At 42.7% G+C, this 72,089-nt stretch overlaps 1 protein-coding gene across 2 annotated transcripts; it reads right to left on the bottom strand.

Annotated features, from left to right (window-relative positions):
- Positions 1-6,320: 6,320 nt before the first annotated feature.
- Positions 6,321-44,568, bottom strand: DIS1 (Actin-like ATPase superfamily protein). Of its 2 annotated transcripts, XM_086802235.1 has the most exons (10): positions 44,325-44,568; positions 43,645-43,879; positions 43,204-43,428; positions 32,566-32,712; positions 16,562-16,654; positions 16,228-16,347; positions 7,305-7,415; positions 7,065-7,190; positions 6,861-6,959; positions 6,321-6,713 (listed from the first exon to the last, which is right to left on the bottom strand). In XM_086802235.1, exons 1-10 carry the CDS (start codon positions 44,369-44,371, stop codon positions 6,633-6,635), a joined length of 1,284 nt encoding a protein of 427 aa, XP_086658361.1. In that variant the 5' UTR covers positions 44,372-44,568; the 3' UTR covers positions 6,321-6,632. The 2 variants fall into 2 exon arrangements, with proteins under 2 accessions (XP_086658361.1, XP_086658367.1); XM_086802241.1 differs by lacking the exon at positions 16,228-16,347 and having other exon boundaries at positions 44,325-44,567.
- Between the last annotated feature and the right edge of the window lie 27,521 nt (positions 44,569-72,089).

The following is a 72,089-nucleotide window of genomic DNA, read 5'->3' on the forward strand; positions in this document are numbered from 1 at the left end:
CTACACATAGAAAGACAAGGTTGTGTACCCATATCAATGTGTGAATATGCAACCCTACCAAGCCATCTCTACACAACTATTCAGAACAACCAAACCTCAGTACATGTTAAAAGCAAAGGCTGCTTTGTTTGAAACAAATACTCTCAAAATTTCTTTTTACTTACCTTCATTTTGAGCATTGTTATTGAATTCAGTGAAACAAATTCTGAAAATTCAAAGGCTACTCAATTTTTTTGGGTTTACACAATAAAGAAAAATATTCAGGTGTTTTTGTATTCTTTTGTAGATCAGAGAGAACAAGTCACAACATAGCTTCAGCTATACTGCTGCTGCCTACAACTACTGGGTTCTTGACATGTTCATGTATGGGATGACCTGATGTCGACGTAGTCAACACTTCAAGATTTCAATGAACATGATGACATGGGCTTCAAAGATTTCATTTCTCGAATACTACCTTTGTCATGGGTAGTTGGGTGTGCACGGTGGCAACCACGATCATACGATCCACCCATGCACCAATGGTATGTGAAGCCAGGGTCCATTACACCAACACAATACTCCATTACACACCACACTCCACACACACGTAGACCCTAAACCCATCACGAATAAACCCTTCCACCTTTCTTCACAGACCTAAAACCCATTTCCCATCAAACCCAACACACACCACAACCACACATACACCTACCATACTCCATTCACCTAAAGCATACACTATACACACATCGTAAGCACACTCATTGGCCACACGCCTCCACACACAAACTCACATCACAACACCCTTTTCCACACTCATACTACATAAACCTACACCATACTCACTTACACCCTCACATATTCACCATAACTATCCACAACATAACACTCCGCATATGCTCCATAGAAACCCACTGCACGTACATAATCCTCAAGCTAACATAACTCATAGGATCCCTTCACCCACACCTCCAACTTCCACCACACCCATAGCATAACACCTAACATAAAAGCACCTTTAAACTCTCACATAACTTAACATAATATAAAGAGTTCCAGTAAAATCAATTGGTAAGGTTCTACTTCTTTAAGCAATTTCCGTGCTAGATCTTTCCTTAACTTTTTTGCCTTTGGAAAACCATTAGCTAGAAAGTTAACAATTCTCTCACTACATTCTACAATATACTCAACCTTGAATAGTGTAGCATCTGATAACTCATCGTCAACTCTAATTGGTGCTTTACCATAAGGTATGCGAGATAGATGATCCACCATGACATGTTTCACAACTACTATAAAATTAAACTCGAGAAGAATCAACAATCACCTTGTGATCCTTCCCATGGAGCATGGTTTTCAGCCTCATCTAGTTATCGACTTGCAAAACTCCAATTTGTGTTCCCTTGGCTATGCTAGGACACATCCAATTGCAAAATTAGAGGCATCAATGTATACATGAAAGATGAGATCCTAGTTAGGTGTACGCAAGATTAGAGCACTGGCCAAGGCTTGCTTAAGTGCGTCATAAGCTTGTTGACACTCCTCGGTCCATATCAATACAATCAATAGCTTGTACCAAGGATGAGCTATTTTTTCATAGAAAAGAATAAATCGATGTAGCCGACATGGCCCATGAATATCTAGACTCCCTTGTAGTTTGTTGGTGGGGGTAATTCTAACCTTAGGCTCAATAGCTTGTTTGTCAACATCCTTGTGGGCTGGATCCTTCCTTGCATTGAAGTCTCTTCTCTACAAGGATAGCAGTATTACATGCCCAAAACAAGGGCTGAATAAGTGGTGTTTGTACGGTTTTCAAAAAGTCCCACACATTTACATGCCCAAAACACTCTTGTAGGCACATGTACAAAAAACACACATTTACATGTCCAAAACACTCTTGTAGGCACATGTACAAAAAACACACATTTACATGCCCAAAACACTCTTGTAGGCACATGTACAAAAAACACACATTTACACGCACAGATAGTATGCACGTGCCGATGTTTGATGTGTGCACGGATTAGAGGAGGGGTGTGCACATACAAGTTGTGTGTTTTTTAATACACTTGCAGCTAATTGTGTGAGCATTGTGTGCATGCATATAAATGTGTGTACAAGTGTGTGAGTGTATTTGTGGATATGTGTGTATGTATGGTTGTCTTATCTGTGTGGGGGGGGGGGTGTGCACATACAAGTGGGTGTGTTTTGGCTATGTGCACGAGTAGAGGAGGGTGCGTGTGCACTAGCGGTCGTGTGTGTGCATATGCAGTTGTTTTAGTTTTTTGTTATTTTTTGATAGATGGTCTATACAATTGGTAGGGGGTATAATTTACAAATGTACAACTGGGGTTTAATGTTTTTGGCTTACCGTGAGTAATCATTGAGAGCGAATGTGGAAAATTTCTTGCCCATCCATGATGAAAGCATGGATGTGCTTGCTTGAACTTTGACCTTTGTAGCTAGTGAGTTGGTGGTGTTGTGTAGCACATGGAGGTGTGTTGTGGGACCATGGTATTCCCTTTGGGTGAGCCTTGAAATCACTTGGTGAAGACAAGGGAGTGTGTGCACGACTCTTATGGTTTTTGCATGGCTTGTGGCTCTTCTTTGATTTAAATCGATAGGGGTATGCCCATGGCGAGAGCCACTACTCTGAATTAAACTTGGAGGCATGGCTTTAGGTCTTTATTCCATCTTGGATTTAACGTTTGGTTGTTTCTATAGAGACATGTGGCATGAGTTTGGATCTCCTTGATCTCAGAACCCAAATGTAGGGGTTTCGTTTTTACAAAAGACTTGAGCTTCCAGTAGCCTTGTGGAGATCCTTCAAAGTGTTACCGGTTGGGGTGGCATTGGGTGTTGGAGCCGCCATTTGACTCTCTTTGGCTTAGGGAGTTATGGTGCAAATGAAGGAGAGGGGTGAAGAGAGTGGGAGAGACTCATGGCATAATTATTCGAGAGGAAGAGGGCAAGAGAGAGCAAGAGGAAGTGAGAGAGAGAGAAACATGACAACATTACATCCTCAAGATCGAGGTTATTGCTTCCAAGTGAAAATAAAACCAAGTTTATTCACATACAACTTCCAAATACAACTCTTTTGTCATAACTGTTGTACACTATCATCTTTACTTCTATAGGCGTCACTTGTCCTCCATGGTGAAGACACAAAGTAATCGAACAGCATTCGTTTCCTTCTGCACTTCCTCAAGCAAGAGACGATCAGATGCATCATTAATAAAACCATGAGCTCGCCATATGGGAATTAAGCTCACCACTTTGGTCTTCACTTGAGAAATATCATCATCACTACTAAGAAGTGGTAAGGATTTAATACCTTTTCATGCTTGTGCACATCTACGATCTTTTTCTTGACCTCCGTATTGGTGGCCTCCCTAGAGATACGCCCAACAACTTCAATGCTAATATTTGATAAGGCCATTACAAATAATATGAAGGAGGGTTATAGGTGGTGTACTCTACTAAGAAGGCTTTAGCTAAATGGTGGTTAACAAAGTTCTATGGACGTTATCTCTATATTTATAGTAGTGGAAGAGATGTACTCTCCTTTTACACCAAACAAAAAAAAATCATCTTTCTTATTTTTTAATGTCAACAAAGACATCTTCCTTTAAAATCCTACATCTCAATAATAAAGGCATCTTTTCTTACTTTTTTGGAGAAGAGCGAGTATGTACTGTTTCTTTTGTATATCCCATTTCAGATAAGGCTTCGTGTGCTTTATATACACAGGTGCTCGCAATGCGAATATCATTCAGTACATGCACTTTAAGAGTATTGCACATCATTATGCGCATGTGCATGTCATTGGATGTCTTTGCATGTGACTTCATGTCATTGCTTCATATCATAAAAAACAATGAACAATACAAAATCGAAAAGGATAATATTGTAACCAATTGTCGACAAAAGATCATCTTATTTCCCAAAAAAAATTACATCGGGATCACATATTGTTTCCTAAAAACAAAAAAACAACTTAAATTTTGACAAGACGATTAATAAAAATGACAAGGCGAATTATAGTTAAAAGAAGACTTTATTCCAAAAAGGTTGTCACATCATCCTTGCATATTGTTTACTAAAGACAACATGACAATCTCACGTAACTACATGAGGGTTCCTACAACTGAGTACTTATAAGGGCTACAACCTTAAATATTGTTTACTAAAGATAACCTGACATAACTACATAAGGGTTCCTACACCTATGTGCTTTTACGGGCTACTCTACTCTTTAACTCCTCTCTCGAAGGGACTTCCATTCATGTATTCCCATTAATATAGTTAGATAAGTCTCTCCAAAGTTGAGAATTTCCTTGCAAATGAGAACTTATCACGAATTAAACTTCCAAGGATAAGAAGGCTGTGAAGCTTGCTATGTCCTGCAAGGGAAATATTCACACATACTTGGTTCACGCTCACTCGGAGGTGGTGGACCTACCAACATGTAAGCGATGTGCATTGAATCTTCCGTTGCCGAGGCTATTCTTCTAAAGGAGACGAAAAGAAGTTATCTTGCCAACCACCTCGGAGAAAGTGTTACGATGAATATGACGAACTATGGAAGACTAACTTTTGCCTCCCATTGAGTCCTCCTTCACTGCATCTAGCAATGTAGGGTCTGAGTGAATTTGTTCCATAGGTAGAAACTTTGAAACTGACTCTTTAAATAGCCTTGAAGATGCTTATAGGTTCGGTCAGGGCCTTTGGCATATTGTGAGAATTCCTTATAAATTCTATGATTGGCTTAGGTACAGGGTCTGGGATATGCTCAAGTGAGTTCAATGATTCATACGCGACCACTTGCTCAAGTATAGACTCTAGCTCAACATGTACCTTTATTACAACAACTTGCTTCTCCCACTTGTCACCTTATTAGAACAATCCTTGAATCCGCACTTATAACATGTGCCCATAAGGAATGACATTGGGATTTGGCACGAGATTTAGAGTGCTTGGGACACTGGAGGGATTTGGTGTCGGGTCCTTGTGAGTGCCATACAGTGTGGGCCTTTGCATCGAAAGCATTGCAAAGATGGTGGCCTACATACCATATTGTTGAGGTCTCTGACATTGTGTTGCAATATAGTGTAGGCCTTTGCATCAAAAGTATTGCACCAATGGTGTCCTATATACCGTATGTTGAGGTCTCTCGCATTGTGTTGCATCATCTCTTCATCGTCACTTCAAACAGAGAGGCATATTATATGGTGGCCTATACACTGAATGTTGAGATCTCTCGCATTGTGTTGCATCATCTCATCACCGCCACTTCAAATAGAAAGGCATACTATATGGCTTGGGCATGTTCTAGGTACTCATCAAGATCATATTGCTGTAATTTAAAGTACTAGCTGAAATTGGTGGCAAGTAAGCATCCTTTCCCTATAGCTTTACAACTTGGACGATGGCATATGGTCTAACCAGGACACTATCTACTTCAACAAAACTTTTTCAATACTAAATATCACATCCAAAAGGTAAATTTTCAACCTTGGACTAAAATTTGGTCCACTGGCTAAACTCTGTTGTACAGCTAGTGTGCCCAAGTATCACACTAGTACCTTGGGATTGTCACACACGCGCAGACACATAGAGAGCTTGTGTGTGCGGGGGAGAGAGAGAGAAACAAAGTACTATTTTCTAAACCTTAGGAATCGAAAGAAGAGAAAATGGAATCGATAGCTTGTGCACCTTGATATATGTGTTTTCTAGGCCGCACAGCGTTGTATTTGTATCCGCCCTAAAAAGCTGATACCTTTGAAAGACCACATCAACCCTAGAACCTACCATCTTCCAAAAGGAAGAAGCAAATCTAGATTTGTAAAGCACGAGGATTGGTGCTTTGTCAATTTGAAGAAACAAGTACCTCACGGCCTAATGGTATAGAATGGAGTATGTGCTCCAACAATCTACTTCTAAAACACCTACAACACCATTGAGCTAAAACCCTCCTAAGTTTCCCATGTGTCTGATGTCTCTTCCTATCAGTAACGATACTTATGTATGGCAGGTGAGGTGAATTAAGGTTGACAGAAACAGAGAGTGCACTCATTGTGCTGCTTGAATGCAATCGGATCAACGTGCTATCTCATATAATGATATGACTGCACTTGCTTACTCTTTGTCAAGGTGATCAGACACATCTTTCCAAAGTACTAGCATTGCCCTTGCAGGAATTAGTCCGCAAGATGTTTGTGAGTTAAGGCCTAACCTTATGACGAGTAGTCCAGTGATTAGAAAGAATGAATAAGAGGACCTCAAGCGAAATGTTTAAGATAGCACTTCGAGACGACGTAACAGAACTATCGTTGTAACATAATTCAGATATTCTTTACTCGGTTGACAAAAAATTGATGGGCATGCTTAACACTATGTCTCGCTTCACGTCTGATAGAAACAAAAACCCAATGACAGGCAGTGCCGCATACTGATGCCAAAATTAGATTGATTTACAACACGGCATGATTTGCCAACTTTATTGTGGCAGAATGCAAAATAGCTCTAGACCTTAGGTAACTCCCATCTAACATGAGGCCCTTTCCTGACAGGAAGAACTGGGAAGCTTAAGCCATGAGAGACCATCCTCTGTCAGTGTGGGCAGCTGAACCTTACCCATTCACAACTTTTCAATACATTCCCTTGAAGACAGGGTTCGTCCGGCAAATACTGGGACCGTATTCGTCATACTCGGCCTTTGTATGACAAGCCTGCACGTAGTTGAAGGAAAACCATTACTAAGAAGCTACCATAGTAAAACACTTGAGTTGTGTGTGTTAGCCTTTACAAGAATCTCCATGGCGCTCCCATGAGAATCTCCATGATACTGAACACAGCAAAAGAAAGCTACCACTCACTGTGTAAAATTCCGGTGTGGACGCCAGAACAGAGCCCCCAAACCAAACAGCAAACCGTTGGATAGGGTGACTAACAACATTCACATCAACAGCTTGTACCTGGAATAAAATGTATAAGCTTTCGACGGTCGCAGCAGTAGCTCAAACATAGATCAGATAGCTGCCTTCTTTTACCACCATCAAAAAAAGAGTCACTAGATTTACTTGAGTTTCTACACCATGCTTAGCCCCCGATGCTTGCACCCGAGCATCCACAATTTTTTTCAGGTCCCGCTGCAATCTTCTTTGAAAATCTTTGAACATAGTCGACCCTCCAGAAAGCACAATATTCTGCACAAAATAAAAATAGTTAAACCTAAAACCTATAGAGCCCCGGATTGCCTTGGTTCACAGTGTGATCGTTAGTAGCTCAAATTCAGTAAAACAGAAAAGCAAGCCCAAGACCTTGTACAAAGCTCGTCTAGTGTCGATGGGAGCTGACTGGATGCAGCGGTCAACCACCTCAGGCAAAGGAGTTGTAAAATCGCTACTGTAGATCTCAGGTGAAAAGAAGACCTGTTACAGCATATAAACTTCCCTCGTAATCCATGGCTTCAGAAAGTGAATATGGAAAAAATACACTAATAAAAAATGCTCCTAGTGGCAATGACATCTTTATGCATAGCTATGTATTTTTTTATCATAGCTGTACGTGCTGTGTCTATCACTATATAACAAATAATCTCTAAGCAAAAAATCCATTAACAGACTTCTGATGCAATCTATGCATAATGGATAACTAAACCTTAGGACATATCCACCTTAAATCCAGGGTGAACAAGCAAGACCTCAATCACCACCAAAGACAGTACCTAGCACATCTTAACCTTCTCTAGACTTGTGCGCCACCTTTCTGTGCCACCCCAAGCTGCACACCTGCCCCAATATTGTTTATACTTTGCAGCCTGTCAACTTCATTACCCACCCTACTCTCTACTACCTTTTGTTTTTCTTTCTAGATTCTATCCATCTTTCTGATGCAACTTTCTTCCCCTTCCATTCCCCCTTCTCTCTTCGTCTCATACTGATTCTTGTTCTTGTTTGGCATGTCACATGTAATTATATGTAATTTCTACCCTCCAAGCCCACCCCTTGCTTACATGATGGTTCCCTGATTCATCCCCTCATGCTGATTCAGTGTTTCCCGATTTCTCATAACTATGAATGGATGCTAGTTCCTAACCATGGCCCTACACTCCCCTGCCTTGTGGGCAGAATGAACCGCCCCCCACAAAGTCCTTGCATCCAACCAGTGTGTGATAGTCTCCATTACATCTCTCCTTACCGCGGACCCCAATTCCCACCAGAGAGGAGTACGCGCAACAAAGCCTTCTTTAAACTTGTGAGTTTATGCAATCCACTTTACTTTGAGAGAGGAAAGTAGAGAGAGAAGATGAGAGTCGACACCAAATTGGGTCCCAATTACCCACTAAAGTACCACAATCCCCCCCTTTGGAGAACTTTGTACAATGATAATGAATGATGACTGAGGACTGCCCAATGCAAGGACGAGAAAGACCAAACGCAGGCTGAACCATATGCTGACCCAATGGCACTTTGGAAGACTTTATGAAGCCACTTATGCAAGTCCAGATTAGCTGAGGAGATGCACATATGATGGCTGAAGATGAAAGGATATTCTATGTTGCCTAGGGGATGAAGCACGGGTGCTTGAAGGCTAAATGTATGCTCTAGAAAATCCCTAAGGCTTTTAGACACACATGTTCTCTAGAATGCTTGATGAACTCCTGGAATGAGATGCCTGAAAAGGGACGTTTTCTTATATACCCCCATGAGGTGCTGGTTGGCCAGCTCTAGGGGCTGTCAGCCTAATAATTATTCTCATGACTCTCAATTATTAGCATTTAATGTCAGCGCATGTGGCCTACCTAATATCTATGCTGGCTGACTAGCATTTAATGCTGACTGTTGGCACTTGATGCTGACCGACTCCTACAAGTGCTGGAAAAAGGCCTGTGATCAGCCCTCCATGCTGGCTGATAGGGTTACGGGCTGCCATATGATGCCTAGCATCAAATGCTAAGGCATGTGACTTGCCTTGGTGTCATGTGCACAGTGTGTATCTATCGCGTGCTACACGCACGCAAGACTAGCTTCGAGGTTTGGGGAAGCTTGGAGCTAGGCAGCAGGAGCTAGGCAGGCTGATTGGCGAGCTGAGTTAGGGATAGACTAACGGGTGGGCACCCAAGTGTGGACGGGCGGGCGCCCAAGTGTGGACACCCGATGACCGGCCAAGAGCCTATAAAAGGGTGGCCAAGGTTAGTCGCGAGATTTGTCAGAGCTCTATGGTTTGGAGCCTGGATCTAGTGCAGACGTGCACCTGCTTTACGCAGCCGAGCCGGCAGCAATCTCGAGGCCCGCGAGGGTAGCTTCGTGGTGGTATGGGACGTCGCGAGGTAGAGATTGGTCGGTATGTCAACCTAGTTAGCTCAGCTCGTGGCTCGGTGGGGACAACCAAGACTGTGGGCTTGCCCACGGCTGTCGTGGTTGGGAGGTGAGTCAGGCTTGCACCCCCTTCTTGTTTATTTGTTTGTTTGCAAGTTTCGAGTCTCGAACCGGGAGCGTTCTATGAGGAGATCCTTTGGGGTTTTGACAATTCGCTGCCCCATGGGTGGCCCATGCATCCATGTTTCTACGAAATGCCTTAACACGCTTTGTTTAATGCATCTATTGGACTGACTTTACCCTACCTCACCCTAGATGACTTGCATGCTTTGTTCTCCAAGTCTTTTAAGGGACTGACGTGACATCTAAGACGGGAGACTAACCTACGTTGCTCGTGCCTGACTGGGACTCACAATGGGGCCACGGAATACAACAAATAATCCTAAAAAGGTATTAATACTATATGATGTTACACATAATGCTAAGCCAATGTGTCACATAGCACCATAGTGTAGGGTGCATGTGACATTCCCTCCTACTTAGCTTGGCGGCAAGTTCGGCAGGTTCATGGCTTCCACGTAGTCTGACAATATATGCAGGTACTCTTGGAAGAATTCTTCATCCAGCCATACGGCTTCATGAATGCCTCAACTTCATATAGAACTCTCTTTGTCTGTGTGACCGGAACCATGCTTCCATCTCTGGAGGAGAATTTGCTCGGGCTCGATGACTTCAGCTTTGTCAACCATCTCAGGCCGCATAGTCCAACTGTGTGGTAGCTTTAGCTTCATGGAAACATCACTAAGCTTTTGGATGATCAGAAAAGCGCCAAAGCTTTGAACAAGAGCTTGGGACAACGCTTGCTCGTTGCTTCAATCTCTGCTTAATGATCTGGAGATACACCCAATCCCCTTCTTTATAATTGACATCTGTTCTAGACTTGTTGGCTTGCCTATGTATATGCTTCCTGTGCTTTGGCGAAGCACTCCTTTACTGGCTCAATGATTTCTAAAAATGTTTATGTAGTCTTGTTGGCCCCCAAGAAAGGCAACACCATCCTCGTAAGAAGTGACAAGACACAGTGCCCAATGCTGCCACATTAGGAGTCCGACCAATACTGGATGAGTAAGTATCGTTCAAGATTGCCTATACCAAAGGAAGGTAATGTTTCCACTTTGACTGCTCATCATGGCAATATGACTTGAGAACATCAAATGCCAGCTGATTATATATCTCCGTCTAGCCATCTGTTTGAGGATGGAATGCACTGCACAATTGTAACTTGCTTCCAAAGTTGTCATATAATGCTCTCCATAAATGTGAAGTAACCTATCGATCCATGTCAGATGTAATTGTCCTTGGCAAACCACATATGGGATACCAAAGGCGAAGAAACAAGCGAGCAATATCCTCTGTTGTGGTTGTTTGCTTGCACGGAATAAGCATGCAAAACTTATTGAATCAGTCAACAATCATCATGCATTGTGTATTCTTGGATCCAAATGCTGTGGGAAGGGGTCCTACAAAGTCCATGCTAATGTGGTCCCTCTGGAACTACAAAGGCTGTAGTAACCATGCCTTATATGAGGAACCTTCACCTTTTGGCAAATCTAACATGATTGGGTATTTTTGGCCAGTAAAATGAACGCTCTAACTTCTTCAATGTATTGTTGATGCTAAGATGACCTCTGCCAAGAGAGTCATGGGCATCGTGAAGAAGTGCCTCACACTATGCATACCCAGGTCTTATAAAAAAACTAGCCCTCTTGGATGGTATAGTGACCCGGTTCTAATTGAAGAGCCAATCTATACCAAGTCCCGAATTCCAAAGAATCCTCATACTCTACCTTCATACTGTCTAAATCTTTTCCTTGTATTTCCAGCACAGTGGACTCCTGCAGAGTTTGAATGGTACCTTTGCAACTTAGAGCATCAACAACGGGGTTATTCTTGCCAGGAATGTATTCAATCATACCTCCAAACTGCTAGAAGATCTGACTCCATCTGGCTTGTATGTCACCCCATTGGGCACTAAGCATGGTTTGCAGCCATTTAAGTGCTTGATGATCTGTCTTAATCGTGAACTCCCTCCCGTAAAAGACAAGCCACTGGGCGCCCTTCTTACTGGAGGACAGCTCCTAGGGCTAAATTCTTGGCATGAGTAATCATCTCAAAAGGATCACCCCATGAAGCCAACTTGAGAACCGGAGACTCCAAGACAACTTTCTTCATTGCACGGAATGCCTCAAGTGCTTTGTTCGTAACGGACACTTTTTGCCGATGCGTCTTCACGCCCTTGAGCAAGTCTGTAAGAGGTGCTGCAAGGTCTAAAAATTTGTCCATGTGGGAACTGTACGCTTCATAGAGACCTACAAAAGAGCCCATCTCAGCAGCAATCTTGGGGACATCCCATTCGAGAATTTCCCTTACCTTTTCAGGGTCAAGGCTAATCCCGTCTGCACTGATAACATATCCTAGATAGTGAATTTCCTCTACTCCAAATTCGCTTTTTTTTGCTTTGATATAGAGCTCATTATCTCGTAATAGTTGCAAGACCTTTTCAACATCCTGCTCATGTTGCTCTTGTAGTAGCAGAAAGGATGAGTATATCATCTAAAAAGATGAACACACACTTTCCTATGAGCTCCACAAAAACCTGAGACATCATCTTGTTAAACATAGCCCGTGCACTAGTGAGTCCGAATGGCATCACCACAAACTCGTAGCGGCCACGTCCAGTTCTAAAGGCTGTTTTTGGAATGTCAGCTGTAAAGATCCGAGGCTGATGATAGCCACTTCTGAGATCTATCTTTGAAAAGAACTTAGCACCATTGAGTCACTCAAGAATATACTCAATCCTGGACATTGGAAACCTATTTTTAACTGTGAGCTTATTGAGTGCCCTACAGTCCATGCATAACCATGCAACCTTGTCTTTCTTTTGCACAAATAAAATAGATGCAAGAAAGGGCGAGGATGAGTGCCAGATAAATCCAGCTTGGAGTAACTGGGAAAAGCTGCTACTCCAGTTCGCCCTCCAATGCATTAGAAAGGTAACAGGAGAACTTATTGGGCGGTTCTATCTTGGGGAGACCAACTCAATGCGATTATTCTCAGGGCGACTGGGTGGGAGCTGAGGCGGGATATCATCCTTTAGCATAATATCTTGAAACTATGCAAGGAGACAATCTAGCCTTTGTGTCAAAGGGGTTGTTGTTTGAATGGCATACTACTGGCAACGGACATAAATCAAAGCACATTCGGCTCCTTTTGGTAGCTCTGATACCAATGTAGCATGCAATAGGTTAACCGTGTAACGTGCAACAAAGCCTTCTTTAAACATGTGAGTTTATGCAATCCACTTTACTTTGAGAGACAAGAGTAGAGAGAGAGAAAATGAGAGTTGACACAAGATTGGGTCCCAATTACCTGCCCCCCCCCCTCCCCCCTTCGTGCAAGCAAGAGTATTTGCTTGTATTACTTTGGAGAATTTTGTACAATGATAATGAATGATGACTGAGGATTGCCTAATGCAAGGACGAGGAAGACTGAACACAGGCCGAACCATATGCTAACCCAATCACACTTAAGAAGAGTCTATGAAGCCACTTATGCAAGTCCAGATCTACTGAGGAGATGCACATATGATGGCTGAAGAAAAGAGGATCTTCTATGTTGCCTAGGGGCTGAATCACGGGGTGCTTGAAGGCTGAATGTATGCTCTAGAAAAACCCTAAGGCTTTTAGGCACACATGTTCTCTAGAATGCTCGATGAACTCTTGTGGACTGAGATACCTTTTAGGAGAAAAGGGACGTTTTCTTATATACCCCCATGAGGTGCTGGTTGGCCTGCTCTAGGGTTTGTCAGCCTAATAATTATGTTCATGACTGTGAATTACTAGCAACATGAAACCTACCTAACATCTAATGTTGGCCGACTCAAATGACTTATATGCTTTGTTCTCCAAGTGGGTTAAGGGAATGACGTGACATCTAAGGCTAGGAAACTAGCCTACGTAGCTCGTGCCTGACATGTCCCGGACTGGGACCATAGTGTAGGGTGCATGTGACATTGGAGGCATATTCAGCCTTGTTTTTCAGAGTCCTTTAGGGCTCACCTAGATTCCCTCTTCTCAAACATGGAGCTAGCTGAGGCACTTCAGGCCCTCCCCCACGGGAGGTGCCCTAAAGAGGATGGCCTGCCAATAAACCTCTTCCTTCGCTTTTGGGATCTCATGGGAGCAGGATTTCAGGCCTCTTTCAATGAGGCCACACAGGCAGGCTCACTTCCCAAGCGCCTAATTGAGGATCTGATATGCCTCATCCCGATAGAGGGTGGTGACAGCCTCAAGATATGCCAATAGAGGCCGATCACTTTCTTAGGGACATAATACAAGATCCTCATGAAGGCGATCAGCTTACACCTTCAGCCAGCACTTCAGACTTGATCCATGCTACATAGACGGGCTTTATTTGGGATCGTAGCGTCCTGGATAACATCTTTACTTTTTGGGAGGCGATTGCCACAGGTAGATTCAGGGGGGAGGTTCTTGCAGTTTTGCTTCTCGACTCCAAGAAGGCCTCCGACAGAGGGGATTGGCCCTTCTTGGATGGGACTATGTTGAGATTTGGACTCTTGCCTTCTTGGATTCGGGGAGTAGCTTCACTCTACTTCTTATCCAAGGTGGCTGAGGAAAGCGTTGTTCCATATCTCGCTCAGTGAGACAGGTTTAGTAGCAAATAGGCGATGTACCCCCTCCCAATGGGTTCGTGTGGTGGGCCGCCAGGGAAGGAAGGGGACTATTGATCCCCCCACCACCTCCTTCCCTTGCTAGAGGTTAGAGGCCTCGCATTGTGGCGCCTCTGGTTTAAAGAGAAGAGCACCCTACTCCATGTTCAGTGGAACCTAGGAGAGCATAGAAGCAGGAAACTCCCTGAAATGCCCCTCCACAGGAGTTTTGGCATACATAGCTGCAAGCAAAACGTGTTTCCCTTCCGAAACGTTTCGGGATATCTGACACAGCCAGGTAGCACCTGGGGCATTGTGGTGCCTCTGGCTCAAAGAGAAGAGCCCCCTACTCCATGTTCAGTGGAACCTAGGAGAGCATAGAAGCAGGAAACTCCCTGAAATGCCCCTCCACAGGAGTTTCGGCATACATAGCTGCAAGCAAAACGCATTTCCCTTCCGAAACGGCCAGGTAACACCTGGGGAAATGTTTCGCTCAACACCAAAACGTCTGGGGAAACGTTTCGGTCACATCAAGCTAAAATAACATCCATTTCGGCTTTCCCCACATCCATTTTGTATAGCTTTGTGCTCACAAGAGATATCAGCAATATGGTGGGTTGAAATCCACAAAGACACCCTTCTAAAGACTCATTCTCTCATGCATACTAACCCTCTCCCCCATTACTATGGTTTAATTACTCCCCCCCTCCCTCCATCCCTTTCCTTGTTGACGTGGCGTTTCCATTTCTGTTTCCCAGTTTCTCACAACTCTGGTGGAGAGTGGCAGTGGCAAGATCCACCATCAATATCGGATCTAGAGGAGCCCATCACCTGGTTGGGCAGACGGATTCTCTTATAGGCTGTAGATGGCACCCCTTCAGCACAGCAGCACTGGCAGGCCCAGGGAGTTCCAGCATCATTCATCGAGGACTTTTGGCAGAGACTGCGGAGTAGCTTTTGATCTCGGAAGGTATCCTTTTTCAATGTAGCTCTCTTTACGTTTGAAACTGGAGAACAAATGTCTCAGGGCTTAATAAAGTAGACCCCACCCAAGATATCATTAAAAAGCAAGAGACCATCAAGGTGGTAGATGTTCCCACAAATGAGCCAATGTTTTACGAGTAACATATATTCTCTCATGAAAGTTACAGTTGAAAAAACCATAGTTGCATGAAGTGAAAACGGAAATGGTCATTGTCTTTGCAATGGAAACGGCTTGAAACTACGAAACAAATAAGCTAGGAAGCGGCACGTCTTTCACATTGTATAGTACACATGAAAGGTGAAATTGTATATCTGAAATGGCAAGGAAACAGCACGTCTTTCACATTGTATAGTATACATGAAAGGTAAAATTGTCTATTTGAATATAACTAAGGGAAAAAGTTTGGGTGGATTATAATTTGGAGATGGCGAGGAAATTTGGGAAAAATCAAAACTTGGATTTGCATGAGAAATCTTGAGAAGTTATTAGGAAATGGGAAACGGAAACGACTCCTCCGGAAAAACAGTGTGTTTTCACATTTTTGGCTAGGATCCTGTTACTGTGGTTAAAACTTGTAACCCGCAACATCTCGTCACATTTTTGGCACAATTTGCCACCGATTCTTTCCCAACAAACCTGACAATAACATTGAAAAGCATTGGTTGGTACATTTTGAAAAGACCTATTGGTTAGAGCACTACATCACACTGAGCTTGGCCTTGGGGAAAGAAAATGCTTCCTAGTTGTCACATGAAACAATCCTGCCATTTGTCCTCGGGCTGCATTCATCAACTTGATTCTGCTCATGTTTATGCCCCTAGATATGAAACGTAACCAAACCCCCATGATGACAAGGCCTTCGAACTTGATCCCACTCACGTGTCTGTCTCTGGCTATGAAACACAAGTAACCCTATAAAGTGGCATAATGACATGGCATTGGGACCCGTCTGCAAATTCTATTTTCGGAATGTTTTGCAGCTGCTAAACTTTGCTTTGCCATGCATGTTCATGCAGTATAATCAAAGTTACTTGATCAATTAGACCCACATGCAACTCTCTAAAACTGCTAAAGCTTGCGTTGTTCTCCACATGCAGATTTTAACCGATTATGGATGACAACAAAGATAGGAACGCAACAAGCAGACAAAAGGAGTACAAAACAGCTGTATCGAACTAATTGATTCTTCTTTAACACAATCTCCGGACCTCAGGGGCTAAAAAGCGTTCGTAGCCAACTTCACACACATATGGAGAACCTGTTTTTGTGTGAAAACCAGACCACTCTTTGACATATTTGGTCGGCTCTTTGTCATGCTTGCCAAACTCCTGAAAAGAACAGAAAAAAAAAATGATTCCATCACCCATGATCCTGATAAGATATCCTAAGAACTCTCCATTTTGGAGGGCATAAATTGTCTCGCCCCAGTATCACATTGTGGTCCCGTCCCAAAAAGGGGTTTCGGCCCCAATAAAGATAATTTCACGTCATTAAGCTCCCATTACAGCACAAATGTGCATGCTAAAAGGATTCATAATTTACCTTGACAATGTCGGCACATGTATAACAATAAGCTTCTTTCACTCTCCTTGCAATATCCAAAGAGTCCTCTGGTGGCATAGGTTCACCACGATCCTATCAAACAGGTTGGAGCTTACTTCAGATTAGAGTTTGTAAAACGGACTTGCCAATTAGCATAGGTCACATCAATGCAAGATAATGAGAGAGCTAATAAGGAGACCTTTAGCAAATGCAATCAATAAAAATGGACATGAGAGACCTTTTATGCTGCTAGCAATACATGGTTCAAATACGTAATTTTTAACAAAAACTGGCTAGAAAGTCTTCATCCGCAAGGTTAAAAGACAGCAATAACTTGACCGAGACTTTCTTTTGTTAGCAGGATCAGGGTTACGGTTATGTGTTAGCTGCTGCTCAGCGATGATGATGGAGAGAGAAAGTGAGAGAGAGAGAGAGAGAGAGAGAGAGAGAGAGAGGGAGATTGCACGATAGATTTGGCACAAACTCACATGCTCTTGATTGATTGAAAGATGCAAGTACAACGTCTTTTTGTAGGTTCATAAGAGCCTTATCTTTTGACTCATTAGTGTCCAGGATGATGTCATGGGTGACATCATGTGCTGACATCATAGATTGACGTCATCATGGATGACATCATGCTGACATCAGTGCTAACATCATCATGGATGATGGCATCACACATATATAGCTAAGAGGTTGTTCACACACACACACACACACACACACGGGATTACATAAAGGGTGATAGATGGTGTTATTGGGGGAGTGATGGAATCCCCCCCCATCGCCGCTTCAGTTCTTCAGAGTCGGTTCCTCATGCCATATCGTTTCCATCTCCGGGGAGATCCTATTTTGCAGAGAGTTGAGTACTCCGGCCTCCCACGCCAATGTTTCATTTGCCAGAAGATGGGACACCTCGCTAGAGCTTGTCCTCACTGTTAGTCCACCTGCAATGGTCCCCCCACCCCCCCCAAGTTCAGATCCTCTAACCCTTCAAAGCCTTTGGCGGACCCGACCTTGCAGCCCCCCCAGCAAGCAAACTCTTCTCCTCCTGGCCCCCCTACTCAGCCCTTGTCCATCCCCCCCTCCACCCACCCCCCTTTCCTCCCCTGCCTTCTACTTCGGCTTTCCCCCCTGCAGCTCCCTCCGCTCTGACTTCATCGGAACACAAACCCCCAACCCCCCCTCCTTCCTTCCTGCCTCTCCGGAGCACTCCAGCCACCCTCCGGCCGTGCCTTACCCGGAGCGGAGGCAGCAGGCTAGTTCAGTCTGCCCTTTGATCCATTGTTTCACGGAGCCGGTAGAGATGACCATCGCTGCCTCTCCAGTGCGGGCTCGCCCTCTCCGTCGAGACCCACGCCCAAGACTCTTCGAGTGGAGGGCATATCTGATGGTTCCGCCTCCAGTGTGCGTTTCCATCAGCAATAGGCAGCTATTACTTGCAACGGTTGACTCCAGCACCATTGTCATTGGACGAGCTCAGGGGGTGACCATCAGGAATGGCAAGGACAGGGTGGGCTTTGAGAACGTATATGCGCAGAATGCCTGTTGCACTGCAGAGCACCCTTCTGGAGTAAAGTTCGTCAGTCCCTTCCGCAAACGGATTTCTGGTGTATGGGTGGGACAAACTCGGAGGTGGCATGGCTGTAGTTTCTAGTACACAGTACTCGGCTTGGGAGGAATTAATTTTGGCTTTGAGGGGGCAAGACTCTTGGCATTTACCAAAGTTTGGACGCAACCCCGAGAGTCTATGCTTCTCAAGATCCGACAGGAGTACAGGCCCTAACCTGTCCAAATAAGATCGGTTTCTATGTAGATAAGTGGGCGTGCAGTTGTGGTGGCATGATTGGTATTTTGGCATGTCACGTGCATGCTTGTACCATGGCTAATCACCAGCAGGAACAACATAATCCCTGATTAGGACATCAATTAGATGGCAGTTAAGACAACATGTAGGGCATCCTTAGCATCAGTATCATTATCAGTAGCATCATCAGTATCATTAGCATCAGCATCAGCATCAGCATCAGCATCAGAATCAGAAATACCATCATCATCACCATCACAATCACCATCACCATCATCATAAGCATCATGGAGGGCTTGAGAGTGCTGTCGACAGCCAGCAGGAGCCCAACCAAGAGGCAACTAAGTCCTAGCCAGTGGCCAACAAGTGTGGGCAGCAGCATAGTCAGCGCAACAGTTAAATAAGATATTTTATGCATTATTTGTCCAAACAAACAGGCCAACGGCAGGGATACAGGCCAACGAGCAACCTCATGCATATATATGAGGAAAAGGCCATCATTGGCATTCATTCATTTCAGCAATTCAGTCATTCATCAAGCATAAAAGTTGGTAGAAGTTGGTGGAGCCATTGGGAGAGTGATGGAGTCCCCCCCATACTGCCGCTTCGGCCCTCGCACGGACGGTTGGGATTCCATTCCTTCGCATCTATATTGCCTCGCAAGAGAGAGTGCCTCGCAGGAGATCCCTTCCTTGCTTCTAAGGAGACCCCATTCTGCAAAGAGTAAGTACTCAAGCCTCCCAAGCCAATGCTTCATATGCAGACAAATGGGACATCTCGCTAGGGCTTGTTCTCGTCACCAGTCTAGGAGACTGCCTCTGGTGGGTCCCCCCCGGTCCCAGCTTAGATCATCCTCAGGGGGCCGGGAGAGTTGCAGGCCCTCAGGTAGCAAAGCACCATGACCCGACCGCGAACGACTCAGCTGTCAGAGAGTGGCAGACCATTGGCCCGCGCCAGGGCTGCCAGCCGCCTTCCAGAGTTGAGCGGTGTCACAAAGTGCGCCATGCTAGCAAAGTACGAGAGGATTCGGTTCTGTCAAAGAACCTTTCAAGCATTTATCGTAGCATCCCCCCATTGCCCCCTCCCCCCCCCCCAAAGTCACTTCGAGGGTCACACCTCCGGCCCCTCCGATCGGGAGGCCGTTACCTTGCCAAGATTCCTTCTCAGCTTCTCACATTCCAGTGAGGCCAGCCGGCCCCACGGAGCCCTCGGTGAGCCCCTCCCCGCACCCTCCCTCTCCGGTGGATCACTCCCAGCCGCTCCCATCTCCCTCTTCCCAACTTCCCCATCCCCCCCCCCCCCCCCCCCCACCCTCAACCCTTGCCTCCCACTCTTCCTGCAACAATCTCCCCCTACCCCGTCCTCTTCTTCTAAGCCCACACTCCCCCCTCCCTCCACCACTCTTGAGCATGCCCGCTGCCGTCTGGCTGCGCCTTCTCCGGAGCAGAGGCAGCCGGCGAGTTCTGTCCGCTGATTGATTCATCACTTCTCGGAGCCAGTAGAGATGATCATCACCACCTTCCCAATGCGGGCTCTCCCGCTAGAGTCGCCAAGTGGCCTCCCCAGGATCCTGGGGTTGCCAATGGATTATAGTTTTTTCCAATGTCTCCCTGTCAAAGGAACTGATATTTTCGAGGAGACGGAGACTCCCATTCGGATTTGTGTGGTTTTCCATCATTTCACGCCATCCACATGAGAGTGGTGCGATGATCTTCTCCTTTCCCTTGAGTGCAACCCCGGGGATAGAGTGGGATTCGGAGTCCGTAGATGCCGCCATCCAGGGGCACGCAACAAAGCTCTTGCACCATCTTCATGATCTGCGCATCACCGACGTGCTCACCCATCTCTGGCCACCGGATCGGATGGAGCTAGGAGGCTCAAGCCATAGAGATTAGAACATGGAGGTGGTGTCCTCCAGCCTGGAGGTGCTGCTCTTTGTGTTCATATCTCAATGGCAATACCCCTTCCCCCCTCTTACAGATACCTACATTGCGATCGATGGAGCCCAGAGTATGCTTACTCTCGAGCTCGGACAAAGTGGCGACACATATAGGACAGATCCGCGCCCACCTGGCGCGCCTTCGTCCTAGGACAAACTGTGACTACTCCCCAACAAAACCAACACCCAAGACTCTTCGAGTGGAGGGCAGTTCCAATAGTTCCGCCTCCCACAGAGATTGATATGCGGATTGCCTTATGGAACATTCAGGAGCCCGCCAAGATACCAATCATGCCTCCGCGACCACAAGCCCACTCATCCACAGAGTTTATCAAGTCGAGAGAGATTGGGGCCAGTGCTCCTCTTGTCAGACCGCGAGAAGCATGGACTCTCGAGGCTGCATCCAAACTCTGGCAAGTGCCAAGGGTCCTGTTCCCCAAGTGCAAGGATTAATTCCTTCCGAGTAGAGTACTCTGAGCTTGCCACTCCAGTCATGCCTCCTCCAAGTCTGTCCTCTGCTAACTCGATCCATACACCAACAGTCAACCTGAGGGAGGGACTGGTGGACTGTGCTTCAGAAGGTGGCTCTACCTACAGCGACATTCGGGGCATAAACATTGAGGAAGCCCACACAATCCTCTCCAATCCTAATGGTAACCTATTAAGCTCGCCCAGTGACTATGACACTTGAGTAAACCACTGTCGGCAAGAGCTGCTCACTAACAAAAATACAAACTCCCCTATGTCCTGGAGGGGCTAAAAGAGGGAGACCAAAAAGTGTGACTCCTGTCTCGTAAAATCTTCTCGCAACGATGGGTACGCTCCTCAGAAAGATGGTGCCCCTGGAGGAAAAGAATGTCGTTGGGTCTCCCGACTGCTACTCTATGGAGCTCTTCTCTAAGGACGTCTCGCCTCTAAAAGCACTGAGGACCCCCCAAACCTACTTCCTTTGATCATGCTCCGGCTATTTTGTCCTTGGAGGATCCCTAGAGGACTTGAGCACTAGGTGTAATTCCACGAGTTAGTGTGAAATGCTTGGTTGAACACAATGCTAATCGATACACTTATATACACCAAAATTTATTGGACAACAAGCACAATACAAGATGTAATATGTTGAATTGACAAGAAACGCACAATGAGCTGGAACGGCCGGCCCCTCCCTCAAATAGTGTGTATTAATCTTCGGAGAATCAAATACATAGTGTCATGGGCATTTCTGACCAGATTTCCATACCAATGCACATGAATGCACTATTGCAAGCAATATGGTTGTCGATAAAAATCTACAACTCACACTACCCTCTCAAGTGTCTATGTTCCCTACCATCTACTCTCTATTGTTCCACCATCACATGGTAGCAACAATCTGCAAGAGAGCACGTAGGACAAGAGAACACTACACAAGGTATGTGAACATGGTGTCCTACTCCTCCCTCTTGCTACTTGCTTCCATAATTAAGCATTAAAGCTTACCAATTGCACGTAGAGTTGATGAGATAGTAGAAGTCTTTGTGATGGAAGCGTTTGGAGTGCTGAAATCTTCAATCTGTCACCATTCTTCACAACAAAATTCTTCAAGAGGATGAAGGGAACCTTGGGAAAGCTTCCCCTATGGTTCAACTTGAGAAAGGAATGCTGAAATTAGGGTTTTCAACCAAAAGACCAGAAATTACAACAAGTATAAGAGTTGTTTTGCAGAATTTCAAACATTGGGAGTGTGTAGGGGAGTGAACACCACTTGGAAACACTCTTGGAAGCTTGGAAAACACACTAGCAAGCTTGGATATGGAGTTGGGAAGGAGAAAAGAGCAGAAAATACAACCAAAGAGGCTCATGAAGGGGAGCGCCTACGTCTAGAGAGGGAAGAGAGAGATAATGAGATGTCCACCCTGGGTGTAAGGTCTGGGCGGTGGGAATCGAGTTTTGTCTACCTTGGGACATCAGTGTGTGCAAACACAAGGCTGGTTATAATTTATAAGTGAGTTTTGGTCGCCCAAAACTTAATGAAGTGTGTACACACTCACTTATAAATTAATACTAATTCCTAAGGCTAGGTTTTTGACCAATACTTACCACGACCATAGCCTTTCACTTCGAAGGGACGCTTCTTGGTAGACTTATTTTCAGCCTTTGGATCATTTTTATCTTGGTTTGGTTCTTTTTAGGTGGTGGTCCACTATTTTGCAGGTTTTGGACAACCCTCTCTTTGCCCTGGAATGAGAGTTTAGCCTTATTGGATCGACTCAACTTGAAGAAAAACACTGAAGTGCTCTATGTATAGCAGAGAGGGCTGTTGTCCCATGAGCCATGGATAAAACGCTGATATGCTCATGTAAGCACTGATGTGAACACTGATGATGTGCTGATGTAAGCGCTGAAGTATGCTAATGTAAACGCTGATGAAGTGCATATGTAAGCACTAATGTATGCTGATGTAAAACACTGATGAAAATCTGATGTAAACGCTGATATACAGGATGTAGCAGAGAGGGCTGTTGTCCCACGGTGTGGTCTGTAGTAGAGAGTGGGCTGCTGTCCCGATGTATGGCCAGATATAAAACGCTGATGTGCTGACCTGAAGAGCCGATGAAGATGAGGTAGATGATGTGCAGTCCCCGACAGCAGCAACAGCAGCAAAAGTGGTACCGGATATGACAATGAAGTGGTACACCTGGTGGAGTGATGAGACAAGGCTATATATACCAAGGGGGAGTGCTGGTCGGTCAGCCTAAAGGCTGTCGGCCAGCAGCCAAGACAAAAATCCCCAAATAAAACCAAAAATACCCAGAAAAATCCCCTTTTTAGGGCTGGGAAAAATATTGTTTTCACACATTCTCTAGCATTTCTACAACCAGCCCATGTCCTGCTATGAAGAGGAGCTAAGAGTCTACTCTCCTGCGAACTGCTTGCAATGGGCTGATTTTAAGCACCTACATGCTGTCCATTAGGTGGCTGGTCTACTCTGACATCTATGCCCAATGGGAGTATCCCCTCTCAAACATATCCTATGAGCCATTTTGGAAATGTCTATTGAATTCAACCATTGAGTGTGCTGAATTTTCAGTAAATACAACATCTCTTCTTTCAAAGATCCTTTGATTTCATGGATTGTAGAGACAGTATCCCTTGCTACCACTGTTGTAGCCCACAAATATGCATTTAACGGCCTTGTCATCCAACTTGCCTCTTAGATATGGAGGTAAACGAGCATATGCAAGGCAGCCATAAGTCCTGAGGTAGTCAACCTTAGGCTTTCTATCATACTAGGCCTCAAATGGAGTAATGCTATTTAAAGCTTTGATAGGGCACCTCTTCAAAACATGTGTTGCACACATAATAGCCTCCATCCAAAACTTGCTATTTAAAGCTTTGGTAGGGCACCTGTTCAAAACATTGTTGGGGTAAAGGCGTTATGCCCACCCTTATAGTGTGTACAAGCCCATAAGTTATAGTACATAGTACACTTAGTACTTTTAATGTACTAAGTGCACTATGTGTACTAGTGCAATATACATGTGTGATAGGGGAGTCACACACTCATGCTTTTCATGAGTTGACTTATCCCCACAACTCTCTCTCTCTCTCTCTCCCTTGCTTCTCTGTGTATGTCTCCCATGAATGAACTCTAAACCCTAATTACAGGTTTCTCCCCATCAAACATGTGCTGCACACATAATAGCCTCCATCCAAAACTTGTGAGGCAAGCCCTTACCTTTGACCATACATCTAGCCATCTCCATTAATGGCAAGTTCTTTCTTTCTGCCACACCATTCTGCTTTGGTGTGTATGGCATTGTGCATTGATGTTTAATGCCTTTCTTTGCCAAATATGCTTTGAATGCATCTGACATATATTCCCCCCCTTGTTCTGAGCGGAAGGTTTACACTCGGCAACTTGTTTCATTTTCAGCTCGTGCTACATAATGCTGAAAACACAAACATTTTGCTTCTAAAGGGTACACCCGAGCAAATCTAGAGTAATCATAAACGAAGGTCACAAAATAAAGATGCTTCCCGAGTGATGGTGTCCTCATGGGACCACACACATCACTCTATGTGAGCTGTAATTTCTGGACAGCCCTTACAAATCCATCTTTTGGAAAGACACTCCTATGCATTTTGCCTAAAATGCACTCTTCACATACATGTGTAGGTGGCACCTCCACATGAGGCATATCTTGCACCATTTGATGCCAATAAACTACCATAATTCACATGCCCAAATCTGGCATGCCATAACTCTGCCTCTTGCATGGTAGAAATAGAAATAATGGCCAAACATCATGTGCTCTCTTCTCAGATGGGTCCAAGTGATACACGCCCTGGTACAAAGTCTCAGAAGTAACTATCACATAGTCTTTCTCTCTATCTCTCACTGTGCATCCGTCATCCTCAAAATTAACCACATAACCTCTTGAGGAGACTAACAGCAGATTCTTCTTTATCCCTGGCACATAAAGTACATCTAAAATGCATAGGTTTGAACCATTTGCAAACTGTGAGTATGATCTCACCAATGCCTTTGACAAAATAAGAAGAGTTATTTGCACATGTGACTTTCTTGCCTTCTGGGGTGCCCTCAATGAATTAAACAAATCCCTCTTCGAGGTGTTATGTCTGGAGGCTCCACTGTCAAAATAAAATATAACCTGTTCCTCATTAACATTGAGAGACAAGTGCTCTTGTGATGCATCATAACTACAAACCAAAAAAGCCCAATCAACTTGCACAAAGTTAGTTGAGTCATCAGCTTTGCATACAGGAGCATTAGAAGAATCAACTGCCAAACCATATTCCTTCTTCTTCTCCCTGCTTTTTTTTTTCCTGCACTCACTAATGCTTTGCTTGATGGCTGTCCAGAATCAGCCTTAGACTAATAGTACCCACCCTTTGCCTTGCCCTTGCCTTTGTCATTGGAAGCAAAGGCCTAGTCATTGCCACGCATGATGGAAGCAAAGGCCTAGTCACTGCCACGCATGATGGAAGATTTTTTCTTCTTAGTCTGCTCCTCTTGCAATAACAAACCCACCTTCTCCTCAAACCATAGAGACTATGGGTTACCCCTCAAAGACAAAGTAAGAAAAGTGTGAAAATTCAAGTAGGATTCTGGTAGTGACTGCAATGTCTTGGATACAAGTTCCTTTTCAAGAATGACCTCATCAATAGTAAGCAACTGCTCTCAAACGTCATGGATCTTTGTAAGATGATCGGCCCGTCATGCATCTCCAATCTCTCAAGTTCTTTCTTGAGGTATGCAACTCTAGCCTCATTCTTTGCTTGATACATAGTTTCAAGAACATCCCATGTGTGTTGTGAAGTCTTGCATGACCGGATGTGTAGAATAATTGAACTCTTGACAAACAGACAGATCAAAGCTATGGCCTGTTAGAAGTCATCTACTGTCTTTATTAGACACCAGGGCCTCTGTTGTGGGTGTGCCCGCCCTGTATAGGTGTTTTCTCATTTTTCCTCACTCCCCGTATTTTTTCCCCATTTTTCCATGGTGTGGGTGGCTGCCACATGCTGGCAGGAGCAACTACAGCTGGCCGACTGCACTCTTTTGCACATGGAGCTGGCCGACCTGCTCAGTAGGGGTCTATGCTAGCCGACTGGAAGTACCTAGTCGTGTGGGCTGGCGGCGCATCTCAGCACTGGCCGATTGCAATTTGGGGCCATATAAATAGGCCCCATTGCCCCCACATTGTTGTATTCAGTTTTCAATGCGGGATCTTGTGTATAGAGAAGAGTTACACGCCTCTCTCTCTCCTTCTCTTGTGCTGTCTATTTTCTGCACTCTACTTGCTCTTGTGATCTCAGATTTTGTTATCATCTCCACTGCGTATTTTGACATGGTATCAGAGCCCTAGGCTCTTGAAAGATCTTGGGAGTTTTCTGAGCAAGAGGGGGATTGTTGCGTTGCTGATTGGTGGACTGTTTTGGACTGTTCGGGAAGAGAAGTAGCAAGAGGAAGGCGGGCTAAGTAGCTGGACAGCCACTTGCAGAATTAGGTTTTTTTTTCCCCACCCACCCACCCACCCTTTTCGGTTACATCCCCGCGATGGCAGATTTGTTAGAGATGGCTGAGAAGCATGTGAAGATCCCAACTCTCCCCACGTTCCCAGTGGACCGTCAGTTGGACGGGAACAATTACGGCATCTGGAAGGTTATGATGGAGTCTGTGCTGGAGTCATATGACCTTGCTGATTTCATCGTTATCGAGGGTCCACGGCCGGAAGCAGAGGAAGGGGAGTTACTGTCAATGAAGAAGAACCGTGAGCACAGGCACATATGTGGGATCGTGTCAACGCCAGGGTCCGGTCATTTATTTTCCTCAATTGCACACCACAAGTAATCAATCACGTAAAGCATATGACGCTGGCCAGAGGAATACGGCAGCACTTGGCTTCTCTTTATAACAGGGTATCACCCATGAAGAGGATCTCCTTGGAAGTGCAGATGCGGGTTATGAACCCTTCAAAGTCGTCGACGATGCGGGAGCACATTAACAAGCTGCAGCCCCCTCAGCAGGAAGTCCTCTAGGCTGGGAAGGAGATATCATCTGAAGACATGGCCATTACTTTGCTGTCCCACTTGCCTACTCAGTATACCGCTTTCTACTCCTCTTTGATTACGAGTGGCAGGCTCAGCACCATTACCTGGGAGGAGCTTGTGTCCATGGTCTTGGACCAAGAGGAACGTTTCACGAACCCTCCTCACAGCGGAGGTTCGGAGGCCTTAACTGGACAACGGTCGAAAAGCCAGAATAACAACAAGGGCAAAGGGAAGGCTTCACCGGAGAAGTCTTCTGAGAAGAAGCCTAACTCAGAACGAGAGAAACTGAAGGCCGAGCGGTCCTACAATGATTGTGGCGAGAAAGGCCACTACTGGAGGAAGTGTCCTAAGCGGATTGGGAAGAGTGCTGATTCTTCAGCCTCAGCTGCAAAGACTCCTGCATTTGTGCACTTGGAGATGATGGACTCCGATGCTTCATCGTCTTCGAGCGAGGAGGCAGTTGGCTCCACCGCAAAGGATACCCAGGAATGGATTCTTCACAGTGGTGCTTCTAGGCACATGACTCCGTCCTGTGGCTTCTTTCTGGATCTGAAACGGCAATCAGGTCGCATTTTCATTGGCGACAACTCCACCATTTTGATACAGAGTGAGGGCCGGATGGAGATTATTCCCGACGGCAAGGGAGGCAAGCATGCCTCCCGTGTTCTTTATGTCCCTGCTCTTGGTTTTCATCTTCTGTCAGTGGATAAAGTATGCAAGACTGGCTTTCGGGTGGAATTTGAGGAGCATTCAGTTGCTCTACGGGACCGTGAGACTGGCCCGGTTGTTTGGGAAGGCGGTGTGGAGAATGGTATCTACAAGCTCTCTGCACTCTTCTCAGTGACAGGTTCTCAGGTCGGAGATCTGTAGCACTTTCGTTTTGGCCACTTAAATGTGGATGCACTGCGGCGAGCTTTCCGGGACCAGATGGTGGTTGGCTTGCCAGATGTTGGTAGCAGGCAAGGACGTTGCAGTTCTTGCATACGTGGTAAGTAGCACAGGGAATCCTTTCCGAAGCAGGCTTCCAAGCGGGCTTCAAAACCATTGGAGTTGATTCACACTGACTTGTGTGGACCTCAGTAGACACCATCAGTGGGAGGATCTCTCTATTTTATGCTGCTTGTTGATGATTGTACCAGATTCACGTGGGTCTACTTTCTTTCACAAAAGGACCAAGCTTTTGCACGGTTCAAGGATTGGCACGTGATGGTGGAAAAAGAGTCTGGATTGCAAGTCAAGACTCTCAGGGCTGACAAAGGGGGTGAATTCTCCTCGAATGTATTTCTCAGATTTTTTGCAGATCATGGCATCAAGAGGAAACTGGCCAATACATGATCGCCTTCAGAGAATGGAGTTGTAGAACGCAAAAAACAGGACTGTGGTGGAGATGGCGAGGACCATGCTGGAGCATCGTGATCTTCCTCGTCCACTTTGGGGAGAGGCTGTGGCAACGGCTGTCCATACCCTCAACCGGTCTCCAACGACTTCAGTACCTAATATGACTCCCTTTGAGGCATACTTTGGCAGGAAACCTAATGTCTCGCACTTCCGTATTTTTGGGAGTGATGCGTATGTACATATTCCGAAGAAGCAGAGGGAAAAGCTTGACTCCAAATCCCGCAAGCTTATATTTGTGGGGTATAATTCTCTTTCCAAGGAATACAGATTGTATGATTCAGATAGGAATGAGATTGTTGTTAGCGGGGATGTGGTTTTTGATGAGCATGTTCCAGTATCCACTGTCGAGGAGCCGCTACTTCTTGGAGATCCAGAAGAGTCTGATGATGATTCCCAGACTATTGTTCTGGTCGATCCACCTCAGTCAATACAGGAGGTTGAGTCCGCAGCTGGAGTAGAGCCCCCGCAACAGCAAGAGGCTCCACGATCTGTTCATGTACCCAGGTGGTTGTTGGACACCCTTCGGGAGTCAGGTGTCACGGAGTCACCCTCCGAGTGGACCACAAAGGACGGCCCTCGAAGATCGCACAGAGTCCGTGACAAAAGCAATACAGCGAAGCTTCTTGAGGTAAACTATGCTCTGATGTCTCGTATTATGCGGGACAAGGAGCCCACTTCCGTAAAGGAAGCCCTTTCACAGGATACTAGGAGGAAAGCCATGCAGGTGGAACTTGATGCCATCGAGAAGAACAAAACATGGGAGTTGGTACCAAGGCCGTCGAAACGGTCAATCATTGGTGTCAAATGGGTCTTTAAGACCAAATATGCGTCAGATGGGTCGGTGGACAAACACAAAGCCAGACTTGTGGCTAAAGGTTATGCTCAGCGGCCAGGCATCGACTACGAGTATACCTTTGCACCGACAGCACGGATGACCACGATTCGGACCGTCCTTGCCCTTGCTTCTTCTCAGAGGTGGCCAGTGTATCAAATGGATGTAAAATCTGTGTTCCTTAATGGTGACCTGCAGGAGGCAGTGTATGTTGAGCAACCCCCAGGCTTTGTTGTTCCAGAATCAGAAGGGATGGTTTACAAGTTACGTAAGGCCTTGTATGGTCTTAAGCACGCTCCCAGGGCTTGGAATCAGAAGAGTGATTCCTTCTTTGTTCGGACTGGTTTTCAGAGATCAGTTGCAGATCCCAACCTATATCTCTTTCGGGAACGCGGCATGGTTACGATGATCATCCTCTATGTGGATGATCTCATTCTCACCGGCGGTCATGTGGAGCACATTGGCGTGACGAAGGCTGCCTTGTCAAAGGAGTTTGAGATGACCAACTTAGGCTTACTCCACTTCTTTTTGGGATTGGAGATCTGGCAGACCCAGAGGGGGTTTTTTGTCTCTTAGCAGCGGTATGTTCATGAGTTGCTTGAGGCCTTTGGGATGGAGAACTGCAAGCCTATTACTTCGCCGATGGACCCAAACACAAAGTTAACCGTTAATGATCCTTGTGAGCCAGTTGATGCCTCGCAGTATCGGAAGTTGGTTGGTTCATTGATCTGGTTGCTGAACACCAGATTGGACTTGAGCTTCTCCATGGGGCTGTTGAGCTCTTTTATGCAGACGCCATTGAAATCTCATTGGGACGCAGGATTGTGGATCTTGCGGTATCTGCAGAGTACGAAGGATCTAGGACTCTTTTACACAGGAGGGGATGGAGTCAGACTCCAAGGTTGGAGTGACTCGGATTGGGGAGGAGATCAAGACACGAGGAGATCTACTTCAGGTTACAGTTTTACCCTCGGCTCAGGAGCGGTTTCTTGGAGCAGTAAGAGGCAGCCAACTATTGCCCTATTTGTGGTGCTGCTTGTGAGGTTGTGTGGCTGCGGAGGCTGCTAGGCGAGATTGGGTTTCCACAGAAGGAGCCCACAGTCATCTAGTGCGATAACCAGAGTTGTATAGCTATTGCTCGGAACCCGGTCTTCCATGCCCGGACCAAGCACATAGAGATACAGTATCACTTTATCCGTGAGAAGATCTTGGCTGGTGACATCTTGCTACTTTATTGTTCGACGGAGGACAATGCGGCGGACCTCTTCACGAAGTCTCTACCTCAGGCTACGCTCAGGCGGCACTCTAGCTCCCTGGGGTTGATTTCACAGCCAGGAGCTGAGAGGGAGTGTTAGAAGTCATCTCCCGTCTTTATTAGACACCAGGGCCTCTGTTGTGGGTGTGCCCGCCCTGTATAGGTGTTTTCTCATTTTTCCTCACTCCTCGTATTTTTTCCCCATTTTTCCATGGTGTGGGTGGCTGCCACATGCTGGCAGGAGGAACTGGAGCTGGACGACTGCACTCTTTTGCACATGGAGCTGGCCGACCTGCTCAGTAGGAGTCGTGGGTGATTTCTATGCTGGCTGACTGGAAGTACCCAGTCGTGTGGGCTGGCAGCGCATCTCAGCACTGGCCGACTGCAGTGTGGGGCCATATAAATAGGCCCCATTGCCCCCACATTGTTGTATTCAGTTTTCATTGCGGGATCTTGTGTATAGAGAAGAGTTACACGCATATCTATCTCCTTCTCTTGTGCTGTCTATTTTCTGCACTCTACTTGCTCTTGTGATCTCCGATTTTGTTATCATCTCCGCTGTGTATTTTGACATAGCCTGCGCATCACATGCATTCCGTCTTCTATGTTCCTGAGTGGAAGGAGCAAGTGCTTGAGCCTAATGAGCACCTTTTAGGAGTGGCAAGTGCAATGTCTGTGGGGCAGGGCTCATCACCATTGACATACCCCCAGACCCTTGGTGACCAGCAAGTTCCTAACCATAAAACTCCACAAGGAGTAATTGCTCCCAACAAGTTTGTCCTCCTGGGACAAAACACCAAATACATCTGCTGCATTCTGTGCCATTTTGCAAAATGCACAACTCGCAAGAACAAACAAGAGGCACAATTGTCCTCTATCCAACCCAAATATGGACTTATGTGCACAGTCAGGCACAATGAGCACAAACTGCCACCAAATACAATCACTTGTCCTGTGCAAACCTGTTGCAAGAAACTGAAGGAAAGAGTGGAAAAAAGCCTTGATTTTGCACTCGCACATGTAATTCATCGACACCGAAATAGTGGTGTGTGTAGATAGCCAATGCCAAGAAGCTCACGAGCCCCAAAATCAAAAAAGACCCAAATTCTGGTAACTTTTGCAGCTTCAATTTTGTGTGTGCATGTACAAAATGCCACATCAGCATTGTATGACCACCTCCAAACACGTTCATATTTTGTAGAGGTGATGTACAGAGTAGAGCGAACACACGTGTGAAGATGAACTTCAATTAGGGTTTGGTCGTCCAGCTATACGGGCACATCATACAGTTCTGATATTACAGTTTTCTGATTTTGGCTACAGAGGTAGATTCGAGGTGTGCTATTATGTACCCTGTCTGAAAGGTTTGGGCAGATTCTTAGCAGAAACGCTTAAACAAACACAAAGGGTAACAACACGAACCCTTTGCTCTGATAACAAATGTTGGCACACACGAACCTAGTGTCAGTGTTTGTGGGGCAATGACCTAACTTCCCATGTTCTCTATTTGTTTTTTTATGACCTCGATTTTGTCCATCTAGAACACTTCAACACTCTAGTGATGTGAAATCTGAGGGTCCAAGGGGACTACCTCTGATTGTCTTGAGGCCCACACTGAGTGCAAAAATGCTGGCTTTCGAAGGTGACATCAAGGTTGCACATTCAGCATCCAGCAATTCAATGCCACACATCTGACTCCAAATCTTATGTTTGTAGTGTCTCCTTACAAATACTCACATAACAACTATAATTACCCAATTGTCACTCGATTAATCTGCCCCAGCATATAGAAAGCATACAACTCCTTTTTTTTTTTTTGGGGGGGGGGGGGGGTTGTTCCTACTTCTATACTCACACACACATGTGCAGGTCCCGCCCCAGGACCTTTGCAACATCAGGCGTCCGCGACAGGCAAAGTGCAGGCAGGGATCGAACCCAAGGCCCTGGCCCAGTGAGAGCATCCCTTTTACCAACCGACTACATGCCCGCCATCAGCTACAAAAACTCATGTCCATTTTGTGAATATGCATATATGCATACATGTGCACATGCATGTTTGTCTATGCCTGAAGCATTCATAGCATGGTATAACTGGATAATCATAAAATAACAAGGGCAATTTCTCACCACGGGCGCGCGGGGGGAGGGGGGAGGTGGGTTTGGTGGGGAAAGAATCACACACACACAAACTTAACTGACATAGTTGGAGTGCACTTACTCGCATCAACTGTTGAACAAACGAAGTGAGATCACGCCCAGCTATTGGAATGGACTTTATGCAGCTACCCATAACATAGCCATCGGCAACAGGGACTACGTGTGTGATACCATCTCCAGCATCCAAAACGACCCCCGTCATTTCACACTGCATGAAAAAATGCTTCTAACAGTTAAGGTTACGAATTCCTCCAATAATTGACAAAGGTAGTAAGACAAAGAGGAGAGGGAGAAAAAAACAATCATGGCCAAGTTACATTTAAAAGATATGTGCACATGTTCATTTAAAAAGGGAATGCACGCACACGCACACACGTGTACATATATATAAAGAGAGAGGGAGGGGATGTTGCAAGAGAAAGAAAGAAAGATCTATTAACCTCGACAAAAGACCTGAAGGGCCTATGAGACCAAGAATAGTACAATGATACTATGGGTATAGTCCCATGGAAAAACTAAAAAAAGGACGTGAAAACTGAAAACTGAAAATCGAAACCGACTCTATAAGCCTCCTGATGGCAGATGTGGCTATGATGAGGGCATATCACATCAACGGAGAATCTCATGGATCTATCTTTGTGTGGTGGAGATCCTTCCTCCGTGGGATGTTCTCAGCTCTCCTAGTCTCTACTCAGAGGCAGTGGGTGAGTTGACCAATCACGATGCCCAAAGCATGTGACATGTGGATCTGCATGTGCCTCGGAATATCAAAGAACCTATCCTGGGTGAATCGCAAAAAATGCTCTGTGTAGATCTCATGTTTCTGTTAGAAGTCATCTCCTGTCTTTATCACACCAGGGTCTCTGTTGTGGGTGTGCCCGCCCTGTATAGGTGTTTTCTCATTTTTCGTCACTCCCCATATTTTTTCCTCATTTTTCCCTATTTTTCCCATGGTATGGGAGGTAGTTTTCTGCACCCCGGCTAATCCAGATGGTGGCCGACTGCTGGTCGGATGATCTGGTTGCTAGCCGACTTCCCTGTGTGGTCCCCGACCTCTCCTGCATACTGGCTGACTATGCGCAGCTGGCCGACTGCTGGAGTGGGCTGGTTGTGGACATGTAGGCCAAGTTGGCTGTTTTTTGCACAGGCCGACTGCATGTATGGGGCCATATAAAATGGCCCCATGGCCCCTACATCATTGTATCCAGTTTTCAGATTCGGGATCTTGTGTATAGAGGAGTTACACGCCTAACTCTCTCCTTCTCTTGTGCTGTCTATTTTCTGCACTCTACTTGCTCTTGTGGTCTCAAATTTGGTTATCATCTCCGCTGCGTATTTTGACATGGTATCAGAGCCCTAGGCTCTTGAAAGTCGACGATGCGGGAGCACATTAACAAGCTGTAGGCCCTTCAGCAGGAAGTCCTCCAAGCTGGGAAGGAGATATCATCAACAGATATGGCCATTACTTTGCTGTCCCACTTGCCTGCTCAATATTCCACTTTCTACTCCTCTTTGATTACTAGTGGCAGGCTCAGCACCATTACCTGGGAGGAGCTTGTGCCCATGGTCTTGGACCAGGAGGAACGTTTCACGAACCCTCCTCACAGCGGAGGTTCGGAGGCCTTAACTGGCCAACGGCCGAAAGGCCGGAATAACAACAAGGGCAAAGGGAAGGCTTCACTGGAGAAGTCTTCTGAGAAGCAGCCTGACACAGAACGAGAGAAACTAAAGGCCGAGCGGTCCTGCAATGATTGTGGCGAGAAAGGCCACTATTGGCGGAAGTGTCCTAAGCAGACTGGGAAGAGTGCTGATTCTTCGGCCTCAGCTGCAAAGACTCCTGCATTTGTGCACTTAGAGATGATGGACTCCGATGCTTCATCATCTTCGAGCGAGGAGGCACTTGGCTTCACCGCGAAGGATACCCGGGAGTGGATTCTTGACAGTGGTGCTTCTAGGCACATGACTCCGTCCCGTGACTTCTTTTTGGATCTGAAACAGCAATCACATCGCATTTTCATTGGCGACAACTCCACCATTCCGATACACAGTGAGGGCCGGATGGAGATTATTCCCGACGGCAAGGGGGGCAAGCATGCCTCCCGTGTTCTTTACGTCCCTGCTCTTGGTTTTCATCTTCTGTCAGTGCATGAAGTATGCAAGACTGGCTTTCGGGTGGAATTTGAGGAGCATTCAGTTGCTCTACGGGACCGTGAGACTGGCCAAGTTGTTTGGGAAGGTGGTGTGGAGAATGGTATCTACAAGCTCTCTGCACTCTCCTCAATGACAGGTTCTCAGGTCGGAGATCTGTGGCACTTTCGTTTTGGCGACTTAAATGTGGATGCACTGCGGCAAGCTTTCCGGGACCAGATGGTGGTTGGCTTGCCAGATGTTGGCAGCAGGCAAGGACGTTGCAATTCTTGCATACGTGGTAAGCAGCACAGGAAATCCTTTCCGAAGCAAGCTTCCAAGCGGGCTTCAAAACCATTGGAGTTGATTCACACTGACTTGTGTGGACCTCAGTAGACACCATCATTGGGAGAATCTCTCTATTTTATGATGCTTGTTGATGACTTTACTAGATTCACGTGGGTCTACTTTCTTTCACAAAAGGACCAAGCTTTTGCATGGTTCAAGGATTGGCACGTGATGGTGGAAAAAGAGTCTGGATTGCAAGTCAAGACTCTCAGGGCTGACAAAGGGGGTGAATTCTCCTCGAATGTATTTCTCAGATTTTTTGCAGATCATGGCATCAAGAGGAAACTGGCCAATACAAGATCGCCTTCAGAGAATGGAGTTGTAGAACGCAAAAAACAGGACCGTGGTGGAGATGGCAAGGACCATGCTGGAGCATCGTGATCTTCCTCGTCCACTTTGGGGAGAGGCTGTGGCAACGGCTGTCCGTCCAACGACTTCAGTACCTAATATGACTCCCTTTGAGGCATACTTTGGCAGGAAACCTAATGTCTCGCACTTTCGTGATCTTCCTCGTCCACTTTGGGGAGAGGCTGTGGCAACAGCTGTCCATACCCTCAACCGGTCTCCAACGACTTCAGTACCTAATATGACTCCGTTTGAGGCATACTTTGGCAGGAAACCTGATGTCTCGCACTTTCGTGTTTTTGGGAGTGATGCGTATGTACATATTCCGAAGAAGCAAAGGGAGAAGCTTAACTCCAAATCCCGCAAGCTTATATTTGTGGGGTATAATTCTCTTTCCAAGGGATACAGATTGTATGATCCAGAGAGTAATGAGATTGTTGTCAGCCGGGATTGTTGTCTTTGATGAGCATGTTCCAGTATCCACTGTCGAGGAGCCGCCACTTCTTGGAGATCCAGAAGAGTCTGATGATGATTCCCAGACTATTGCTCCAGTTGATCAACCTCAATCAGTACAGGAGGTTGAGCCCACGGCTGGAGTAGAGCCCCCGCAACGGCAGGAGGCTCCACGCTCCGTTCGAGTACCCAGGTGGTTGTTGGACACCCTTCGGGAGTCAGGTGTCACGGAGCTACCCTCCGAGTGGACCACAGAGGATGGCCCTCGAAGATTGCACAGAGTCCGCGACAAAAGCAATACAGCGGAGCTTCTTCAGGTAAACTATGCTTTGATGTCTCATATTATACGAGACAAGGAGCCCACTTCCGTTAAGGAAGCCCTTTCACAAGATACTTGGAGGAAAGCCATGCAGGTGGAACTTGATGCCATCGAGAAGAACAAAACATGGGAGTTGGTACCGAGGCCATCGAAACGGTCAGTCATTGTTGGTGTCAAATGGGTCTTTAAGACCAAATATGCGTCAGATGGCTCGGTGGACAAACACAAAGCCAGACTTGTGGTGGCTAATGGTTATGCTCAGCGGCCAGGCATCGACTACGAGGATACCTTTGCACCGACAGCACGAATGACCATGATTTGGACCGTTCTTGCCCTTGCTTCTTCTCAGAGGTGGCCAGTGTATCAGATGGATGTAAAATCTGCGTTCCTTAATGGTGACCTCCAGGAGGAGGTGTATGTTGAGCAACCTCCACGCTTTGTTGTTCCAGGATCAGAAGGGATGGTTTACAGGTTACGTAAGGCCTTGTATGGTCTTAAGCAGGCTCCCAGGGCTTGGAATCAGAAGATTGATTGATTTCTTTGTTCGGACTGGTTTTCAGAGATCGGTTGCAAATCCCAACCTATATCTCTTTTGGGAACGCGGCATGGTTACGATTATCATCCTCTATGTGGATGATCTCATTCTCACCGGCGGTCATGCGGAGCACATTGGCGTGACGAAGGCTGCCTTGTCAAAGGAGTTTGAGATGACCGACCTAGGCTTACTCCACTTCTTTTTGGGATTGGAGATCTGGCAGACCCAGAGGGGGTTTTTTGTCTCTTAGCAGCGGTATGTTCATGAGTTGCTTGAGGCCTTTGGGATGGAGAACTGCAAGCCTATTACTTCGCCGATGGACCCAAACACAAAGTTAACTATTAATGATCCTTGTGAGCCAGTTGATGCCTCGCAGTATCGGAAGTTGGTTGGTTCATTGATCTGGTTGCTGAACACCAGATTGGACTTGAGCTTCTCCGTGGGGCTGTTGAGCTCTTTATGTAGACACCATTGAAGTCTCATTGGGATGCAGGATTGCGGATCTTGCGGTATCTGCAAAGTACGAAGGATCTAGGACTCTTTTACACAGGAGGGGATGGAGTCAGACTCCAAGGTTGGAGTGACTCAGATTGGGGAGGAGATTCAGACACGAGGAGATCTGCTTCAGGTTACATAGAGATACAGTATCACTTTGTGCGTGAGAAGATCCTGGCTGGTGACATCTTGCTACTTTATTGTTCGACGGAGGACAATGCAACGGACCTCTTCACGAAGTCTCTACCTCAGGCTACGCTCAGGCAGCACTCCAGCTCCCTAGGGTTGATTTCACAGCCAGGAGCTGAGAGGGGGTGTTAGAAGTCATCTCCTGTCTTTATCAGACACCAGGGCCTCTGTTGTGGGTGTGCCCGCCCTGTATAGGTGTTTTCTCATTTTTCCTCACTCCTTGTATTTTTTTCCCATTTTTCCCTATTTTTCCCATGGTGTGGGAGGCAGTTTTCTGCACCTCGGCTGTTGCAGATGGTGGCCGACTGCTGGTCGGATGATCTGGTTGTTGGCCGACTTCCCTGTGTGGTCCCCGACCTCTCCTGCATACTGGCCGACTATGCGTAGCTGGCCGACTGCTGCAGTGGGCTGGTCGTGGACATGTAGGCCAAGTCGGCTGTTTTTTGCATAGGCCGACTGCATGTATGGGGCCATCATGGCCCCCACATCATTGTATCCAGTTTTCAGATTCAGGATCTTGTGTATAGAGAAGAGTTACACGCCTATCTCTCTCCTTCTCTTGTGCTATCTATTTTCTGCACTCTACTTGCTCTTGTGGTCTCAGATTTGGATATCATCTCCGCTGCGTATTTTGACAGTTTCGTCCCCATCTCTGATCATCACCCCCAAGTCTAGCATATGTGTAGGCCGAGTAGATCCAACCACATTATCTGGTTGATCTCATGTTGTGAATTACGAATGGGATACTTTTGTGTCTGACCTCAAAGCTAGGTTCTTTCCACCCCTGTACATTTGTTGTAACTATTTGGCCCTCCTAGCTCTGTTCACATGATGGAACCCTTGTCCGGACACTGGACAGGTTGATGAAAGCATGGGAACAAGGATCATGAAGTTAGCTCATGGAAAAGCACCAGTTTTGGTCAAAAAGCAAGGAAAAGCAAAAAGCCAAACTGAGTTGCCCACAAGCCAGGGGCACCATTGGCAAGAGGAGACTGAGCCAGATCAAAAAGCTACATGCCGCTTTTCCAAAAAGAAGCTCTAGGACCAAAAAGCAAGGCCCCGAAGCTAGAAAAGCAAAACTCAAGAACTTTGATTAAAAAGATGAGTAATATTTTTATTATTATAAAAAGACAAGAGCAAAAAGAGAAAACAAAGCAAAAAGCATTGCTTTTGGCAAAAAGCATTGCTTTTGGCAAAAAGCATTGCTTTTGGCAAAAAGCAAGGCCCTCCTCAAGTACAAAAGAAGCTTAAGTCCCTCTTGAGGATCATCAAGTGTGTGGAGGCTTCCAAGAGCAAGAAGACCCTCATCATCAACTTCATCTTCATCACCCTCTCCTTCCACTAGTTGGCTAGACTGCGTCACCATCGCCGCCGGCCTCTTCCACTTGCGCTGCCGCCGCCAGTCAACCACCTCTGCCAGCTTGCACCCATCTCAACCTGCGCCGCCGCTGGCCCGCCTCCTACCGCTGGCCTTTGCCGCCTACGCCACTACGCTACCTGCTCAGCTAGTCTGCGCCACCGCTGCTCAACTAGTGCTCCGCCATCTAAGCTGCCCATCTCAGCCGCATGCCCAATCTGCTCCATCTGCTTGGCCAGCAACGCCACCTGCAACGCCAGTTAACAGCGCTGCCTAAAGACGACGACGCTAACAGCCAGCTGGCGACCCGCTCACCAGCTCCGCCTGCAGACTATGCCATCGGCACCAGTCCCATCAATGCCTGTGTGCCGGCCGCTCTCTAAAAGAACCCACGCTACTTCATCGACCCCAACACTCAGCTTTTGAAGAAATTATTGCGGATTTGGATATTGGATATTGTCACTAGCCCAGTGAGAGATTTCTTGTGCGTCATTCCCGTGGTGTGCTCAGTATCAGAGATCTTGTGCCTCGACATCAACTCCGACTAGGATTTCTACATCAACATATTTCTTTGATTTGCCCGCTGCAGCGCATCCACATTCAAGTGGCCAAAACGGAAATGCCACAAATCACCGAGCTGAGTACCTGTGAGAGAAGAGAGTACTGAGAGTCTGTAAATCCCGTTCTCCACTCCACCTTCCCAAATAACCTGGCCTCTTGCTTTGTCCCGAATAGCAACAAAATGCTCATCAAACTCCACCCACATGCCAGTCTTGCAAACCTCATGCACTAACAAAAGATGAAAACCAAGAGCATGGTTGTCGCGGTACGAAAATACGATACCGTACGGGAATTTTTGGTACGATATGAAATTTTTGGATACCGTACGATAAAATACGATTTTTATTTTTTACACTTACAACCTATGGAGCTTCAAGCTTGAATGTGAGGGAAGGTTGGGAGGGGAGGAGTCTACAGTGCTTGAGGAACCGGAACATGGATATGTGTCTCTCCCGGTTGGATCTCCCGATTGTCTCCAAAAAAGAACCTAGATGGGTAATGCAATACCAAAGGTCTCCCAGTGTAGCGTTTATGACTAAGGGACCGTCCTTGCACAAATACGAGGAGTGCATCTAGGGTGATAAGTTTAGGGACTCCTCTCTAGATCAAAATGGCCATGTCCAAATCTTCTCCCTCGTACATAACTTGAGAATCTAATTGTCTAGCCTACCTATACCAAGGATCCCCAAGTGATGTAGCAAGATTCTCTCATCCTACCAATCAAGTGTACACTACCAGTCTACCTCGCCAGATTTTTTAGGTCTCTCAACAACCCCATATGGAATACTGAGTGGACACGAAAGTTGCAAAGTATTGCGAGCATTTGGGATCTTCGTAAAGCAGGGTTTCTATATTTTTTTTTAGCATTTGGAATTTTTTTTTCAAGGGAAAAAATTTTGGGAAAAAAAACAAAAAATAAAAATAAAAAAAACTCGTACCGTACGGTACCGTACGGTACGAACCCATTCGTACCGGTACGAGAAACAACTATGACCACGAGATGGGACATAAAGAACCCGAGAGAAATGCTTCCCCCCTCTGCCATCGAGAACGATCTCCAACCTACCCTCACTGTGAATCGGGATAGTGGATTTGTCACCAATAAAGATGTGACATGTTTGCCTTCGAAGATCTTGTAACAACTTTTGGGACAAAGTCATGTGCCTGGAAGCACCACTATCTAGAGTCCACTCCCGAGTATATCCCCAACGGTGAGACCAACCGCCTCCCTATTCGAAGAAGATGAAGCTTCAGTATCCATAATCTCCAAGTGCACAAAAGCTGGAATCTTTGCGACTGCAGCTAAGGAATCAGCATTCTCGGTGCTCTACTGAGGACATTTCCTCCAATAATGACCCTTCTGGCCACAATGGTTACAAATCCGCTCGGCCTTCAAAGCATCACGCTTTGAATCGGGCTTCTTCTTAGAAGACTTCGCTGAAGACTTCCCTTTGCCCTTGTTGTTGTTGTTGTTGCGGCCTTTCGACCACTGGCAAGTCAAAGCCTCATAACCTCCGCCCTGTGGAGAGTTTAGAAACCGCTCTTCCTGGTCCAAAACCATCGGCACAAGCTCCTCCCATGTAACGGTGCTCAGCCTCCCACTGGTGATCAAACAAGAATAGAAAGCTCAGTACTGAGGGGATAGATGAGACAGCAAGGTGATGGCCATATCCTCTAATGATATCTCCTTCCCAGCCTGAAGAACCTCCTATTGAAGAGCTTGGATTTTGTTGATGTGCTCTCGCATCATCAAAGACTTTACAGGATTCATCACTCCCATCTACACTTCCAAGGAAATCCTCTTCATGGGCGATACTCTATTGTACAAAGAAGCCAAGTGCTGCCAAATCCCTCAAGCCAGCGTCATGTGTTTGATGTGGTTGATCACTTGGGATGTGCAACTGAAAATGAAAGAACGCACATGAGCATTGACACGATCCCACGGCTGTGCTTGAGCCTCCCGCTCTTTCTTTGTGGATAGTGAAAGCTCCTCCTTCTCCAACTTTGGCCTTGAAACTCCAACCACAATGAAATCAGCCAAATCATAAGACTCCAAGACATACTCCATCATTACCTTCCAGATGCCATAGTTGTTCCCGTCCAACTATTGGTCCACCGGGAACGTTGGGGGGGTGGGATCTTCACATGTTTCTCTGCCATCTCGAGCAAATCTGCCATCTCAGGGGTTCCCGTGGTCTCGTGAAGGGAGGGTGGGTAGGAAAAAAATATGAAGAGGCTGCAAATAAATGCAAGGTAGCTGTTCAACAATGATGCCGCCTTCTCCCTTCTTCTCCACGTCCCGTACAGCCCAAAAGTCCTCCAATCATCACCAAACGCAACAATCCCATATGCTCTTACTGTCTCAAAGCTTCAAGCCACCTGGGGCTTTGATACCATGTCAAAATGGGCAACGGAAATGAGACAAAGTACTAAGAGCAAAAAGTACAGAAATGCAAGAGAGGAGAAAGTTGTCTAAACTCTGCTATATACACCTGAATCCGGTACAAGACTGAGTGGGAGAGCAAGTGTGGTATATATACCACACTCGGCCACTGCAAAACAGGCCGACAGCAGCAAGAGAAGCACACGACTGGAAAAAATACCAATCGGCTAGCAATAAATGAGTCGGCCAGCGGAAAACACCAGTCGGCCAAGAGAATACACATCGGTCAACAGGTACACCAGTCGGCCAGCTCATACAGCCCCCCCCCCCCCCCCCCCCCCCCCCCCCCCGACTAGCAAACTGGGAAAAAACATAGACAATGGGAAAAAACGGAGAAAGCTCACATGCGAGCGGGCACACCCATAACAATGGCCCTCACTCCCTACAACATAGTCTCCACCGTTCAACCCAGATCTCATCATCTATGCAATGAGTAGACTGTGGAATGGGTGCTGCGAATCGCTAAGGACATGCATACATTGCTTCCTTGGCATGCAGGAAACAAAGGAATACGTTCTCTTGAAAAGCTCAGTTTATTCCACTATCCGCACACACTTCCCTCACATGCCAAAGCATCCACACTTTTATCTCACAAAAGGAAAGACCCATTGCGCTCGCTGCCTTTATTACAGAGGTACTCCAGCATTGGAACAAGATTACTCGTTACCTCTTTTCTTTTCTTTGCCCATACATACATCATGGGATCTACCCTTTGTATGTGCAAGCCCACTGCCATTTGTGTCTCATAGGCCATATCCAGCCTCGGTAGATGGTCATGTTGAGATATCGAGCTCAACTAGTGCTACGGCGGACATTGATGACCCGCCTGGGTGATAGCTTCCGCATCTACACCACTGGCATGGTTGGTGAGATTATGGGTGATATGCAGCCAGTGGGATGACAGGCTGTGTGACAGCCATTTTGGATTACTAGAGACTGGTATAGTTATAGCACTAGCTCATTTAGTCGGGTTCACATTATGGACCGACCCTTGTATGTTGTAGTAGCAGAGTACTAACCCATATAGTGTGTACTCTTATCTTTATGTTATGTTGGTTGAGTAGAGAAGAAGAAGATAGAAAAAAAATCAGCTATCCATCTCTCTTGTGTCTTGCTCTCTCGTGTGTGTGTGTTTGCTTGCTAGGGTTTGAAGCTCTCCCTCTCCCCCACATTCTCTTTAGGTCACATGATCTATCTATCTATTTCCTTCCATGTTCCAAATGGCCCTCAAACAGAAGAGAGCGACAAGCTTGACTCTGATGAGTAATAAGATGTGTCCACACCAATGCATCTTTTCGAAATACTACTCAAGATATATAACAAACTCAACATTGCTGAGCACACATTAGCATAAGCTATCAAAGTGCAAATGTGTTGATAATCCTCTCTTTGTTTTTAAAGCACTAAACATTTGTTGGGTCTGGCAAGCATTGTGTGTAGACTAGAGGGGCATACAAAGCTCTAAAGACTGAAGCACATGAGCGTGTTAATCGTTCCCATGACAATCATGCCTAGTTCAGTATGCACCTGTGATGCCGTGTACCCTGCTGCAAGTGCCAGTACTGCCTGCACTGCAATGTAAAGCCCTGGCACATTGAAAGTTTCAAACATAATTTCACCAATATATTCCCGATTTTCTGGTGCAGTCAGAGGACTTTCTGTGAGTAGAAAATAGTGATCCTCTGGATCACACCGCAGGTAGTTGAAAATGCATTGCTGCCAAAATCTCTCCATAGTGTCCCAGTTTTCCACCTGTCAGTATTGTGAAAAAGTTACCCCAATCATAGTTGTTGACATGATGAAGGTGCAAAAAGCATGCCTCTTCTATACATGAATCAAGGATACCCACTTTATCACATGCCTCTTCAATACTAGAATCTCAAGTATGCAGGTGCATCTAGAATACCATAATCTAGAATATTCCACCTGCCTCATCAGAGACAAAATTCAAAAATAAGGGATATTCACCTGGCCATGGCGGATTGGGTAGCTAAGAGTGTATGTGTTACTGGCTTGTGAGCGCGAAAGGGCTTCCTCACCAATGAAGAAATCAAGGTCGGCCATGACCCCTGCACTGTGCTGTGCTGCCCAGCTTCCCTTGCCCTGCCCTCTTGATTGCCCAAGGAAAGACTCATTGACAGCCACTACAGTAGGCACAATGAAGCAGGGCTCCACATTTCCAGCAAAACCCATCTTGGTATACCTTGACAAAACACATAAAAGGACCAATTAGGTTTTTCTTCTTTTTGTTTTGTTTTTTTTTTTTTGTGAGAAAACACATGGGTATTCTTTTTTTCCTAGAACAGCATATACCACCCCAAACCACACCACACCACACCCCCTCCCCCCCCCCCCCCCCCCCCCAAAAAAAAATAAAAAATAAAAAATAAAAAAAATAAAAAAATTAAACGATGTGTTTCCCAATCAATTGGGAACATATGTGTCAACCCAAAAAAAAAAAAAAAAAGAGGAAGCAGATGGCTCTGTTTGAAGGAAAAAACACCATTTTTTGGGATGAAAACACACTTAATCGAGTTTACAGAAAGTACTGATTGGGTAATTAGCGAGCCTGCATTAAATCCATTTCAAAGCTTTGAGTCGATAAATTTTGTGCGTAGAATTGGCCGGTGAATGGAAATTGTATTTACCCTGTGCCGTTGTCGATGACCACAGCGGGTCGGGCTGTGGCATCCATGGGAGAGCAGCTACGGTGGGTCAATTCGGAGCCACTCAATGCGTTGAATGATCTCTGCGCGCTTTCAAAGCGTTGTTGCAATCCTTGCCCTTGACAATTTTTATCGGATTAACGGCATCTTTGCCTGAGAAATAGGGTATGCGAGAGAGGGGGAGGGCGCGCTCGCGCGCGCAAGGGGGCGTCTCGCTGTTGCTGTAAAGATCCCACTGGCAGATCTTGATACTTTGTATCCACGTTCCATTTCTAATATTATATTGTAATAATAATAATGATAATATCATTTAGAGTATCAAATGTATCATTTAGCTTCGTTGCTACTCATAAGTTATGTCACCATGTACTATTTAAAAAACTTATTTGTTAATAATATAATATATACTTAGTGTAGCAAATGCATTATTTTATCTAATAATATAATATATACTTAGTGTAGCAAATGCATTATTTTATCTAAGTTGTGACAGCTCTTAGCCTCTTTCTACTACTAAAAAAATTCTTTGTTGTTACTCCTTTGTCACCTCTTTGTACTATTTATAAATTTCTTTGCTTTGTGTACAAATGAACTCATTGAAATGCATCTAATTTTTACAAAACTATAATTCAAGTGAAATAGAAGGTGTGTCCCATGGAGTTTACTATAGCCCAAATTGGTGACCAAGCAAAGAGGCAATCATTCAAAATTGGCAAGGAAGAAAAGGGGTGCTAGGGGTGTTTACCCCTTATTTAGGGTTATTATCCTCTCCCTCATGCATGTGGTAGCTATGGTTCCTCTTGTACCTTTTGCTATATGCCATTAACCCACCCTAACATGACTCTCTCTCATGTCTCATATCATTCCTTCTTGGCTCACCCCAATAAGCTTCTCTGCCTCAATCTCAATCTCCAAGGTTGCATGGCGCACATGGAGCTCAACATTCTTGACTCAAGCAATAGCTTTTCTAGAAGGCTCTATTGCAAACTATTGGTAAAGACATCGCATGGAATTCTTACCATAGTGTTCTTTTTCGCATATGTCTTCCTTGTTGTTGTTGCTAAACTAGTAGGTAGCTTATAGATTCCTCCATGTTATTATCCTTAATGTTTTCTCTACAAGAGTTCCTTATTTTAAACTATTGCCTATGCACAGTGAGACAATTCCAGAGAAAGTATGGACAGTGTCAATAGAAGAATATTCTAGAGATTCTAATTCTTTCTTTCTTATTAGGATGTCGAGTAATCATTTGTACTTATGCTTTTACAAGCTTTGTTGATGTCTTAACCAAGCTATAGAGCTTTCCATTCTTGTTGTGGGAGAACTGATGGGGTATCTATCATGATTCATATAAGAATAATCTAGATATAAATATTCTAGAGATTCCAATTCTTGCTATCTTGTTAGGATGTTGAATAATCATTTTTACTTATACTTTTACAAGCTTTGTTGATGTCTTAAACCAAGCCACAGAACTTGCTATTCTTGTTGTGGGAGAATTGATAAGTATCTATCTCTCTTATATAATCAAACAATCATGATTCTGTAACATGCCCATCTTCAATAATAATATATGTCCATCTAAAAAGATGAAATTATGGTTCTTTTTTATAGTGTAAAAATTAACATTTTAATAATTGAGCTATTTTACTTGGAATCTTAAAATTTTGAGTCCAAATTTGAAATCTACGCATGATTTTACCCTATTATAGGATTTTACTGACACCAGAATAAGCCCCTACATAAATTTTTAGTTAAATTGCAGTAAACTTCCGACCTTAATAAATGCATGTATGGGTGTCCAATTAATGAATGGACTGCACCCCCTGCAAACGACCAAGAAAACTCCCTAGACAATTCCACTGAAAAAAAATTCGGCAGCCCCGTCGGACATGTCGACACGCATACCGAGGCCGGTGCTCCAAAAAGGGGGTCCCGACCCCAAAAGATGCCTCCTTGGGAAACATGCATCAAAGGACCTTACCCAAGACTGTACATATACCAGGGCACCCACACATGAACCAAAAATCGACCGCCCTAACGTATGGTCTCCCACTGGCCGCCACGTGGACACCCATGCGACCACTAACCTGGAAGGTACATGCGTACCCCACTTTTGGCCCACTTTTTATAGGCACCACTCTTTCTATAGGCCCATGCAACCACAGACCAACATATTTTCACCGTACACCATCCTTTCCACTCCTCTTTGCTCTCTCAAAACCCGTACCATACCCTATATAACCCCCCTAGCCCCAACACCCCATATGCCCAACAACTGCCTCTGTGCATGGAGACCCTCCTTGACAGCTCTCTAGCAGGCAAACTCTGTCCAACAGCCCTCTCTAGGCAAGCTCTGTCCAACAGCCCTCTCTAGGCAGCCCTCTCTAGGCAAGCTCTATCCAACAACCCTCTCTGTCCAACAGCCCTCTCCAACCAAGCTCTCTCCAACAGCCCTCTCTAGGCAGCTAGCCCTCTTGTGAAGGGACTTAAGGGGAGAACCCTTCTCCTCTTACCCCCCAGCCCTCTGGTGAAGGGACTTAAGGGGAGAACCCTTCTCCTCTTACCCCCCAGCCCTCTGGTTCAGTTTCAAGCCAACCTTGCTCTCAACTTAAGGGCACTCTACTTTTTACCCCCCCCCCCCAATATAAAGAGACTTAAGCAAGCACACTTTTGCTCTAAGAGGTGATTTTACAAGTGAGTCTTTTGCTCATAAAGTTAGAAAACGGATTCCAAATTGCAATCCGTCTGGAGCGTTGAGTTCACAATTACGCGAGCTACAAGAGAGTGGATAGTATGGTTCCTCCTCGAAGATACCAACATATTACCTCGAGAAGCGTGCATGACAACAACACAAGAGGGAATGTTCTGAACGCGGCCCCAGCTCTTCCTTTGGGAGTGTCCCTCATGGAGGCAATGGCCAAGTTAGCTTGATAAATATCTAAAAAGAGGTTTTTGGATTAATCTTTAATCTTAGCATAAATTAAGAAAGATAAAGGATGCTACTTTCCCTTGTTTTGAGAATATAAGCATACATAATTATCTAAACTTAAAATTTCTTGTAGAATTATTTCTTTCTCATATCTTATAAGGTTAGATTGAACTATTCTGTTACTATCTTGTTTAAATTAAAGTATAGGTACATCTTCTCACTGCCTCGTTCCTGTGCTTGTATAGCCAGGCAGCGATGTTAGCGATGCCTGGAGTCGGCCGAAGGTATCCCTCATACCATTGGGAAGTTAGAAATTGTCAGTTTGGCGGCAGTAATGGATGTTGCCTAATTGTACGGGCCCAGGCTAGTTCGATAAATAAGCCACCCTAATGCATAGACATCTCTTTGAGAAGCAAGAGGATCAATTGACAGAGCCTAAGAGGGTGATAGGCCGCCTTGGACAATGAGGTGTATGGTCTCGTAGAGGGATTGCCTAGTCTATGGAGATTGGAAGGCCGAATTCTAGATTATCGACAAAATAAAACATGGAATAAGAGAGCCTGGATCTGGCTATGTTAAATTTGAACATTTGTAATTATTTTTTTATTAAGTCCTTTGTTTTCTAGTATTGTTATATTATTTTTTTAAGTTAAATGGTTGTTTTAATGAACACCGTGTAAGATCCCTAATTAATGAACTTGTCTATACATGTCACACAAGATTACTTAGAAAACAAAAATAATAGGTGAGTTGGGTGGAAAGTGGGAGGGTGGATCGCCCTGACGGCATCATCCTATGGACGGGTGGGCCCGATTAGTCGGGTAGCTTTCCAATAAATCTAATCAATCGCACTAAGCTAGGTAAATAAGTCCCTCGGTAATTCTATTCTAGAGGAATAGGTCAACGATTGTGCCTCGCATAGATAGGGAAAAAGGCATTGCTTCTAGGAATCAAGGATAGAGGTTGCCCAAGATAGGTCGATCACTCTATGGGTGAGTCGATTTTTAGAACTATTTAGGAGACCACACTTCCCCTTTTTAGGTTGGTGACCTTACAATTGGTATTACAGCATAGTTTTAGTTCCTAGGATTTGTTATTTAGGGTTATTTTGAAATATTTGTTTTACCTCAATTAGATGTTGCTTGATAAAATACCTTACTAATACAACTCTTTTTGGTGAATGAATAATTGTAGGAGGAGGAAGACGCTTACTCTAGATTCCTAGTCTTCCAATGCATCTTCAAGATAGCTTGTTGTTCCTCGAATTTCAAATTCCACAATATGATGATGTAAATACTCGAGAAATTGTCCCTGCCTTACTCCTCTCGTATCCAAAGAGGGTGGGGTAGAGACCATTTTTGAAATAGTGGGCCGAGGTACATCGTCCGAGCAGACTGAATTGGGAATCTCACCATCAATTTGAAGCTAGTTCGTTGAATTGAGAAGCTGAAGATGGTCCGCTTATTCTGGTTTATGGGTACCCTTGGATTGAGAAGCTGAAGATGGTCCGCTTAGTCTGGTTTATGGGTACCCTTGGACCAGATAGTTACGTGACCATACAAGGGAACCATATATCATAGAACTGTTGGGTGTATGACCAAGTAATATAGATCTTACCTGCCGATCAAGTAGTTGTTATGAAACGCAATACAATCCATAGTCTACCTTCCCTACCATCAATTTTTCGTATCCTAAAAACCACGGCAGAACCCCCATATTTCACCTACATGAACCACTCAGGTCTTATGTCCTAGTTAAGCCTAGAAGTCTCGTTTTTTTTAATGTATAAGACTAAATACATTAGTCTCAAATCCTTGTAATCAATCTTGTCCTTGTAAATATTTGAATTGATAAATAAAATTATTTCAAGGTTTTACTTTTATATCATGAGTGTAGTATTTATATCATGAGTGTAATGTAAAGTATAAGTCTCATGATCCTAAATTTAATCTTGCAAGGACGATCAGTTTCCTCCCCCAATGCACTATACATAGGAGAAGAAGCTCGTACTCAAACAAATGCAACCTCCCGCCTTTAAAGGGGAAGGTTTAAAAATTGAGAAGGATGCTGAGGCATGGATTGAAGCAATGGACGATTACTTCTCAGTCGCCGTTGGTACAAGAGCTGTGAACCAATCCATGCTTGCACGGTTTCACCTCACCAGGGACGCTAAGCTCTGGTGGAAGCAATGGTGTTGCGATAGGGAAGTTATCGAACACTCCCAAACCTAGGATGACATCAAACAAGCTATGAAGGAGCGATATCTTCCCCCATCTCATGAGTCTATCAAGATGAATGAGTTCTTTATCCTCAAGCAGCTCAAGTTAACTCTGGAGTACTACTCTAAGTTCATCACTCTCTGAAAATATGCCCCACCCATGACTACCTCCCAACAAGTAGCCCGCTTCTGCCAAGGGATGAACCTTTGGATTCCTGCTTCGAAGCAATGAGGCCGAGGACATTGCAAGATGCTCTCATATGAGCCAAATCTCTTGTGAAGGAGCTGAAGTCTAGAAAAGCTAGGACCCATAAGAGATCTCACCCTAAATCAAACCCTAAGGATCAGTCTTACAAGAAGCCCTAGCCAAATTCTCCCAACTACAACCAAGGTCAGCTAAACCAACCTCTTTGTTCCCCGCACATATACTACTTCTACTAGAGAGGCCCTTGTGTGTTTCCATTACAATGAGCCTGGACACTTTAAAGCCAATTATCCCAAGCTTGCGCATCCTTTCCTCAAAGTGGTCGAGCAAATCAAGGCCGTGGAACCCCCATCCACCAAGGTGCAAGAGATGGTGGGCATGGCAAAGGTCGTGGGGCAGTTGCTCGTGCGCCTGTGCTATAAATGAAGAACCAACTTTGGAAATGGCCGAAGAAGAGCATGCCACTATCCATGCACGGCGGTAGAGCATCAAGGTCCTAACGAGAAATTTGGTGTTATTCAAACCCCAGCTGCTCATCATGGGTAACCCATTCCAACTTTTTGATTGATTATGGTAGTACCCATTTGTTTCTTTATCTAAGGTGTTTACATAAATTAAACCTAGATAAAAAACCAACTAGGAAAATGGTTGTAAAGCTAGCTAATGGGAAGGAAATAGTATCTCACCACTCTGTAGGAAACCTTGATTTTGAATTGGGTAGTGAACAAACTCATAGCCATTTTAGACCATTAGGCATTTATGGTGATGAGATCCTTGGGATGGACTGGTTAGTCGTCGTAAACAATGCTAGTATTCACTATAACCAGGGGAGCATCACTTGCACGGCCAAGTAGTATTAGTTTAAGGGAAGACAGGTAAAACCAAGTCTAGGGTAGTCAAAGCAAAACATCTTCTTCAGGGAGCATGTAAGGGACAACAAGTTTTCCTTGTCAAGCTCAACAAAGCTATTGAACCCAATAAAGAATCAAAACCCTCTTGGCTCCAAGAATTCTTTGACATCTTTCTTGATGAGCTTATAGGACTACCACCCCCTCGAAATTCCTAGTGCTCAACCTGTCTCCAAAAGACCCTATAAGATGTCTCTCCCTGAAGCCATTGAGCTCAAGGAGGAGCAACTTTGTCAACTCATTGAGCAAGGATTTGTACGCCCCAGTAGGTCTCCTTGGGGAGCACCCATTCTTTTCCAAAACAAGAAGGATGGCACTCTTCATCTCTCGCATAGATTATAGGGGGCTAAAAGTCACTATCAAGAGTACCCTATCCATAGATTATAGGGGGCTAAAAGTCACTGTCAAGAGTACCCTATCCATCGCATCGACAAGCTTCTTGACAGGCTTCATGGGACCAAGGTTTTCTCTAAAATAGATTTAAGGTTTGGCTACTATCATATCAGAGTCAAGGAAGTAGATATATCGAAGACAACTTTTAATACTAGTTATGGCCACTATGAGTTTACTGTGATGTCATTCACGTTAACCAATGCTCCTGCAACTTTCAACTACCTAATGCAAGATATATTCCATCCCTACTTGGATGAATTTGTTCTTGTCTTTTTTGATGACATTCTAATCTACTCCAAGTCGATGGAAGAGCATGAGGAGCATGTGCATAGAGTTCTGCAATTGTTGCGTAGACATAAACTCTATGCTAAGAAAAGTAAATTTACCTTCTTTACTCACCAAATTGAGTATCTTAGATTCATTGTCTCCCAAGATGGTATCTCAGTAGATCCTGCCAAGGTCAAATATATACTAGAATGGCCACCCCATAATTCAGTCTGCGAAGTTCATGGATTTTTGGGAATCATAGGATGGTATAGGATTTTCATCAAAGATTATTCCCTGGTAGCTGCACCCTTGATCGATCTTCTTAAGAAGAAGGATTGCAAAATGGTGTGGTTACCAATCCATCAAATGAGCTTTGATAAGCTCAAAGCCATCATTACCTCAGCACCAATCTTGAAACTTCCCGGTTTCACCAGGGAATTTAAAGTGTTTATTATTGATGCCAATGGTCTAGTACTTGGTGGTGTCTTAGCCCAAGAAGGAAGACCAGTGGCTTATATTTCTTCCAAGTTGAAGCAATATGTGGCCAACTATGCCACCCATGATTTGGAACTCTTATCAATTGTTCATTGCCTCAAGTTATGGAGACATTACCTCTTGGGGTGCAAGTTCTAGCTTGTAACCGACCACAAGAGTCTAAAGTGGATGTTCACCCAGCCTACCTCAATATGAGGCAGAGAAGACAAGAATATGACTTCGACATAAAATACTACCCTAGGAAGGATAATGTCGTAGGCAAACACATTTAGCCGCAAATCTTTCTTGAGTGCAATTTCTATGCCAAATGATCACATACTGGCCAAGGTGAAAGAAGTCTCATTTCATGATCCTGACTACCAAAGGATAGTAAACTTAGTCAAAGAAGGGGGAACTTCAGAGAAAGAGAAAAATCTAATCAAGAGGTACTGCACCCATGATGGGTGCTTTACATCAATCTCACAGGCTATGTATTCTTCCCTAAAGAAGTTAATTCTCCATGAATCTCATGATAGCCTCGCCACAAGAAACCTTGGCTATTAACATCTCTTAGTGTCCCCACTAACAAAAATCAAATGTAACCTTGTTGATGATTGCCAAAAACAAATTGAGAGAAAAAAAAAAGGGACACACAAATTATTAGCCTCTCCAAACGACGCCACCATCTTCACAAGTCAATGATCTTCAATCCTTAATTAAGATACCTATATTAGTCTCCAAGTCGACGTAATTCTTTCAATCCTCACCAACAAGTCTACTTCAACACAGAGTAGTTCAATAAGACTCTATATGACTCAATTCTTTTACTTCATGTAAATCTGCTTCATAAGAGCAGTTAAATATACATAAAAACATAAAAAGCACATGAGTAGAAGAAGACAGGAATAGGTCCTTCTCAACAACATTTGACAAGAATCCTGCCACACAAAGGGACATCATCAAATGCCAAATTCTTTAAATGATGTCGCTTCAATGAATCAAACGAGGAACTAAGAATCACCATCTCGTTCTGATGAATAAGTCTACGTTCCTCCGGATCCTTTGCTCTCTTCTCTCCCATTATTAACATCTCTTAGTGTCCCCACTAACAAAAATCAAATGTAACCTTGCCGATGATTGGCAAAAACAAATTGAGCAAAAAAAAGGGGCTCACACAAATATAAAAATGCAATCATTCGCAAAAAACTCCACCCCATTAAGGAATTCCCAATACACCACTAACCTATTCATTCATTAACTAGCTTTTCTTATTCCTTCCGGAGGAACAAAGACCATTAAGCATCACTCAAGTGAGTGTGAACACTTATGGCCATGTATATGAGTGAATTTCTCTCATAATACAAGATACTCTCCCATTGTACAATAGAGTCTTGCTCTTGCTAATCTCTCTCCCTAATGCGCTAGTGTGTGTGTGTGAGTGAAGTGAGGTGAGAGGAGGGACGAGGACCCATAGTGCAACGCGACGGTGTGACAACGCTCGTGAGAGATGTGGTGGAATTGCTTCTCAAGGAGTTGTAGAGCTTGGGACCTCAAGGGTTATGAGCTCAGCCATTGGAAAGGTCCTCACAAGAGTTGTGGTTCACTAGGTAATCTCTTTTTGGATGTGTTTCAAGAGGGGTTAGGGTGATCCATGATAAATGATCAGCTGTACATGAAGGGAAAGAACCTGATTTTGAGGAGAGTTCCAAACATAGAGGGTATATTTTCCATTTTGGCCTTCTGCCATGAAGGTGTATATGCAAGAAATTTTTCCCTGAAGCTGACACTTAGGAAGATTTTGACAACTAGGTATGTTTGGCCTAGTTTGAGAAGAGATGTTTATCACTGGTGCAGGAGCTGTGAGCCCTATCAAAAGAAAGGCAGAAGGCTTTTGAAATATGAGATGAGAAAGAGTATTATATATTATGGAGATTTTGAAAAGTGGGGACTAGATGCTGGCCCTTTTCTCACTATTGCTAGGGGGATAACCTACATTCTGACTAGAGTTTTTGACTAGAGTAGATTATCTGACAAGCTGTGCTGAAGCTGATGTGTAAGAAACATAACAACTAAAGAGATAGTCAAGTTTGTGTTTGAGGAAATATGTGCCAAATTTGGCATGCCTTTGGAGATGTTGACTAATCAAGGGCCTGGATTCAAAGGAGAGATTGTACAAGAGTTGATGCCAAAATTACATATCACACACAAGTTTTCCACTCCATATTATCCTCAGTGCAATGGACTAGTAAAGAGGTTCAATGAAGAAGTGTGCACTATGCTGACCAAGTGTCTGGAGGAACATCCCAAGTAGTGGGATATGCATGTATCCTTAGTTTTGGGGCTTAAAGGACAGTTATCAGATCAGACTGAATTTTCACCTTATCATCTTGTATTTGAGAAAGAGGCCATGATGCCTATTAAGGTGGAGATTCCTAGTTTCTAGTTCCTTCTAAAGCATCAAGAACGTGGCTTAGATGAGTATGAAGAGAGGATGTTGGATCTTCAAGTGTTGTAGTTGGCTAGAGAGGAAGCCTCGAGCCACTAGATTTAGCTAAGCAATCAGAGGGCTGAGCATTTCAATAAGACTATTAAGGACAAAGGTATTAAAGAGGGAGATCTAGTTCTCAGGTACAACCACAACAAACTAGATAATACCTTCCAAACAAAATTTTAAAAATCAATCCCTTCGGTGGTTCATGTATGTGAGAATGGTACCTATCAGGTAGCTAACTTGGATGATCAGTTACATTCCAAGAGGGTAAATGGCTACAGGCTCAAGCCATATTCATGCAGAATCATGACTATTCAAAAGCATTCAGAAGGGATGGATACTAGTCCGGCCTACTGATGCAACTATTCCAACTGATGCTGGAGATGTTTCTTGGGACCCGGATCTACTTTTCTTTGAGAACTATTCTAGTGAGCCAACAGCATGCGGTTAAGCATGAATGCTCTAACCAAGGGAGTGGGGAAAACTATGATGGATTTTTTGTGTCAAGACCTTAGTGCCCAATAGATGTGCCTGCCCCAATCCAAGGACTGAAAATAAAAGTTGGGTATGATTCAAGCCTTAGGAAATAAGTGGTCTTTGTATGGCCACCTTCTAAAAAGAACTATTGTTGTCAGTCTAGTTAACTTTTATATGTGTAGGAAATGGAGAGTAGTCCATAAGGAAGTGCATAGGAGAAGAAGAGAGCACAAAAGAAGAGAGTGAATCAGCTAGGATAAGAGACGCGATCTGGGATTGTGGGAAAGCTTTGTTGAAGCCTATTGGAGGGTCTCTTATTTTTTGGATTGAAGGTCATTGCGATGGCTATGATTGTCTTGTGAAGAGGCAGGAATTGGACTGAGGAGGTTCGGGTCTACACAAAGAAAAAAGTGCAAAGGAGGTAGAGGGTCTTGTTTAAATCTATCGTGCCCTAGGACCTCTAGGAATAGCAACTCTGTTAGAACTTTCCACTTTTGATAAATATTCATAAATTGAATTATGCTAAAAATTTCTCTTTTTCCCATTTAATTTCTTAGATCTCAAATATCATGGAAATTTCTCTTTTTGCATTTAATTAACTGCATTCCAATGTCATGGGAATTCCTTTTTTATCATTTAAATATTTCTCATACATAAAATAAATTTATCTAAAATTCATCCATTAATTCCAATATGCTAAGAGTTCCACTTTTCCCATTTACATGATTGAATTCCAAATGTCATGGCAATTCCTCTTTTATCATTTAAATATTTCTCATGCATAAAATAAATTTATCTAAAATTTATCTTTGAATTTAAATAAAATATCCATTAATTCCAATATGCTAGAAATTTCACTTTTCCCATTTAAATGTTTGAATTCCAAATGTCATAGGAATCCCTCTTTTATCATTTAAATATTTCTCATGCATAAAATAAATTTATCTAAAATTCATCTTTAAATTTAAATAAAAATTTCATTAATTCCAATATGCTAGGAATTCCACTTTTCCCATTTAAACGATTGAATTCCAAATGTCATAGGAATCCCTCTTTTATCATTTAAATATTTCTCATGCATAAAATAAACTTATCTAAAATTTATCTTTGAATTTAAATAAAATATCCGTTAATTCCAATATGCTAGGAATTTCACTTTTTCCATTTAAATGATTGAATTCCAAACGTCATAGGAATTTCTCTTTTATCATTTAAATAAAATTATCATAATTTTCTCTTTTCTTAATTATTTAATTATACATAAACCTTAAAAATAAGCTTTCCCTTGAATGTGATGAAAATCATTCTTTTAGCCTAGGATATTCAATCCTAGAATATGGTAGGAAGTCATCTTTTCACGTTATGCATAAGAATGAATTATGTATCAGTTTCTTAAAAATTTAGCCATAGCTCCGCTTTGCTATTACTGACAAATTTTAATATTTTTGAAAAGAATTAGACTTAGTAATGTAATTATGATAGTATAACTATCTTTTAACCTTAAATCCAATTTATGGATTTAACTCATAATATTACCATAATTTACTAGCAAGTATAAGAACCATTTTCTTAACCTCTAGGTTCACAAGCCTAGAGTTTGATTTGTGAATTGAGAATTTCTCCATGAGAAGCATCAATTGAATAGAGAATTGGTCATAGGAATGGCCATTCTTTGGGGGAGAGAGAGATAAACATAAAAGCATCCTAATTTAAACATAAATGTAAACTTTTCTTAATTATTCATTACAACTATTAAGAAAAGCTTGATTTGCATTATAAACACTTAATTAAGAAACTTCTCAAGCTTGAGAGGGGTTAAGAAGTGAAAACATTGAGAATAGTAGAGAAAAACCATAAAATTACACTTTACCTCTTGTTTTTGCTTGCTTCTCTATCATAGAAGAAGCCCCCAACCAATCAATGGGTTTGTGTGCTGAAAGGAAAGCTACAAGGATGGTTAAAGAGAGAGAGAGGCTCCACTCTCTCCAAAAGTAGAGGATTTTTAAGGGATAATAAAAAATATCATTATTTTAGTATAATACTGGCATGGTATAGTTCACAATTTTTTTTACAAAAGACTAAGGATATATTTATAGGTGAGGGAGGCCTCTAACCAAGTCCAACTAGGTTCTAGAATTTTCCAAGTTCAGTTTGGCTGAATTTGGACAAGATTTGGACCTAGTTTGGCTCCCTTTTGATTTGGTTTGATCCAGGAGAGAGGAGAGATAAAAATATCACAATTTTTTTGAGTTAAAAACTCCACCACATGTGTGAAATAGGCGCCTCCTTGAAGTCCCCCCCTCTACCAAGGTGTCAAAAATGTATCATTATAGTTTTTAACTAATAAACCTTGTACTCAGTCAACTCTTCATCTTATGTGGGAATTTACTCATTTTTGGGTATTTTCTTTTATTCATTGGATTTATCTCCTCCCCACACTTGGATTAATCTAATTGGTCCATAGGAACCTTAATTGGACCATAATCTATTTTTTTTTTAAAAATCTAGACCCTTAGGCTAAGGTTCTTTATACACATTTTCCATTAATTCCAATTGCATATTGGAAAGTTCTTTTTGAATTTCTATTTCAGGGGAAACCATTTTAGACACTAGGAGGATTTTTATATCCAAAAATATCTCAATTTTGGATTACCTCTCTCTAGATATTTTCTCTCTCCATGCTGCCAAAACAGGGTAAAACAGGATCTTTCTTTTATTTCAGAGAGGGGAATAATTACAAGATCAGAAGGGGAGGTTGTTACACCTTTACACCTCAAAATCTGGAGGGAGGAATCTTACAAATGTTAAGCCCATAATCTACCCCCTAATCTCTAGATAATTTAGAAAGAAATGGGTAGATTAAGTCTTAATGTGCCGTGGGGTTTAGTAACTCACCTGTGTCCTCATTTAAGTCACAACTTCTGATGTGGTAGCTTGCATGTGTAAAGACCTCAACTCTACTGTCATTGCGCGAAGCTCTCCAAGTAGAGATTGGGTCCTCTTTACTATAATTCACGTCCAAGCAGCAACTCTAAGACAATGGGCATATTGCACAAGAGCTCACACACACTCTAACTGGCTATGCACACACATGTGCGAGCCACCAAAAGTAGGCAAACACTCATGAGAGAGCAAAAACACAAGGAGAGAAAGAGCTTGGGCACAAAAGACCATCCTCATTGAGTATAATCATGAAGTACATGTGTAATATTAGAGCACATTACATGTGTCCAAAGTCTCTCTTTGGGCGGACATTGCTTGCTTAGGGTGGCAGAAAGCTATTCTTTAATGTCCATGGCTACTCCTTCTTGATTTGCAAACATCCACACCCTTATCTCAGCTCTTCCAGCAACTAGATGCGTGTTCTTAGCATGTTGTCAATGATACTATCCCATTATTTAATGTGTGCAAGGTCTTAAAATGTGTTAACAAGATGTGCGTGGTGGTGCCCGTTAACCTTGGGTTAACAGGTAATTTACACATTTGAATCATGGTGGCATATGCAAGGGGGACAAACATAGCAATACTTCCAAACCAAATATAGTTGCTAGATTCCATCCTAGCCTGAGGTCCATGCCCCAGATGTAGGTCCCAATTCCCTTGGTCATGTCATGGACCACCCACATACATCAATGGGTTTTAGACCCTCGTCATGCCAATCCCCCTATGATGTTTTCCTACACCTAGGACACGACCACATCTCCAAATCCTTTGAACATGATAAAAATAAATATATAACCCTTGCAACCCCTAGATGAATATACCATTCCCATGTTGAATAGTTTAGGAAGGGGGGTTACACATGTACTGAAAAGTGTCCTTGATCAAGAAGAAGCTGCACATAGCCCAAGAGAATTCCCAAAACCCATAGCAAGTAAAATATCAAAATGTATAGATAAATACGATGGATCCACTGATGTATATAAATTCATGCAAGTAAGCAGCATATTTCAACTGTATCCCAACCTTTGTTACTAGGAGCCATACCTTTAACCTAATAGAATACATCACACATGAACTAACTACGGACCCAAATATCTCAAACACTTCAAATCTAAGATCTCACATTGGAAAGTCTAGTATAATCTTAAACATTTCAAATCCAAGAGCTCACCCAAGTTAGTTCTCTTCCCTACACCTTTTGCTATTTATTTTCTTATTTCTTGCTTCTTGCTTATTTTCCCTTCCTTTCTCTTGTTAACTTTTTCGAAATTGATAATTTTAATCATTTTATTTTAATCACTTTTTTTTTATCAAAGTATGCCGAGTAACATCAAAAGCATAGAAAACTAGAAAGCTTAAAACTATGAAACAAACTAAAAAACTAAAAAAACCTCAAAATATCAGGATATACCAAAGACAACCTTCAACTCTCAATATGGTCATTACAAGTTCAAAGTGATGCTCTTTGGATTAACCAATGCTCCTAACACTTTCAAAAGATATAATGTCAGATGTTTTCTGAGAACAACTTAATGACTATGTGGTTGTGTTCTTTGGATACCTTAAAGGAGCTATATGCCCTTTGGGTTAATTAATTCTCCTACAACTTTCAATAGATATAATGTCAGATGTTTTTCGAGAACAACTTGATGACTATGTGGTTGTGTTCTTTGGATACCTTAAGTAATATATATGCCATAAAAAGTAAATAAATTTTCTTTTTCGATAAGAATGAGTATCTTGAATATGTAGTTTTGAGGGAATGTCTAACTCTTGACCCCACAAAGATCAAAGCAGTAATCAACTGGCCTACTCCAAAATTAATTTGTGACATTAGAGGCTCCTTGGGTGGTCTAACAGGGTGGTGTAGAAAAATTATGTACCCTCGATTTGGAACTTCTTGTAGTAGTTCATGCACTTAAGTTTTGGAGACATTACTTGTTGGGATGGAGATTTTAACTAATCATCTCACTAATAAAAGCTTAAAGTGGATAGATCTTCACTCAACCCGATCTTAACACATGAGGCAAAGGAGATGGATTGAAACTCTCCAAGAGTTTGATTTTAAAATAAAATTCTACCTTGGCAAAGAGAATGTATTAGCTAATGCTCTTAGCCGTCTAGATTTTAGTATGGTAGTTTCTATACCTTTTACCCTCTTCTAGAGCAAGTCAAGGGTCTTCATGCTCAGGATCCATATTTTATGTTAATTTTGAAACCCTTGATTTTTCCAATGAAGAGTACCCGAAATTTGAAGGTTATTGCTTTGAAGATGGATGCCTCATTTATCATAAAAGTCTATGCATCCCCTATTGTGGTAGTGGGGAGATTAGAAGTAAAATCCTCTCTGAGGCCCATAATAGCTCTTTATCTAAACATCTTGGATATGTGAAGATCTACACTTTAGTTTAAGAAGAGATTCTTTTGGCCTTGGTTAAAAAGAGATGTATTAAATGAGACAACCAATGCCTTACTTACCAGAGAATCAAGGCCAAAATGATTAAGCTTCTAAGAAAACTTCACCCCTTGAAAATTTATCAAATTAAATGGGAATCTATCAGCATGAATTTTATCACCAAACTTCCCACCGTGCAAGGTGGGTATAATTCCATCATGGTGGTGATGGGGATAGATTAACCAAGGTATCTCATTTATTACCTATAAAGAAGACCCTTACTATGGCTAATATTGCCCATATATTTGATAAAGAAATAGTAAAGCTTCATGGGTTACCTCATTGTTAGTATACACTCAATGCCCGCCTCTTAGCATGTATCTCACGTTGATGTATAATGCTATCACACGGTTTGTCCGTCCATCCTTCTGTGGTTAATTAGGGGGGGCACCTAATTACCATTATGTTTGAAGAATGGCACTTGGGTGATTCCAAATATTCCATGTGTAGGACATATGCAACTAGGGATAACTGGAACTAAGTGTTGGATTTATTACTTATGTGATGTCATGGACTTGTAGCATGTGTTGCTAACTCGTAGTGTGTTTGAATGGACAACCTTGTAGGTTGGTGAGATTGACGAGCCTTGTGCTCGTAAGCTGGATTGGCTAGGATGTGATGGCGGCGATATGGTGTGAGCTATTATCGTGATGGTTCTCATTTTGATATTTTTACCGTAGTGTCTACTATGAGATTTTGTATTTAGCCGCCCCATTTTGATGTATTCGGGCATGGACCTATTGAGCTACCCACTTTTGTTATATTGGGTATAGATTTATTTATTTGCACGTGAATTAGCCCTTGGGGTTCTTTTTGTACTTATCCTTTAGTGTTTAGATAGGAACACTTTACCTAAGCTTGTGTTAAAAGTAACCCCCCATTTTTGCAAAGAGCAAACCCATGCATAAGCGTGCATCTATTTTTGTCTTATGGGCTATTTTTGATTAATAGAGCATAAGCATCTTAAAAGGAAGTTCATCTTAGGGTTGGATCTAAAGATTAGAGTGGAGGTTAATATGTTTCGTCCTCACACTCTTGCTTCTGCTAAATCTCTTACTCTAAATTGTGAAAAGAAAAATGGTGTGCCCAAGTTCCAACAGGAGAATCGTACTTCTAAATTCTCTAAAGATTCGACATCTTCTAGTGGTTTTGACAGGCGTTCTTCATTCAAGCAACCTTTTAACAAGGGCTAAGATCAAAGAAGCCAGCAATTCAACAACAACAACAAAAACAAAGCAAAGATTGGCAACAATAGCAATGGAGTTAGTGGAGAACCAAAGAAGACACTGGCAATGGCATGGCTTAATATGGTGGATGGAGATGAAGACACTGGCAATGGAGATGATGATGATGCTTACGAGGATGACAACTACGAGCCAAAGTCTGATGGTAACGAGTTCAATGGTAAATCTGATCAAGAAGGTACTTCTAACTTTGATCCTCATTCTTTTTCACCACATACTTTGATCCTCATTCTTTTTCACCACATACTTTACTTAAAATGAAGGAAAAATTTCAAGATAAGGAAATCACAATCTTGCATGATGATGGTAGTACACACGATTTTATTTCTGAACATCTTGCACATGCTCTTTATCTTGACACGATTCCTTCTTGTTTTAAAGTAAAGGTTGCTTTTCAAAACCAAAAGTATAATTATATTGAGAAAGTAAAGAATCTTGCTTTTTCTATTGCACAATTTTTGGATTAGCGTTCTGTCTTAGTAGCACCTTTGCATAGTATTGACATGATTTTGGGAATGCCTTTTCAACATGAGTACACACCACAAATTGATTATGCAAAGCACACAAATTGATTATGCAAAGCATACAATGTTTTTTATACAACATTAAGGTAAAAATGTTTGTTTGCAAGGAATTTCTTAGGGTAAGAATCAACCACTTTTGAGCCATACTTAGGCAAAAAGGGCTTTGAGGAAGAGGGAGAAAACTTTTTTAATTTTGGTTAACCAGCTTAATGCTCAATGTAAGATTCCTCCCTAGCCCCTCAAGATGTCTAGTTTCTTCCCCTATAATCAATCCCCTTTTCAGAATACTAAAAGATCTTGTTTCTACTTGTTTTGGCCTAGAGAGAGAAAATGTTCTAAGGTAATTCAGTTTTTAAATATCTTTGGATGGAAAAATATCCCTTCTTATTAAAATAAATTCCCCCAAAACAGAAGTTCAAAAAGAAATTCCTAAGGTGCATTAGAAATAAATTATAATGTGCACAAAAGACCTTAGTCTCTAAGGGTCCAGATTTTCTAAAAATTTTGGATTAAGGTTCCTGTGGACCAATAGGATTAATCCAAATGTAGGGAGCAGATAAATTGAAGAATAAAAGAAAAACCCCCCAAAAATGAGTAAATGCTCACATAAGATGAAGAGTGGACTAAGAACCAAAGAAAACAATTAAAAAAACTGAATTTTGACACCTCTGTGTGTGGGGATCTCCCCTCATGAAGTAGGCACCTTTTTCTCATCATTATCCCTAATTTTTAATCAATAAAATGAGATATTTCATCTCTCCTCTCTCCTATTTCAAAACTAGATCCAAAAAGTAAGCTGAACTGACCCAAAAATGGTCAAAAATTGACCAAACTGATCTGGAAAATTCTAGAACCAGTTTGCTTGGTTAGGGGCTCACTTTTTCCTATAAATAGAAGCCTCCCCCTTTGTAAAAGCTTAATGGTGTTTATGCACTGTTACTCTGCTCCTGTCGTCCTGAGCCATCTACATTGAATTTTTTAATAATTCAATTGTTTTTGGCCTAATCCTCTCCAAAGTGAATTGGTGGCCACTCTTTCTTCAAACAAGAGTAGAACCCTCAATCCCTCAAGCCAAAGGAGAGCTTACAAGCTCTATGTAAGTTAATTTTCTTACTTGTTTAATTTTTTCTTGATTTTCATGTTTTACAGTTGATAAATTCAAATGCTATGCCTTGAGGAAAAGGCCACCCCTTCTCTTCTTTACATTCCAGCCTTTCTTAATCCTAGAAAGATTAACTAAAGGATTAATTAAACTCTTTTTATTGTTTACTCTCTTAAATTTAGAAAAATTATGTAAATTAGAGTTCTATAACTCTAATTTGGGTTAATTTAAGTTAAATAAAGAATGATAGAAATGAGAAATGGTCAGCCATACAAAGGAGGTTATGGCAAAATTTTTTAGAATTTTGTGGAAAAGAAAGTTTGTTTTTATGTTATTCCAAAAGAGTAATTCTCACCATTTTTGCATCTAAAAGAAATATTCTAATTACTCCATGTACATATTCACCTATGAATATGCATGGATATCACTGATATTAATTATTAAATTTGATTTTTATGCATAGAAAGATGCATAAAGGAATTATTTTTATTTCAAAAGTGTTGTTCTCATTAAAATTGATTTTATGCATGGAAAGATGCATAAAGGAATTATTTTTATTTCAAAAGTGTTATTCTCATTAAATTTGATTTTTATGCATGGAAAGATGCATAAAGGAATTATTTTTATTTCAAAAGTATTATTCTCATTAAACTTGATTTTTATGCATAGAAAGATGCATAAAGGAATTATTTTTATTTCAAAAGTGTTATTCTCATTAAAGTTGATTTTTATGCATAAAGAAATTTTATATCAAAATTAGAATTCTCTTAAATTCTATGTTTAAATTCTATGAATAGGTGTGAGGTGAATAGATGTGGAGATGTGATGTGAATCAGATAGATGTGAATGAATGGATGGATGGGATGTGAAGTGAATCAGATAGATGTGAATGAATGGATGGATGGGATGTGATGTGATGTGATATGAATGGATGGATGGGATGTGATGTGAATAGATGTGATGAGATGTGATATGAATCACATAGATGTGAATGAATGGATGGATGGATGTGATGTGAATAGAGGTGATGAGATGTGAGGTGAATAGATGTGAATCAGATAGATGTGAATGAATGGATGGATGGATGTGATGTGAATAGAGGTGTGATGATATGTGAGGTGAATAGATGTGATGAGATGTGAGGTGAATAGATGTGATGAGATGTGCGGTGAATAAGACAGATGTGAATGAATGGATGAGATGTGATATCATGTGAATCAGGATGTAAATGAATGATATGGGATGTGAGTGGATGATATGTGATGAAAATGGATGTGAATGTGTATGTGAAAGAATGGATGTGGATGTGAATGTGAATGTGTATGTGAAAGAATGGATGTGGATGTGTATGTGAAAGAATGGATTTGGATGTGTATGTGAAGAATGGATGTGAATGTGAAAGAATGGATGTGGATGTGTATGTGAAGAATGGATGTGTATGTGAAAGAATGGATGTGGATGTGTATGTGAAGAATGGATGTGGATGTGTATGTGAAGAATGAATGTGAATGTGTATGTGAAAGAATGGATGTGGATGTGTATGTGAAGAATGGATGAGAATGTGTATGTGAAGCATGGATGTGTATGTGTATGTGAAAAAATGTGATGTGATGTAAAGAGATATGATGTGACATGAATATATGTGGATGTGAAGTGATAGATATGAATGTATGGATAGATGTGGGTAGTTGTATATGTGAACAATTGGATGGATGTGGATGAATGAGATGAGATGTGTATGAATGAGATTTGATGTGGATAGATGTGATGTAATGTTATGTGGATAGAATGTATGTGATAGAATGGTGATGAGAATGAATGTGATGGATATGAATGAATGTGATGTGATGTGATGTGATGGGATGTGAATCGGGATAGATGTGAATGAATGAGATGTGAGGTGAAATGAATGAGATGTGATGTGAGTGAATGTGATGTGATCTAAATGGATGAGATGTGAATGAATGTGATGTGATGAGATGTGGATATGGGTAGATACGAGTGGATGAGATCTGATGAGGATAAATTGAGGAAAGATGTGATGAGATGAAAATGATGTGATTGGATGAGAATAGAAATACATATGAAATGGATGTGGAATTAAATAATGTGGATTGATGTGGAACAATGTGGAAAGACGAGAGTTTGTTATAGAAACTGTATTTATGACCTGTTTTTAAATGACTGTTTTATGTCAAGAATGCCGGGGAAGCATTTTGACTGTCTTGTGAATGAGGTCGTGGAGACCTAAGTGATAAAGCTGCAACAGCTGAGTCAACGGACGACGTCTCGCGTGGCAAGGTCTCGGCCGAGGTCTTGACCAGCCTCGGTTTGATTTAAATGGTGAGCTTCCAGTACAGTGGATGAGGGACCAAGGAAGCGGCCTATGAGTGAAGCGCTAGGTGACTTGTAAGGATCCTAGAGGGTGCTGACCATATGGTGCTCGGGCTCTGGGTCGCCAAAGATACCCACACGTGCATCGAGAAAGATATTGGAACAAGGAGTAAGAGCTGTTTTCTAAATTCGGACATGGATCTGGTTGATTGACCTTGCTTGTCCTCAACAACGGATGAGTCTATGGCTCTTTTATATGGATCTGTTGGTTGATCTTGCTGATCTTCAATGGAGAGTCCATCTAGATTTTTATAAGTGAATATATTTCCGGGTACTATGAGCTAGGAACTATTGAAAAGGCCCCTAAGTGGATAGGTGGTGAGCATTCTGGTTGCCAATGATGCCATAGGTACACCGATGAAGGAATGATTGGAAATTAGGATTCAACCGGAGATTTTGGAGGATTATGATCAGTGACACTATGATTTCATTAAATGAAAGAAATATGCATGGATATCACTGATATTATTTATTGAATTTAATTTCTATGCATAGAAAGATGCATAATGAAAATTTTTATTATAAAAGTGTTGTTTTCATTGAATTTAATTTCTATGCATAGAAAGGTGCATAATTTTTATTATAAAAGTGTTGTTTTCATTGAATTTAATTTCTATGCATAGAAAGGTGCATAATGATAATTTTTATTATAAAAGTGTTAATTTTCATTGAATTTAATTTCTATGCATAGAAAGATGCATAAAGGATTTATTTTTATTTCAAAAGTGTTATCCTCATTAAAATTGATTTTATGCATAGAAAGATGCATAAAGGATTTATTTTTATTTCAAAAGTGTTATCCTCATTAAAATTGATTTAATGCATAGAAAGATGCATAAAGGATTTGTTTTTATTTTAAAAGTGTTATTCACATTAAAGTTGATTTTTTATTCTCATTAAAGTTGATTTTTATGCATAAAAGGATTTTTGTAAAAGTGTTATTCCCAGTTAGGTTGATTTTTATGCATAAATAGATGCGTAAAGAATCTTTTTATCAAAATTAGAATTCTCTTAAATTCTATGTTTGAATTCTATGAATAGATGTAATAAGATGTGATGAGAATCAGATAGATGTGAATGAATGGATGGATGGATGTGATGTGAATAGGTAATGAGATGTGAATAAAGGTAATGAGATGTGAAGTGAATAGATGTGAGATGAGATGTGTTGTGAATCAGATAGATGTGAATGAATGGATGGATGGATGGATGTGATGTGAATAGAGGTAATGAGATGTGAGGTGAATAGATGTGATGAGAATAGAGGTAATGAGATGTGAGGTGAATAGATGTGATGTGAATAGAGGTAATGAGATGTGAGGTGAATAGATGTGATGAGAATCAGATAGGTGTGAATCAATGGATGGATGGATGTGTTGTGAATAGAGGTAATGAGATGTGAGGTGAATAGATGTGATGAGATGTGATGTGAATGAATGAATGGATGGATGTGATGTGAAAAGAGGTAATGAGATGTGAGGTGAATAGAGGTAATGAGATGTGAGGTGAATAGATGTAATGAGATGTGATGAGAATCAGATAGGTGTGAATGAATGGATGGATGGATGTGATGTGAATAGAGGTAATGAGAATCAGATAGGTGTGAATGAATGAATGGATGGATGGATGTGATGTGAATAGAGGTAATGAGAATCAAATAGGTGTGAATGAATGAATGGATGGATGTGATGTGAATAGAGGTAATGAGATGTGAGGTGAATAGATGCGATGAGATGTGATGAGAATCAGATAGGTGTGAACGAATGGATGGATGTGATGTGAATAGAGGTAATGAGAATCAGATAGGTGTGAACGAATGGATGGATGTGATGTGAATAGAGGTAATGAGATGTGAGGTGAATAGATGCGATGAGATGTGATGAGAATCAGATAGGTGTGAATGAATGGATGGATGTGATGTGAATAGAGGTAATGAGATGTGAGGTGAATAGATGCGATAAGATGTGATGTGAATCAGATAGATGTGAATGAATGGATGGATGGATGTGATGTGAATAGAGGTAATGAGATGTGAGGTGAATAGATGTGATGTGAATCAGATAGATGTGAATGAATGGATGAGATGTGATGTCATGTGAATCAGGATGTAAATGAATGATATGTGACGACATATGATCAAGGGGCATTTTGGCTTAAAATAGGGGGGCATTCTCAGGTTCCATAGTAAGAAACTGCACTCTTGGTTCCTTATGACCTTCTTTCACATAGCCCTATAGAAGCAAAGAAATGCCCCTCTTCACTGTGGCTATCCTCCATTACCCTCCATCCCTCATAGTCTTACATGTGGCTTGCACCTCGCTGCATCCCTTCAATAGCAACAAGTGTTAACACCATTGTCTCTTCCCTCTGCTCAGATTAGGGTGTCCTTCATAGTAGTTTCACATCACAAGGCTTCCTTTTTTCATTTAAGAGCCCTAAGGGTTATTGCCTTAGTGATATAAAAAGTGTTTTAAAAATAAAAGGAAGCCCACATCATGGCTTACACACTTAAAAAAAGGAAAATTTCATTATAAGCCTTGAGAAGTAAAAAGTTGCTAACATCGAGTCTTGAAAAATGTTCACTAAATCGCGCAAATGTGCACTTAAGCTTGTTTTCTATAAAAAAACCCTAAAAATGGCTTATTTTTTTCAAAAAAAAGAGAAAAAAAACATAAATTGGTTTAGAAATTTATTAAAAAAATTCTAAATTTTAAAATTTTTTGAGCATATTTCATGATAGTAAATCAACAAAACTGTAAAAAATGACCAACTTTATGCAAGAAAAACAACTTTCTATTCCATGTCAATAAAAATACAAGAAAATCTTCAATACACGGACAAATCATATTCCCTTCCTTAGATTTAGGAGATATCTTTTACCTTTTACTTTAAAATCTCAATGGTTTTTGACGCAAGTGACCAGATTTTTTCAAATCAAATCCATACACAAAGATTTTTACATCTTGCAGATTGAATGTGTCCACACATCAATGACTACTACTTTTCTTTTAAAAAAAAGGTGTGCAGACCCCAAAAGGCATTGTACAGGTTGAAACAGGCACCGTGGGCATGGTACCAAAGTGGATAGATGCTTTCTTTATAAGTATTGGAATTTCTAAATGCCATCGTATGCAAATTTGTATATTTTCTCTAAGCATGGTAGGTACTGATCATTGTCCTATATGTGGATGACTTCATTAGGATGAGGAAACATGAAGAGAAGATCTGTTAGATATAGGAGATGTTGAGTTTAGAGTTTGATATGACAAACCTTAGGCTTATGCATTTTTATTTGGGGATAGAGGTCTCACAAGAGTCAGATAGAACCTTGATTTCTCATCAGCAAGGATGTAGGAGAAATTTTGGAGGCATTTGGCATAGTTGAGTGCAAGTTAGTGGTTACACCCATGGCAGGTACATCATCATTGTCCTATATGTCCATTAGATATAGGAGATGTTGAGTTCAGAGTTTGATATGACAAACCTTGGGCTTATGCATTTTTATTTGGGGATAGAGGTCTCACAAGAGTCAAATAGAATCTTCATTTCTCAGCAAAATGATGTAGGAGAAATTTTGGAGGCATTTGGCATGGTTGAGTGTGCAAGTTAGTGGTTACACCCATGGAGGTTGATGTAAAGCTTTTTGTTGAAGATACTTCTCTATTGGTGGATATGAAGGAGCGCATGAAGTTGGTGGGGAGTTTGATCTTCTTATGCAATACATAGCGTGAGATTAGCTTTATAGTTGGTGTCCTTAGCATGTTCTCAAATTCGCCTAGAGAGAACCATTGAAAGGCAGGGATGCGGGTGTTGAAATACATCAAAGTTACCATTGGTTATGGCATCACTTACAAATCAGGTGGGCAATTCCTTGACTTGATTTTGTGACTCAGATTAGGCAGGAGATTGTAATAGAAAGAAATCAATTTTTGGTTACTGTTTTCTTATTAGGTCTAGAATTACATCCTAGATCAGCACAAGAAGCAGCCTACAATGAATGCAGCATGCTTTGCTTCATGTGAAGGAGATGTGAAGCAGTTTGGTTGACGAGGATTTAGGAGACATGGGTGCTGCTCAAAAGCAAGCGACAATGTTGCTGTGTGACAATCAGAGTTGCATGGCTATCACCAAGAACCTGGTGTTTTATGCTTGCACGAAGCACATTGAGATTCATTATTATTATTATGTGCATAAGCTTATCATCATGGATGGAGAGGTGAAACTGGTCTATTGCCTGATGAAAGAGAATTGTGCCAATATCTTTATAAAGGCTCTAGGGAGAGATTTTCTAGAGCACTATCTTCATTGACTCAACGTTACACTGAAGAGGTAGTTCACCTACTATAACGGCGGGTGGACAACATTAAGGGGGGGTGTTGGAAAAGATTTTTTCTCAATGCTTGCTCCACCCTTGTGATGTTTTTGGTGGGTGATAGATGTGCTCTATTTTGTAAAGCCCCATTTATGAGAGGAGTAGCTGTTGTGTGAGCACGCGAGTACCCAAGAGTTCCCAGTTTATGCACTAGATGGTGGGGCCAAGTGTGGCCAGATGGTTAGGAGATGGATTATGTAGACTTAACACTGTACCCAAGTAGGATGCATGCTTATGTAGCCTGAGTGACCCCATTATGTGGATGCTCAATATAGCGAATCGAGGACACACTATTTTTGGGTTACGGGGAGTTCATAGTTCATAGTACATATATCCCGTCGGGTGGATACATATGGTCATGGATAGGGTCTAACTTGATCGACCTACCATACGGGGTAGTAAAAATGGAGGGATATGTGAAACTCAATAACCATCAAGCTCATTATGTTTAAGCACTATTGTAAGCAAGAAATCCTCTGTCCAGAGTCTATATAGGTTGCCATCAAAGCTTCTTACCTGAAGCACATGGGTGGGTGAACGTCATCAGTTTGTAATTAAGTTTTTTGCAAGTAATAATATTATTTACTCTCTACTTCCTTTTACAATTTAGTGCTTTGTATTGTTTTGATCCAACTTCTGCTACTGTGTATTCTTACAATATTATTCTTTGTCTAGCAATATTATGCCATGCTTTACACATTAAATTTCACCTAACTTCACCTATTAAGATGTGCTACTAAATGAAAAACATTACCTAATTCTAATAGTCTATTTTTTCTTGTAAGGTCCCCTAACCTAAAAGGGGAATCCTTAAGATCGTCTCCTAAGTCAAAAAAAAAATCCTATTCGTACACCTCGACCATGTAGAGATACGAGGATACGACTACTAGGTAAGACCTAGTTCTACCCCGTAGGGAGAGCGTGGTCTCCTAAATGATTCTTAAAATCAAATCACCCATAGAGTGATTGACCTAAATTGGGCAACCTCTATTCTTGATTCCTAGAAACACCTTTTTCCCCATCTATGCGAGGCACGGCCGCTGACCTAGTCCTCTAAGGTAGAATTGCCCAGGGACTTACTTACCTAGCATAGTGTGATCGAATAATTTTGTTGGAAAGTTACCTGACTAATCAAGTCCACCCGTCCATAGGATAGCGCCGTCAGGACATTCCATCCTCCCACTTTCCACCCTCCCACTTTCCATCCTCCCACTTTCCACCCTCCCACTTTCCACCCAACTGACCTGTCATTTTTGTTTTCTAATTAATCCTACTAGTGTGACATATATAGACAAATTCACTAATTAGGGATCTTATACGGTGTTCATTAAAATAGCCACTTAACTTAAAACAATGATACAACAATGCTAGAAAATTAGGGACTTAATAAAAAATTAATTACAAAAGTTCAAATCCAATTATAGTCAGATCCAAGCTCTCTTATTTATGTGTTGTTCTCTCGATGATCTAGAATTCAGCCTTCCAGTCTCCATAGACTAGGCAATCCCTATGGGACCATACACCTCATCGTTGGTAGCCGCAACGAGGACTCAAGGTGGCCTGTCGCCCTCTCAGGCTTTCTCACTTGATTCTCCTTCTCCTTGGAGGTCTGTCTATGCACATTAGGGTGGGCTTATTTAGTGCACTAGTCTGGGCCTGCATAACTAAGGCAACATCCATAGTTCTCACCAAACTGGCAAGATCCAACTTCCTATTGGGATGAGGGATACCTTGGGCTATCTTCGGGCCTCGCTAACATCATCGCCCGGCTACACAAGCACAGGAACGAGGTTATCATCAAGGCGGGGAGGAGAAGATATACCTTTACTTTAATTTAAGCAAGATAGCAACATAATAGTTCAATCCAACCTTATAAGATACAAGAAACCACATTATCTTTTCGAGAAAGCAACAATTCTACAAGAGATTTGATATTTTTAAAACAAGGAAAAAAATAGCATCCTTTATCTTTCTTAATTAATGCTAACATTAAGGATTAATTAAAAAACCTCTTTCTAAATGATTTTGAAGCTAACCTGGCCTTTTTCCCCATGAGGGACTCCCAAGGGAAGAATTGGGGCCACGTTCGGAGCATTCCCTCTTGTGTCGTTATCATGTACGCTTCTTGAGGTAGCATTTTAACATCTTCAAGGAGGAGCCATACTATCCACCCTCTCGTAGCTTGCGTAATCGCGAACTCAATGCTCCAAACGGATTGCGATTTAGAGTCCATTTGCTCACTTTATAAGAAAAAGACTCTTTCATGTGGAAACCACCTCTTAGAGAAAAAGTGTGCTTGCTTAAGTCTCTTTATATGAGGGGGCAAGAAGTAGAGTGTCCTTAAGTCG

Source organism: Cibotium barometz, chromosome 1 (genome assembly GCF_041138505.1).
Source record: "Cibotium barometz isolate CiBa-2024 chromosome 1, ASM4113850v1, whole genome shotgun sequence".
Classification (NCBI taxonomy): Eukaryota; Viridiplantae; Streptophyta; class Polypodiopsida; order Cyatheales; family Cibotiaceae; genus Cibotium; species Cibotium barometz.

What these genes read in the sequence shown, in the direction of transcription:
- DIS1 (XM_086802235.1), bottom strand. Translation starts at nt 44,371, where the DNA reads ATGGATGCCACAGCCCGACCCGCTGTGGTCATCGACAACGGCACAGG. An exon ending in CAGGGTACACGGCATCACAG is followed by an intron (nt 32,713 to 43,203) that starts GTGCATACTGAA and finishes TTTTTCATGCAG; the next exon opens with TGTGAAATGACGGGGGTCGT. An exon ending in CTAGACGAGCTTTGTACAAG is followed by an intron (nt 7,191 to 7,304) that starts GTCTTGGGCTTG and finishes TATTTTGTGCAG; the next exon opens with AATATTGTGCTTTCTGGAGG.